General features: G+C 36.1%; 1 long non-coding RNA gene across 1 annotated transcript; it reads left to right on the forward strand.

Annotated features, from left to right (window-relative positions):
- The first annotated feature begins 20609 nt into the window (after positions 1-20609).
- LOC122455161 lies at positions 20610-31782 on the forward strand. The gene is made up of 3 exons (XR_006273605.1): positions 20610-20692; positions 25154-25156; positions 31669-31782. It is a non-coding gene; the product is annotated as an uncharacterized LOC122455161 (long non-coding RNA).
- The last annotated feature ends 40307 nt before the right edge of the window (positions 31783-72089 follow it).

The following is a 72089-nucleotide window of genomic DNA, read 5'->3' on the forward strand; positions in this document are numbered from 1 at the left end:
TCAGCTTTCTTTATAGTCCAACACTCACATCCATACATGACTACTGAAAAAACCATAGTCTTGACTAGACGGACCTTTGTTGGCAAAGTAATGTCTCTGCTTTTTAATATGCTGTCTAGGTTGGTCATAACTTTCCTTCCAAGAAGTAAGCATCTTTTAATTTCATGGCTGCAGTCACCATCTGCAGTGATTTTGGAACCCCCCAAAATAAAGATTTTTCCTTAGAGAAGTACAACTCCTTCATTTATGTTCTTCTCAGAAAGGCTATCCTTTGGTTTGGAAAGACCTTTCTTGTTACTTAACACTCTGGAAGGCAATGAGGAAGGGGATATTATAATCCACTAGCCAGTTAGGTCAACTAAATAAACCTTGGCAATAAACAAGATGATGAGTGTACAAATAAAGAGTATTGAGTGGATGGTATTTCAAATAACACTAAAACATCCACAGTATCAAAATACAGATTATGTGGTATTGATGAATAACACTAATACTCTATCTTGCCGAAGTTCCCCAAAAGGAGCAGGTTGGGTGAAAGCTAATTTCTTCTTGGTGATGGGGTAACAGAAGGAAGTGTTAGGTAATGTCTCATGATCATTTCAGTCTTTCTTAGTTTAGTATAGGGTGCATTTCTTGGTTACATTTTTGTCCGTAATGATCAGTCCTTTTCCCAGTTGGCCTAATAAATAAAAACAAACTCTCCCTTTTGCTTTTACCATGTAGTCACTGGGAAACTAACTAAAAAAAAATTTTTTTTGTAACATTGTAATACCACTACCCCATATTTTGTACAGTTGAATTTTTGGACCTTACTTACTGAGTTATGGCAAAGTTTCACAATTTTCACAATTTAAAGTAAATTCCAATCATGCCGAGGTTATTTCATGGGTAAACTACATCTTAACTTGCAATATGTCTTTGCAAATTACAAAAATTTCATATTACCCTCACTGTCTTAAATGTAAACAATACTGTAATTGAAACAACCTTTAACAAATTGAAACTTAAACAAGTATTTCCACCAGAAACAAATGCCAGTCTGATTGAATGTACCCAAATATAATTTTGGTTTACTTAAATAAATATTTTAATTTGAAAATTTTTCCAGGGTACATGTGGTTATATAGTAATTAACATATAATGCTGTTCCTCATAACAAAGATTTTTTTTCAATAAATACTGTATTACTGAAAGAATAGGATTTAGAATCTAATTTTATACAGGGATGCAAAAAATAAGTTTCAAGAATTATTAAATCTAAATATCAGCATGGAAAGAGTAAAATATACTAACTTTATATATATCCTTGAAGGTAGACAAACTAATGGTCAGTAAATATTATACAGGTGATGTTTTTTCTTAAATAAACAAAATATATTTTCATCATTTCTTTTATTGCATGCTGGTGTCACATTTAAAAGTAGTTATTCCATATGTAGCCTGATACTGTACTTTCAGTATATCTAAGACAATACTCTTCGTTTAGAGTGAAAAAACTGCATTATAACATTTGCCCAAGTGCTAAATGGGCATGTATTTAATATGCTTGTAAAACAAACTTACGTTCTTTTGACAATCTCAAATGGTTTTCATGTTTATTTTTTACTTAAATAAACTTTAAAATAACTTATTATTAAAAAAATAATTTAAGTATATCTACAAATTTGTTTTGAGATTCAGTTTTACATATGCAGTTAACACAAAGAAATAAAAGCAAAGAAGGAAAACCTAAGCTAACACCTTTTTTAAAGATATATCAATCCCCAAAAATTCCTTCATAAGCAAGGCATTCATGTAAAATTAGCTACTGACCAAGCAGAAACTTATGCAGAGAACAGAGCTTTTGTGTATTTAGGAGAATATATTTTGACTGGACTTGGAATGTTTTTCTAGACAATCACTACAGTTAAGCATATTAAACTTTCTTTTTTGGCAAAGTTAATTCACATTTAAATACAATTCAAAGTTAAATACAACTTTGTGAAAGCCAATGGTTATTGCTTAGTCATTCATTTTCATAGAGAAAATGTCATATTTCAACAACGCTGCACATTAAAAGTTAGCTGTACTCCTTGTTAATCAAGGGAGAGTTTTTCCATCATAACACGAAAAACATTCAGATTCAATGACTTAGAAATATCTTGATCTCTATCTTCCAAACCTGAAATATCTTCTTCAGGCAGCTCCTTCTCTTGTTCTGCATCATCTCACTGGAAATTTTTTTTAGTCGCCTTTCTGGATCCTCTTCATCACTCCAATGTTTAAATGTTGGATTAACTCTAAGTGTTGCCTCCATTTCTGTCTTTCTTGTCTTAACCCCTGTCCAATCTTATAACTGTAAAAATGCCCCAATTTACATTTCCACCCCCAATTTCTTGACTAACCTCGTACATCTAAATCTACATTTGACATTTTGCATGAGATATTTAATACACAGCTCAAATTTAATATGCCCCAAACAGAACTTTGCATTTCTCCACCCTCCAGATATACTCCTTAAAAAAAAAAAAAATTACCCTTCATGCATTTAGTTTGGTAAAAATATCTACTCTAGTGCTCTTCCTGTCTACTGCTTTTCTCATTGCACACTTCTAATCCCTCAGGAAACTATATCAGCCCCACCTTTAAAATATGTCCAGAATCTGACCTCTTTCTACACTCTCCAGCATTACCACCCTTGTGACAGATGTGTAAATCCAATTTCCAAATCCCAATTCAAGGAAGACCTCTCAGGCCACAGAGGAGAGTCAGCTGACAGCCTCTACCCTGTCAACAACTTCCTCAGGACTGTCTCAGCTGCAAGTAGCCGCCTGCTGAGGACACTCCTTCCCAGAGCAGCACACATCTTTATCAGGTGGCCGAGCAAGTGGGAGGTATAAAGCCTAAGGGTCTCGCCTTATTGTCTCAATGTAGGATGCTCTGATGCATAAACTCCAGAGCATTATTACTGAGATTCTATACTGACATGTTCTTTGAATTATCCACACTTTAATGATAGTTATGACTGTATTTTATAGACTCTTCAGAGTTTCATCCACCAATGAGTAAGGATATAACAAGATGCTACTCTATTCGGTGATGTTTTAAAACATATTACTTGAAAAATTTACCATAGGTATCACCACTACAAGAAATATCACTGCCACTGCCATGCTAAGAAGACATTTTATGGCAATTTTAAAAGATGCATTCTAGGAATCCCCACTTCTAGTGAAAGTCTCAATCATGTCCAACACTTTGTAACCCCATGGACTATAGCCTGCCAGGCTCCTCTGTCAATGGGATTCTCCAGGCAAGAATACTAGTGGATTGCTATTCCCTGCTCCAGAGGATCTTCCTAACCCAGGGATTGAACCCAGGTCTTCTGCATTGCAGGCAGATTCTCTATCATCTGAGCCACCAGGGAAATCACTGCCACTACCATCCCAAGAAGACATTTTATGGCAATTTTAAATGATGTGTTAGTACAAAACAATAGAAAGATGTAGTGCATTTTTTTTTTTTTTTTGGTAAAATGATCATTAGTTTGAAACATAGTTGTCTTAAGTACCTTCACTTGCATTACTACCTGAGGTTGTTCCTAAAATTATAAGACATTTGGATCATGTCCTATTTGTTCAGTAAATTTTCTTTCCTTTGAAAATATTTTCACTAAAAATCTCACTTCTAGGGGCACGCTGTCAAACTGAGTAGTTAACCATTTTCATCGTATTTGAAAGTCTTACACTTTTCTTCTCTGCGGCTCTTTCCTTTAATGGCTGTCATGCTTCTGTAGCTACAATGTCATGCCACAGGGGGAAACTAACTACATCTGAAACAGGAGAACATGAAAATAAAAAAGTGTCTGAGATACAAGCATTTTCTAAATTTGGGTTTAAACAGCTAAAATAAGCAACGAAAAACAAGAACAGAATGATAATCACATGCATAAGCTTTTAAACAATACTTCTTAGCTTTCGCCTTAACTTCATAATTTTCACTTATAACTGTGGGAAAATGTAAATTATTTACAAAAAATAGATTATTAAGTAAATGAAGTATTTATCCTATTGTTTCAGGCAGTTGACCAGATTAGCAATACACAGTTACAATTAGAATATTTAAAAAAAAAAATCAGTGTTCTTCTAGTAATCTGCTCTGTGATGCACTGCTTTATAGATTACACATACCAGGTTATTTATTTATTTTTTGCAAATATTCCTTGACTACGTGTGTGCTAAGTTGCTTCAGTCATGTCCGACTCTTTGTGACCCCATGGACTGTAGTCTGCCAGGCTTCTCTTTCCGTGGGATTTGCCAAGCAAGAATACCAAAGTGGGTTTGCCATATCCTCCTCCAGGGTATCTGACTCAGTAATCGAACCCATGTCTCTTTATGTCTTCTGCTTTGGCAAGTGGGTTCTTTACCACTAGCCCTATCTGGGAAGCCCCAAATAATTCTTATGCCTATTTAATAACATTTTACACCTTCAGTTTAATATGATTGCTAGAACCTGGCAGGAAGTAACTGAAAAAGGAAAAAGATGACGACTTAAAGCTTAATTTTATACTGTTTGCTTAATCTTAAGATTCAGATTAGTTCATTCCCAATTACACTAAAACACCTATGTAAAGTCATTGTTTATACTAGAAAGTTATTCTTTTCTGGGGGAAAAAAAAACGTTGCAAGTGAACCCGCCCCCAAAAAAAACCCTGCATAAAGAATTCGGGGACCATAAAATGCAAAATATCAAAATTTTTATTTAGGCATAGGCTATTTCTGTAATGGCTATGGAATCAGCTCCCAGCTCCCAGCCTTAAATGAGACAGAACATTCTGTCATCTCTCCTTCCCAGTCTATACCCCAGACTGATGGATTCCCACTGATGGATTCCCTCTGCAGGCGATTCCCCCTCCCAAGAGAAGAATTAAGTTCAACATATGTACCTCCAGTGGTGTCACAGAAACATATTTGCTTTATCATAAAACTTTAAATTGCTTATTTCTATTCAGAGCTTAGCTGTTCAGATGTTTGGGTTTCCAGAAAAGCAGCTTTCCTTATTAATGACTTCAGTTTCTTTTGTTAACTAGATACTTTGTCATTTACAATATGGTATCTTGGAAACTACTACAGTGAGAGAATAGTTTACTTTTTGTACATACAAGAAATAAATCATAACTAATGATTGTTTTAAACCACTTAAGGATATGTATTACAAAAAGAAGAAAAAATGTCCAGTTTCAAATGTTACGCAGTTAAAAAAAAATGTACTCTTTGCTTTCACAGGGGTGGTACAAAAGGAGATTTTTTAAAACAATACAGATTAAATCCAATCAAAATATAACATCAGGATGAAGTCATTTAAAAGTGGTGTGTGTGTGTTAGTCACTCATTCGTGTCCAAGTCTCTGCAACCTCATGGACTATAGCCCACCAGGCTGCTCTGTTCATGGGGTTCCCCAGGTAAGAATATTGGAGTGGGTAGCCATTCCCTTCACAGAGATCTTCCCAACCCAGAGATCGAACTCTGGTCTCCTGCATTGCAGGTGGATTCTTTACTGTCTGACATACCTGGGAAGCCCTAAAAGTGGTAAATATATATTAATAAAAAATACACAACTTTTGCCTAAGAAATACTGTAGATATGTCTTTTCACAGACATATATATGTCATATCACAACCATATACTGTGGATAATAGTCATATCAGGGATCCTCTCCTTCATCCCACCTCATTTTATTGACACTGAATTTAGAAACGGAATATGCCTTAGTGTTTCTCTGTTGACATAATATTTCCAGATGATGGTGCTTCATTCCAGTGATGTTGTTTTTCCAAATTATTTTCTAGATAATTAACAAATCTAGATTAAAATTTAGATTTCCCAGTTATATTTTCAGTGCTCTCATTCCACACGAGCAAGCTGAGTCTACCCTAGACAAAGGCCAACCTTCCTTGCATGCCTCCATTCACATCTGCTCTCAGCTGGGTAGAGTTCAGTACAACTTTGTGGACTGACACCCAGAAATTCTTCCATATCAAATTCACCTTGCATCTCAGCTTCCTATAGTCTCATTTCTCTGTCCCTTCTTATCTTCAGACAATATCTCAGGCCTTCTGTTCCTTTTCGATGATCAGTTCGAATTTTGTATATTTTAGAAATATTTATTTAAACATTTAAGTAGCATGCCACAAAATCTCCAGTTCCCTATAAACCTTTTCCCAGAAAATTTTCTAGATGCCATATTCTTGTCCTCTTACTTATGATGTCTAGCAGATAGTGCTTTTCCCCACAAACACTGGTCATTTAAACCTATTCTTTGCTTCCTCACTCACATCACTTAGAATTCAATTTCATTTCTCCTTTGTCTCTACCTATAGCTGAAGGCTGGTTCCAAGGTTGTATGCTAACTATAGGAATTCAGCATTTCAGCCTCACTTGGAGGGAGATGGCAATTTCAACACCGTTAGAAGGTAATTTGATTTAAAAAAAAATCATGTTAACACACTGACTGTAGTCAAAATGTACTAATAGGGCCTTCCCTGGTGGTCTGGTGGTTAAGAATCTGCTTGTCAGTGCGGCGGACATGGGTCTGGTCCCTAGTCCAGGAAGGTTCCACACGTCACCGGACAACTGTGCTGCTGCACCGCGATTGCTGCTGTGCTCTGGAGACCCCGAGACCCCATTACTGAGTGAGCCCAAGGGCTGCAGCTACTGAAGCCTGAGCTCTGGAGCCTGCACTCTGCAATAGAGAGACGCCACCGCAGTGAGAAGCCCGTGTACCACACTAGATGGGAGTCCCTGCTAGCTGCAACTAGAGAAAAATCTGTGTAGCAAAGATGACCAGCACAGCCAATAATAAATAAATAAAATTCTTAAAATGTGCTAATAGGAGACAGTTTGCTCTACCCTCTTTTTTCTCCTCCTTTGAGCCTCACAATTTGCATTTTTGCACAGTTGCTGTTGTCATTAAAAAAAAAAACAAAAAAAACCAAAACTTGATTATTTGAGACTGTGAAGGAAGGTGGGCCAGAATGAAGAAGGCTATAGGAAAGAAATTATAATCAAGTGAATCTATAAAAAATTTTCAATTTCATTGAGCTTGTATTGCTATCTATAAAACTTCAAAACAAGGGGATAAAGAGTTAATAATTTACTCTTATAATAGAATCTGGCCTATTTTAAAATCACATTTTCTTTGATTATCTTTTATCTTGGTGATCACATGCATTCACTGGGAATCACAATTTCTAGCTTATTTGAAAAACTTGCAGATAGTTTACAAATGTAAGCCAGCATAAATATTACGCAGAGATGTACAAAATACCCAAAAACTGAAAAGTAAACAGAGGCTGCTGAACAATAGAATAAATGGAACTTAAAGTTTCAGAGCATCTGAGTTCTTTATGTGAAAAAAAAATTAAAAATCACATTTTACCTGTGAAATTTTTTAGAAATTTTATTCACAGAAAATGTACAGTCTCTGTATGAGAGCATTTAACCCATCCTAACCTAACTCAAAGCAATTTTTTTCAACCCATGTTTATTATTTTGGTTAAAATAACTTTTAAAACTTAGTTATTTTATTATTCAAAGGACAAAAACAATTATTAATACATCTTATAATCAATTTAGAAAGTGCAATATAGTTCTTTTGCAAGTAGAATTAAATCTATTTTTAAACATGTAAAAGTGTCAACTAGAGAGCTCCACACTATTTAAATCATCCCCAGACACCCACTGGTTTTCATTTATGAGAATGTCAGGTTTTTGTTTTAGGTTCTGAAATTGGAGCATGACATAAGTGTTCTATGTCAGACCACTTAATGTATAGCCTGTTCTACTTCACAGAGTGCTTGCTTTTTAGAATGCCAAGAAAGGTACTGAAGATATCCTACCGTGTTTTACATGTTACTATTATGGCTAAAGCTGGTAGTTACATCTAGTTCTCTTCTGTAGTTTCTTGGCAGAAACTTGAACGTAGGAGACTGTATTGTCTCACATAGCATTTTAAGAGATTTTTTTTTTTTCTGGCCAGTTCATTGAATCTGAAAAGGTTTCAAGCTTACATTTAAATTTATGTGTATTTTTTTTCTCTTTTTTGTTATCAATAATTTTACCTAATGAGTTACTTGTTTATAGTTGATGATTTTATAAAACTACTGTTGTGTCCTTTATTTACTGGTTTGACCACTGTGTGGGTGGGCAAAACAATATTGCAGAGCCACCACCACCATGCCAGCTGGCCACCTCAGTGTCTCACGGTGGGTGTTCAGCTTCATTCAATTGCCATACGACATGAAACAGGGCTTTGACCCTTGCAGCACTTCTGCTTGTAAAAATGAGCTAGGCTATAAAAATCACGATGATTTCATCAACAGTAGGTCCTCCAATGATACATTCCATGCTTTCATTTATTTACTGTCCATGGTTAGCAGAGCAATGCCTTGTCAAATTTAGCAGTTTGAAAAATGTTTAAAAGGACTGGGAGTCGATCATGGTTGCTAAAGATTTTCTTTAGACATTCAAGTCAGACTATTATTAATGATCATATTTTGTAACACATACTGTACTAATTTTATATCAATCTTATTTAGATTTAATATGCTGCCATTTCTCATTGTGTGGAATTTTATATCTAACTTCATTTCAAAATCTATAGTTATTAGACTATATAGAGACAGGATAAGATTTCATAGTCTGGAATTTTGTTTTATTCTTCCTTGGCTATTTGAACCATGTTTCTAGGCAATGTCAATTTAAATTATGCATCTTGAATGTTGAGCTCCTTTACAGACAAATGAATTGGTGGAATTATGTTAATAATCAGAGTATGAGTGCTAGGAATTGATTTTCTCTTTGGTATTTATGGGATTACATGTGTAAACTCATAAAAAGCAGACAAAAAGCAGAACAAGAATGTGATGATACTAGCTTATCCAGTGGCTACTAAACATATGGTTTGTCCCATCAAAACAAAGGAGATATCCTAATGACCTTCTGGAAAGAAAGGTCATTAAAATAAATGCAAAATGTTTCTGTATATTATTGCTGAAAAAATCATTATGCCACAAAAATCTTTTTAGAAACTCTAAAACATTATTCTGATTTGGATGTTAGAAGAGTACGCTAAGAAAAGGACACAGAAATGTACACAGATAATAATATATATGGTTACATAACTTTCAACCAAATCTCCACCAGAGGGAAGAATATTAAGATAGTTTTCAATGCCCCTTTGAGTCTAAGATTTGATGACTGCAGATGAAATTTTCCACGTTTTGATATGTGTTAAGAATTCTCCAGTCTTTTTGTACTATTGTTATTTAATTTTCTAAAACGTGACCAGGAAATAATATAGCTAGAAAATAGAAGTCTGCTTGATTCTCCCATGATAGGATACTGATATATTTCTATTTCTTTTTCTGAGACACAAATTTTCTCATTACACCCTGAAGACTTAAGCCAATGAAATCTCCATATTTGGTTCACAAATAGTCAATTTTCATGAACCTCATTTACTTGAGTACTTCTATTACTTATCCCAATCATTCCATATATTAATGGATCATTTAGATTTCAAAAATATATCCAGTAAATAAATAAAGGGTAACAAGGTTTTGTTGTGTCAAGTAGTGCTAATAAGTCTACTATATACTCAACTGGATACACAGTATTTTAAAAATTGAGGTACAATTAGCATACAACATTATATTAGTTTCAGGTGTACAACACAGTGATCAAATATTTGAATATATCATAAAATGATCACCACAAAAAGTCTAGTAGATATGTCACCAAAAAGTCTAGTTACTACATGTTCCAAATTTTTTTCTTGTAATGAGAACTTTGAAGGTCTACTCTCCTAAGAACTTTCAAATACATAATACAGTATTATTAACTGTAGCAACCACACTGTACATTACTTCCTTATGACATTTATAGCTGGAAATTTGTATCTCTTAACTCTCTTCACCCATTTAGCTGAAATACCACTCCCTTGCTTCTGGCAACCAACAATCTGTTCTCTGTATCTATGAGATAAAGAGTTTGGGGTTTTTTTGTTTTGTTTTAATTACTTTTGACTAATACCAGCACCTGTGTGTGCTCAGTAGCTCAGTTGTGTCCAATGCTTTGCAGCCTCATGGACTGGAGCCCAGCAGGCTCCTCTGTCCATAGAATTTTCCTGGAGTGGGTCACCATTCCCTTCTCCAGGGGATCTTTCTGATCCAGGGATCAAACCTAAGTCTTCTGCATTCACAGGTGGATTCTTTACCACTGAGCCACCAGGGAAGCCCCAATGCAGTCACATCTTGGAGATACTGCAAATTCAGTTCCAGACAACTACAATTAAAAGAGTCACAAAAATGTCTTGGTTTCCCAGTGCATATAAAACTTATGTTTATACTATTCAGTTCAGTTCAGTCACTCAGCCGTGTCTGACTCTTTGTGACCCCATGGACTGCAGCAGCCAGGATTCCCCGTCCATCACCAACTCTCAGGGTTTACTCAAACTCATGTCTATTGTGTCGGTGATGCCATCCAACCATCTCATCCTCTGTTGTCCCCTTCTCCTCCCACCTTCAATCTTTCCCAGCATCAGGGTTTTTTCCCAATGAATCACTTCTTCTCATCAGGTGGCCAAAGTATGGGAGTTTCAGCTTCAGCATCAGTCCTTCCAGTGTATATTCAGGACTGATTTCCTTTAGAATGGACTGGTTGGATCTCCTTGTAGTCCAAGGGACTCTCAAGAGTCTTCTCCAACACCATAGTTCAAAAGCATCAATTCTTCAGTGCTCAGTTTTCTTTACAATCCAACTCACATCCATACATGACTACTGCAAAAACCATAGCTTTGACATGGGGCCATGCTCAGTAAATCTTTAATCCAATTTTCTGTTGAAGGGTGGGGCTGTGTTCCCTCCTTGTTATTTGACCTGAGGCCAAACTATGGTGGAGATAATGAAGATAGTGATGACCTCCTTCAAAAGGTCCCATGCATGCATTGCTACACTCGGTGCCCCCAACCCCGCAGCAGGCCACCACCAACCCATGCCTTTGGACACTCACAGGCAAGTCTAGGTCAGTCTCTTGTGGGGTCACTGCTCCTTTTTTCTGGGTCCTGGTGGGCACATGGTTCTATTTGTGCCCTCCAAGAGTCTGTTTTTCCAGTCCTGTATAAGTTCTGGCAGCTCCATGGTGCGGTTAATGGCAATCTCCTCCAAGAGGGCTTATGCCATACCCAGGTCTACTGCACCCAGAACCCCTGTCCCTGCAGCAGTCCACTGCTGACCTATACCTCTGCAGGAGACACTCAGAGTTCTGTCTCAGCCTCTGTGAGGTCTCTGAGTCCTGGTGCACACAAGGTTTGAACCCTCTGAGCATCTCTGGCAGGTATGGGGTTTGACTCTAAACGCGATTTCGCCCCTCCTACTGTCTTGGTGGGGCTTCTTCTCTGCCCCTGGACACGGGATATCTCCTCAAAGTTGCTCCAGCACCGTGCAGCCACTGCTCCAGCGCCTACCGTCTTGCTGGTGTTTATACTGTACTGTATACTATACTAAGTATGCAATATCATTATGTCTAAAAATGTACATATCTTAAATTTTAAATACCTTATTGTTAAAAAATGCTAACCATCATCTGAGCCTTCAAGAAGTCCTAATCTTTTGGCTGGTGGAGTGTTTTGCCTCCATGTTGATGACTACTAACCCATCAGGGTGGTGGCTGCTGAAAGGGTGGCAGTGGCAATTTTTAAAAAAATAATACAGCAGTGAAGTTTGGCAAATCAACTGACCCTTCCTTTCTCTAAAATGACTCCTCTGTAGCATGCAATACTTGTTTGATAGCTTTGCACGCATAGTAGAACTTCTTTCTAAACTGGAGTCAATCCTATCAATCCATGATAATGTTTTATCAACTAAGTTTACATAATACTCTAAATCCTTTGTTGTCACCTCAACAATCTTCATAGCATCTTCACTAGAGGTAGATTCCTTCCCAGGAAATGGCTTTCTTTGCTCACTCATAACAAACAACTCTTCATGAAATTGCAGCAATTCACTCATGTCTTCAGGCTCCACTTCTAATTCTTGTTCTCTAGTTATTCTCATCACAGTTGAAGTTATTTCCTCCATGAAGTCTTGAACCCCTCAAAGTCATCAGTGGATGGTGTTTGGATTCAAATTCTTCCAAACTCTTGTTAATGTTGATATTTTGACCTTGTTCCACAAATTACAAATGTTTCTAAATGGCATCTATAATGGTGAATCCTTTCTAGAAGGTTTTCAATTGACTTTGTCTGGATTCATGAGGTCAATCACTCTCTACAGCAGTTATAGCCTCCTGAAATGTATTTATTTCTTAAATAATAAAACATGAGAGTATAAATCTCCCTGATTCATAGACTGTAGAATGGATGTTGTGTTAACATGCATAAAAGCACATTAATCTTGTACATCTCCATCAGAGTTCTTGGGTGACTGTGTGCATTATCCATGAGTAGCAATATTTTGAAAGCAATCTATTTTTTTTTTTTTTTTTTTTTTTTGCCCCCTGAGGAGCAGGTCTCAACAATGGGCTGTAAATATTCAGTAAACCATGCTGAAAACAGATGTGTTGTCATCCAGACTTCTTTGTTACATTTACAGAGAACAGAGTAGATTTAGCAGATTTAAGAGTAAATTAGTAGACTTTGGATTTTAGTGGTAGTAAATAAGCACTGGATTCAACTTAAAGTCACCAGTTGCATTAGCCTCTAAGAAGAGAGTTAGCCTCTCCTTTGAAGGCTTGGAGCCAATGGCATTGACTTTTCCTCTCTAGCTATGAATTCCTTGCTAGCTATGAAAGTTCTGGATGGCATCAGTTTCCAATAAACACTATTTCCTTTATATTGAAAATCTGCTATTTAGTGTAACTGTGTTCATTAAATATCTTAGCTAGATTAGTTGAAGGTTTTTGGTACCACTCTGCAAAAGCATCTTTTGGCATTATTTTTTTCAAAAACATTTGCTCACTGTGTGTTTCTGTATCCTGCAATGTTTAATGTTTTATGTTATTATTATATTTTTTATAGTGATTGATGTTTTTGCAGAGCAGTACCAAAAACCTTCAAATAGCAATAACACAATACCTGCAAAGCACAATAAGGCACAGAACAAAGAAACAAGGTATGCATGTGCATAAAGGGCACCAATTTCCATGACAAATTATGGTTTACTCACACAGGTTGAGGGTAAACCACTCATATTGTTTATATTTCTCAGATAAAACTTAGAAATGAATACTAGAAATTTACAATTTCCAACACAATAACCTCAAAGTCCTTAATTGTTTAACCCCCACTGTGACTATTCTATATGTATTCCAAACTTGCCACTTCAGAGCTTCAGCAAGATTGGTTCACCCCCTAGTTATGCTAACCTAAGACTAGATGAACCTGAATTATGCTGACCCAAGCAAGTTCACAAACATTTTTAACACCCTGTAGTTTACCTATATGAACAGAAGCTGTGGTACTCTAGAGACAGGTTTAGGGGATGTGACCCTACAGTAAAAAATAGTGCACATCTAAACTTGTCTCTGTTATTTTCAGATTAGGGCAATATTTTTTTAATTAAATAATGTTTCCATATCTTGGCTTTAAAACATTATTATATATATCTTTGTAGATTCTGCCATACTACTGACTCAAAGTCATAATGAGATTATGAGATTAAGAGTCTGCTACTGTTGAATCAGGGAAATTCTGATTCTACCCTGATGAATTATGCCATAGAGAATGAGGATTTTTAGGTTAACATCAAAGAATAATTCAGGAAGTTTGTTTAAAGCATCTGCTCCTGTATAGATATAGATGGAGAAGAAGAGCTCATGTAAAGATGATCTCAGACCAAAATGCAAAGGTGGGGTCCCAGAAGGCAAAAGCTATAAGGTCTTACAGGAAAAAATGATTAGTCAAAGTAAACAAGTTTCTGCTACATTCAGAATTCATATTTGTAGCACTGTTTGGCCTGGCATTATTGAATAAATGGGTAAATTCTTACACCTGATTTGCTACTTGGAGGAAAAAAATAACAACACAGGGAAAACAAACAAAGACCACAACTAACCCAAAACAAAGACAAAAAGTATAAAATGGAGTTTAAAGAAAATGCTAAATACATGGATCTTTCAAATTACTGGATAGGCTAGGGAGAGATCCCTCCCCTGAAAACTTGCTTGCAGTTACTAGAGCAGTGTATATCATTAAGAAAGTAGAATGGCAAATTGCTTAGAAACAAAATTTGAGATTCATTTTTTAAAATTGGGAAATAATCATTCTGCTCTAGATTAAGGACTAGTCCAGAATATCTGAAGCACACTGACCTACAAAATCACCATCACTCCTGGTAATATTAGGAGATGAAAGCATGATTAAAAACCTCTATAAGCTGACCCTTGAACAACATGAATTTGAACTGAATGAGTCCATGTATATGCAGACTTTTTCCAGTAGTACATGGTACTATGGTAATACATGATCCAATGCATGGTTTTTTGAATCTAAGGATGCAGAACTTCAGATATGGAGAAACTAAGATATGAAGGGTCAGTTATAACTTATACATGGATTTTTGACTGTCTGGAGGGTGGGGGCCCCTAATCCTGCATTATTCAAGGGTTAAATGTAATCACAAAGTATCACCTCTCAATATACTAATTGAGTGCAAAGAAAATACAGTAAATTTATAGTAGAGAAATCTTGCAGATATCACCATCATTGAGTGATCAATTTATAATAATTAGTAGTGGGACAAATCAACAGCATGTTTTCTGATATGATATACTGAGAGTATAAAATCACTTCTGTGGCACTCCATCAAAATACAAAATCTGAACATAATTATAGGGAAATAAAACTAAACTTAGAGACAGTCTATATTTCACATAAAAATCGAGATCTTAAAAGACATACTGAAGATCTGTTCCAAATTAAAGGAGATTAAACAGCATCACAGTCTCATGTGAATATGGACAGAATCGTTGACCAAGTAAAGGACATTAGTAGAGAAAACAGTCAAAACTTGAATAATATTTATAGATTAGGTCATTTTATTATGTCAGTGGTGTCTTTCTGATTTTTATAATTGTACTTTGGTTATGCAAGAGAGTCCTTGTTTCTAGGAAATTAAGGGCAGGAAGAGCCATGTCTGTCGTTTATTTTGAAATGGTTCAGAAAGTTTCATGGACTCTATGTATTTTGTGTGGTAAACTGTTCATATTTGAGGAATCTCAGTGTAAAGTACAAGCAGGCATTCTTTTAATTCATTTCCAGTGTATCAATAAGTCTATTATTTCTAGATGAAATGTTAAGAAAATAAAATCCATGATAATCAAAAGTTGCTAGTTCTGAATGATTCATATGCTCATATCTGCTAAAATCATAGTAGTTTTGCCCAAACTTAGCTGATTTCCTCCCAAGAAATCCTGGCTAATGCTTTTGTCAGTCACATCTCACATAGTTTTGTCAGTCATGGTTCACATGTTTTTGCTTTATAAAATCTTATTCTGGCTACTGATTTTATTAGAAATTCCTTAGGTGCAAAGTAGTCTGACCTTATCCAGAAGAACACATTTACCAAATGTTTTCTGAGCCCTTTCATCTGAAAGCATGTCTACTGAAGCAAAAGTGAAGAGAGAAGTACAGTCAGACATGTGGATAACATGGCCTCTTAGGGACAATAAATTTCTAAGGCAGAATTTTTTCAGCTAACAAAATTTTATAATCCTTCATATCAGTTTCTCTGAAAAGCCAAGTTATTTGTAAGAGATATGCTAGGAACCCATGTTTAAACTATGAGATCCATCCTTTTGGTCACATCAAATTAGGCTATAGTATATATTTAACCTTAACAGAGTGAACAAATTGACCGGCTAAGGAGTGGTCTCATCTTTAAAAAAAAAAAAAAAATCAACTCAGAAATACATACAGTAATAGGCCCTGGAGCTGAAGTTTCACTGAGAGTCAAGGCTTGAAATAGCACCACAATAAACATAAGTAAAGTTAAGGAAAAACATAGACTCTGAGTCAGTAGAAAAATCACATCTGCAGATAGGAGTAGAAAAGAGACTATGTTTCCTTCTGGAACGGAGACAGACATTCGCCACCTCATATCCTGATATGCTAAACCCTCCAAAAGTCACACGTGTGACTTTTCCTGTGAACCTCCTGCTGCCTTTTCAGTAAATTCTATATTTGGGCTGGTCTTAGTTTCTGTTCCTTGAAACAACAGACACTTAGATTTTTTTCTAATCTTAATGTTCAAAACTAATTCCTGAAGCAGTGACCATATAACAGATAGAGTTTTTAAAAATACATAAACCAAAACCAAAAAAATGATCAGCAATCCATAATACTCTTAAATATATTTGCGTACCATTAGATGGGTGTTGTTTAGTCTCTAAGTCATGTCTGACTTTGCGACCCCATGGACTGCAGCCCACCAGGTTCCTCTGTCCGTGGGATTTCCCAGGCAAGAATAATGGAATGGGTTACTATTTCCTTCTCCAGGGGATCTTCCTGACCTAGGAATTGAACCTGTGTCTCCTATATTGACAGGCAGATTCTTTACCACTGTTCCACCAGAGAAGCCCTACTATTAGGTAGAGAGACTATAAAACTAAGGGTTAGACTATTTGGATTATAGTTCTGGTTCTGTCACTTGACAGCTAAATTGCTTTGAGTAATCATTTTTTTAAACATATGAACACTAATCTCTTTGCTTTCTACAAGCTGAGAAAACTCCTGTCCATATTACTGAGCTGGGAGAACAGAATTATACAATAAAGTTTACAGTATTATTTTTAATTACCTGTCACTTTCTAAGGGCTTCCCTAGTGGCTCAGATAGTAAAGAATCCACCTGCAATGCTAAAACTTTGTATAATTGTTAATGCTAGTCAAATTTTATACAGGGCTGAACATTAACTTTGAGAAAAATTCTCTGTCACATTTGTATTAAGATTAAAAAACTGAACTGTGATTAAAGGGAAGGGGGAAGAGTCACGTGGACTATAATAAGAGCAAAATAACTTGTAGACTACAGTAAGCCCCCTATGTATGAAGTCCTCTTCAGTTAGAGAACTTTGAAGATGGTGACTGCAGTCATGAAATTAAAAGACACTTACTCCTTGGAAGGAAAGTTATGACCAAACTAGACAGCATATTAAAAAGCAGAGACATTACTTTGCCAACAAAGGTCCATCTAGTCAAGGCTATGGTTTTTCCAGCAGTCATGTATGAATGTGAGATTTGGACTATAAAGAAAGCTGAGTGCCGAAGAATTGATGCTTTTGAACTGTGGTGTTGGAGAAGACTCTTGAGAGTCCCTTGGACTGCAAGGAGATCCAACCAGTCCATCCTAAAGGAGATCAGTCCTGAGTGTTCATTGGAAGGACTGATGCTGAAGCTGAAACTCCAATATTTTGGCCACCTGATTAGAAGAGCTGACTCATTTGAAAAGACCCTGATGTTGCGAAAGATTGAAGGCAGGAGGAGAAGGTGACGACACAGGATGAGATGGTTAGATGGCATCACCGACTCAATGGACATGAGTTTGAGTAAGCTCTGGGAGTTGGTGATGTATAGGGAGGCCTGGCGTACTGCAGTTCATGGGGTCGCAAAGAGTTGGACACGACTGAGCAACTGAACTGAACTGAACTGACAGTCTAGAAAAATACCAACTATAAATATTTATTAAGTGAATGAACTACGTTGTTTGTTTATATTGTTGACTCTATTTTCCCACATTACTTCAGAGCCCCGTCAGAAAGTGGCATTGTACAGAAGGCTTCATTTATAAAGCTGATTCACAGCAAATGCCTTAAATACCACAGAAAGCTTAAAATAAAGATATTACATACTAAGTAATTCAGTTCCATATAGAGATACTTGGTATATCTCTAAATATGTTTGTAAATTAAACAAATGCATTTTCAAGTAGGCTCGCATTTGGACTTTGGTTACATGGGGTATTTATTTTTCAAATTTTTCTTTTGGTCTGAATGGAGAATTGTGACATTAAATAGGAATTTCCATTGTAATACAGCAAAAACACATTCTGGCTTGTCTTTTGGATCTGTAATGAAAGTCATTACAGTGGTGACTCCTGGAGCAAAGTTGAATATATTTGCAGAACAGATATCTGTAGTTTCTAGGAAAGAAAGTCCACTGGGGAAGCTACAAGGAATAAAGTGCAGAGACAGAGCTACAGTTCTATGTGCATATTTCCCCTAGCTCCAATTTATTCTCTCAGAGCTTGATGCAGTGACCAATGAGTATTTCAGTTTCCAAGCCAGCATAACATATGACAGGGAAAACAATTACATTAGTAGTTTTCACTAACTTTTTAGCTCTAATTTCCTCATCTGGGGGCGTTTAAGATAGTACTAAGATATTTGTGGAAGTTAAACTAATTTTTCTTGGTTTGTTTTTAGATCATTTACTTTTTGTGTTTGTTGGGGGATGTCGTGAAGTTTTTTAGGTTTCTGTCCCCTCCTGGACTATCCAACCAGACTCACAGCCTGTGCCTAATAAACAGTGATATACTCTTGGTTTCTGCATAAATGTCAAGACATAGGACTCCTTATTATAACTCTTTTCATAATAAGGTATGAAATCAGCCTATGTGATGTCTTCTTAAATACTACCCCTTTTAATTCATATCCATAACTAATTAACATGTCCAGATTCCAGAACTAAATCCTTCATCTCAAGCCCAGCCTTTTTCTTTGAGTCCCCAACACACTGCTAATTATTTCTTAGGCATGGGCATCAGCTTCATTAAAAACAACTACAGCAAAAGAAGGCAATTTCTTAGTGTGAATATTTTGTATACATTGTCATGATATCTTCAACATGAACCTATATTTCCCAATTCTTATTTGACCTTGTATGGCTACTCAGGGATTTAGAACCTTCCCAAAAGCGACAGCCAAGGACAGCAGCATAAACTGAAGCTTAAGGAAGTTACTGAATTTAACCCACTGGGTAAATGCTAAGCCTGTAACCATTTAGAACAGCAAAACCTATCAATATTAAACACAGCAGAAAGGCAAAGAGCCTCAGGTGTAAACTTAAAAAGAAAATTATAAAATGCTAACAATGGGACAAGAACTCTGACTAAACTGAAAGATATTGAACGCTTTTCTTAAAATCATGGACTTCGAATTTTACAGATAATACTTCTGAGATTATTTTTCAGCTTAATGAGATATCATTAAAGTTATTCATACAAATTTTTAGGAATAATAGATATTTATAGCATTAATTTGGTGAATGTGTAAGAATAATCAGAAAAATGCTGGAAAGGAGTTATGAGGGGAAGAATAAAAGGTAAACAAGAGATAAGATAACATATACTATATTATATATGTATCATCAGTACAGTTCAGCCACTCAGTGATGTCCGACTCTTTGTGACCCCATGGACTGCAGCACGCCAGGCTTCCCTGTCCATCACCACTCCAGGAGCTTACTCAAACTCATGACCATCGAGTTGGTGATGCCATCCAACCATCTCATCCTCTGTCATCACCTTCTCCTCCTGCCTTCAATCTTTCCCATCATCAGGGTCTTTACCAATGACTCAGTTCTTTGAATAAGGTGGCCACAGTATTGGAGCTTCAGTTTCAGCAACAGGCCTTCCAATGAATATTCAAGACTGATTTCCTTTAGGATGGACTGGTTTGATCTCCTTGCAGTCCAAGGGACTCTCAAGTCTTCTCCAACACCACAGTTCAAAAGCATCAAATCTTCAGCATTAAGGTTTCTTTTTTTTTTTTTCCCATTTATTTTTATTAGTTGGAGGCTAATTACTTTACAATATTGTAGCGATTTTTGCCATACATTGACATGAATCAGCCTTGAATTTACATGTGTTCCCCATCCCGATCCCTCCTCCAGCCTCCCTCCCCATCACATCCCTCTGGGTCTTCCCAGTGCACCAGCCCCGAGCACTTGTCTCATGCATCCAACCTGGGCTGGTGATCTGTTTCACCCTTGATAGTATACTTGTTTCAATGCTATTCTCTCAGAACATCCCACCCTTGCCTTCTCCCACAGAGTCCCAAAGTCTGTTCTGTACATCTGTGTCTCTTTTTCTGTTTTGCATATAGGGTTATCATTACCATCTTTCTAAATTCCATATATATGCGTTAGTATACTGTATTGGTGTTTATCTTTCTGGCTCACTTCACTCCGTATAATGGTCTCCAGTTTCATCCATCTCATTAGAACTGATTCAAATGAATTCTTTTTAATGGCTGAGTAATAGTCTGTTGTGTATATGTACCACAGCTTCCTTATCCATTCGTCTGCTGATGGGCATCTAGGTTGCTTGCATGTGCTGGCTATTATAAACAGTGCTGCAATGAACATTGGGGTACACGTGTCTCTTTCAGATCTGGTTTCCTCAGTGTGTATGCCCAGGAGTGGGATTGCTGGGTCATATGGCAGTTCTATTTCCAGTTTTTTAAGGAATCTCCACACTGTTCTCCATAGTGGCTGTACTAGTTTGCATTCCCACCAACAGGTTTCTTTATAGTCCAACTCTCACATCCTTACATGACTACTGCAAAAACCATAGCCTTGACTAGATGTACCTTTGTTGGCAAAGAACGTCTCTGCTTTTTAATATGCTGTCTAGGTTGGTCATAGCTTTTCTTCCAAGGAGTGTCTTTTAATTTCATGGCTGTAGTTACCAACTGCAGTGATCTTGGAAACCAAGTAAAGAAAGTCTGTCACTGTTTCCATTATTTCCCCATCTATTAGCCATGAAGTGATGCAACCAGATAAAATGATCTTAGTTTTCTGAATGTTGAGTTTTAAGCCAACTTCTTCACTCTCCTCTTTCACTTTCATCAAGAGGCTGTTTAGTTCTTCTTTGCTTTCTGCCATAAGTGTGGTGTCATCCACATATGTGAGGTTATTGACATTTCTGCAGCAATCTTGATTCCAACTTGAGCTTCATCCAGGCTGGCATTTCGTGTGATGTACTCTGCATATAAGTTAAATAAGCAGGGTGACAATATACAGCCTTGACATACTCCTTTCCCGATTTGAAACCAGTCTATGGTTGCATGTCTGGTTCTAACTGTTACTTCTTGATCTGCATACAGATTTCTCAGGAGGCAGGTCAGGTGTTCTGGTATTCCTATCCCTTTAAGAATTTTTCACAGTTTGTTGTGATGCACAGAGTCAAAGGCTTTGGCATAATCAAAAAAGCAGAAGTAGATGTTTTTCTGGAACTCTTATGCTTTTTTGGTGATTCAGTAGATGTTGACAATTTGATCTCTGGTTCCTCTGCCTTTTCTAAATCTAGCTTGAACATATGGAAGTTCACAGTTCATGTACTGTTGAAGCCTGGCTTGGAGAATTTTGAGCATTACTTTGCTAAGGTGTGAGGTGAGTGCAATTGTGTGGTAGTTTGAGCATTCTTTGGGATTGCCTTTCTTTGGGATTGGAATGAAAACTCATCTTTTCCATTCCTGTGGCCACTGCTGAGTATTCCAAATCTGCTGGCACATTGAGTGCAGCACTTTCACAGCATCCATCACCTTTTAGAATTTGAAATAGCTCAACTGGAATTCCATTACCTCCACTAGCTTTGTTTGTAGTGACATTTCCGAAGGTCCACTTGACTTCGCATTCCAGGATATCTGGCTCTAGGTGAGTGATCACACCATCATGGTTATCTCAGTCATGAAGATCTTTTTGGTATAGTTCTTCTGTGTATTCTTGCCACCTCTTCTTAATATCTTCTGCTTCTGTCTGGTCCATACAATTTCTGTCCTTTATTGTGCCCATTTTTACATGAAAACTTCCCATTGTATCTCTAATTTTCTTGAAGAGATCTCTAGTCTTTCACATTCTATTGTTTTTCTCTCTTTCTTTGCATTGATTGCTGAGGAAGGCTTTCTTATCTCTCCTTGCTATTCTTTGGAACTCTGCATTCAAATGAGTATATCTTTCCTTTTCTCCTTTGCCTTTCACCTCTCTTCTTTTCTCAGCTATTTTTAAGGCCTCCTCAGACAACCATTTTGCCTTTTTGCATTTCTTTTTCTTGAGGATGGTGTTGATCACTGCCTCCTGTACAATGTCATGAACTTCCGTCCATAGTTGTTCAGGCACTCTGTCTATCAGATCTAATCCCTTGAATCTCTATTTGTTACTACCATTGTATAATCATAAGAGGTTTGATTTAGGTCACACATGAATGGTCCAGTGGTTTTCCCTACTTTCTTTAATTTATATCTGAATTTGGCAATAAGGAGTTCATGATCTGAGCTACAGTCAGCTCCTGGTCTTGTTTTTGCTGACTACATTGAGCTTTTCCATCTTTGGGTGCAAAGTATATAATCAATCTGATTTCGGTGTTGGCCATCTGGTGATGTCCATGTGTAGAGCCTTCTCTTGTGTTGTTGGAAGAGGGTGTTTGCTATGACCAGTGTGTTCTCTTGGCAAAACTCTATTAGCCTTTTCCCTGTTTAATTTTCCCTTCCAAGGCCAAATTTGCCTGTTACTCCAGGTATCTCTTGTTTCCTACTTTTGCATTCCAGTCCCCTGTAATGAAGAGGACATCTTTTTTGGGTGTTAATTCTAGAAGGTCTTGACGGTCTTCATAGAAATATTCAACTTCAGCTTCTTCAGCATTACTGGTTGGGGCATACATAGACTTGGACTACTGTGATATTGAATAGTTTGCCTTGGCAATGAACAGAGATCCTTCTGTCGTTTTTGAGATTGCATCCAAGTACTGCATTTTGGACTCTTTTTTTGACTATGATGGCTACTCCATTTCTTCTAAGGGATTTTTGCCCACACTAGTAGATATAATGGTCATCTGAGTTAAATTCACCCATTCCAGTCCATTTTAGTTCACTGATTCCTAAAATGTTGATGTTCATTCTTGCCATCTCCTGCTTGACCACTTCCAATTTACCTTGATTCATGGACCTCCTGAAATATATTATGAAGCAAAGCAATTAATTTTTGCTCCTGGTGCAGAGGTAGAAAGACAAAGTTTGTTTGTATTTGCAGATGTTGCAGACTCTCTGAGGGCAAGAAGAGCACAGAACCAGTTTTGTCTTTTTCAGTCTGAGAATTTGGCCAAGCAAGGCCTGGAGAGCCAGTAAAGTGTAGAGTAGTGGTGGTTTCAGAGCCGCAGAGAACTGCCCACAGGAACATGCTGCCTCCTCTAAACTCTTTATCTTTCCCTGCCCTGAGAATTGGTGGCAGCATCTCCCCTTGCAGCGCAGAGCTGACATGCTGGGCAGAGGCGACACATCATGTCAGCTCACACCAGCGGCTTCACCTCCTGGTTAGTCACATATGCCTGCTTCTATGAGTAGTTTCTGAAGGAAGAATTCATTGGATAAAACAAAGACCAGAAATAGACCCAAATTTATGGATTAAAAAAAAATTGGCATATGGATTTTAAAAAAATTGGCATATGGATTAAAAAAAATTGGCATATGATCAAAAGATCATAGAAATGGTGTACAGATAACTGCACCATTTATTGTAGTTATAATAAAGTTCCTATTATACTATAATAGGAAATAAATACACTGTAATAATAGGAAATAAATAAACTAGGCTAGCTGACAAGCAAAAGAACTAGAAAAATAAAAAAGTTTAATGTAAGTAAAGAAAGAATAAAGGAAGTGCCAAAAACTTACATTTTATATGAGAGCAAAGAAATCCTTTCTAGGGATGGTACCCATTCATTCATAACAGAAAAGACTGGTAAGTGTTATTTAATAAATATTTTTAAATTCTCCATAAAAGATATTATGTAGACACTGAAAAACCAAAACACCAACTTAAAATATTAATGATATGAGTTTGAGGGGGATTAATATCAGTAAAATGTACTTAAGATATAAAGGACTTGGAAAAAACCAAAAACATATTTTGACAAGAATAAAATAGTCCAAAATCATGAATAAAGACTTACCCAAAAGGAAATAGATAGCCTTTTAAATTCATGATACAAAAACTGTGTTTCCTTATGAAATTTAAGAGAATAGCAAATTAAAACACAATGAGAAAAAAATTCTATATCAATTTGTAACGTTGAGGGGAAACAGACATTCTCAAATGTATATTTGGGGCAAGTAAAACAGTACATTATCTTTAGCAGGCATTTCTCAAACTACAACGGCATATTTTTTTGGCATAAAGAAATTTTAATTGTAGTATACTTTTATAGAAGTACTTACATGTGTGTGTGCTCACTTGTGTCTGACTCTTTGAGACTCCATGGACTGTAGCCCACCAGAATCCTCTGTCCATGGAATTTCTCAAGCAAGAACACAGAAGTGGGTTGCCATTTCCTTCTTTAGAGGATCTTCCAGACCCAGGGATCAAACCTAAATCTCCTAAATCTCATCTCCTGCATTGTCAGGTGGGTTCTTACCACTGAGCCACCTGGGAAGCCTGTGAGACTAAAGGATATTCACTGTAGCAATGTTTGATTCTGAAAGTGTGGGAGCAACCAAACTGAATATCAACTGGAGACCTTATTCTAAAATATGGGTTGATGCTTTCAAACTGTGATGCTGGATAAGACTCTTGAGAGTCCCTTGGACAGCAAGGAGATCAAACCAGTCAATCCTAAAGGAAATCAACCAGGATATTCAGTGCAGCTGAAACTCTACTACTTTGGCCACCTGATGCGAAGAGCTGACTCTGAAAAAGAACCAGATGCTGGGAAAGACTGATGGAAGGAAGAGAAGGGGGCAACAGAGGATGAGATGTTCCAATGGCATCACTGACTCAATGGACATGAGTTTGAACAAACTCTGGGAGATGGTGAAGGATCAGGAAGCCTGGCATGCTGCAGTCCACGGGGTCGCAAAGAGTCGGACATGACTGAGCGACTGAACAGCAGCAACAACAATATGTATTAAGAGCTACAGAACACCTTACTGAAATGCATGTTTAGATACATTGTTAAGTAAATTAAGAGTAAGATTTTTATGTAAACAAGTAAAAGTGATAAATACTTGTACGTACATGTTTAGACATATTAAGTAAATTAAAAGTAAGATTTTTATATAAACAAGTAAAAATGATAATTACTTGTATGTTTATACATGGTTAGACTATCACTGGGAATATGAATTAGTAAGAACGTGGAACAGCATGGGGAAAGGATGTACTTTTTATTATAGATAACTTTTGACTTTGTACTTAAACAAATGAACACAAACATGAACATCAATATATTTGAATACATATATGTTTTAAAATATATTTTAATAAATATAACTATCAATCAGTTTAAAAATGACTTGTTTGGGGACTGAGGGTATACATGGATATTGGAGTCAGAAACACTTGGATTCAGTTGCTAGATACAAACTAAGTTATAAACTTTGTGGCTCTACATAATCTACTTAATTTTTATGAATTCATTTTTAATCTTAAAATCAGGTAATAAGACATAATATAAGGATTTTTCTGAGGATTAAATGTGATAATACAGAGAACATCCCTCACCTTCTGTCGCTGTTTCCCCTGAAAACCCTTTTTCTTTCCACAGTAATGTGATCTTTTAGGGATATAGATTAAGTGGTAAATTTGGAAATAGATTTATTTTGTCTCTAGAAAGATCTTTAAAGTTCTTCATGGCCTTAACATGTTTTATTTTTCCATGCAGTAAATTTATCCACACCAACACATACAACATATTTTTGCTATTTCCAAATTCTCAGAAATTAGAAAGCACCAGTTAGTATAATTTTTGCTTGTCAATTTTAATTTAAATATATGTTCCAACTTACAGAAAAGTTGCAATAAGAATACAAAGAGCCCCCCGTATACCATATCAAGAGCCACCAAATGTTTACATCGTCCCCCACATCAATCAATTACAAATAGACCACATCAAACATATTCAATAAAAATATGCTTTCTAAAAATATTTTTAATTGGAAGATAATTGTTTTACAACATAGCACTGGTTTCTGCTACACAACTACGTGAATCAGCTACAATTATATTCCAGCCTTATATCCAAAACAACTCTAGCATCTACTCTGGAAATTCCTGATAGTGAATAAACTAACTTGAAACTGATGAAAGCCAAAACACTATTTGCTCATTTCATAAATTTAGACATACATCTTTGTTACTGGAAAATGGTGTTGGATGAAAGATTAAGTAGGTATATATTCCCCCAGGATTCTGTCACAGAACTGGTATTTCTTTCTAGACCCCCCACACTATGTAAAGATATAGATTTAATAAACAAACCATTTCTGATCTCAGCAAGGAACTTAGCAGGGATTTTGAAAGTCAAACACACAGGAGCCATGCTTGACTGTGGTGGTAAAAGTAACATCTGCCTCAGAGTTTTAAACAACAGACTTTTCAAATCACTTTTAAAGCCACAGTAGGAGATGTGACAACCATAAGCAATACCTCAAGCAAACTAGGGACATGAAAGCTGGAAGAAGTCAATTGCACTCGAATATTCAAATAATCCTTATTAAGGGGAAACAAGGGGAATAACTTAAAAGTTCCTATTTATCTCTGTCTACCTAATCTTTTATGTTCCCTTTCTATGTACTGACTAAACAGCATGAAGTGGTCAATGAAGGATGAAGAAAATTTAGGAGACTAAAGAGAAAGAAATCAAAGGAAACTGTTCCCCAGTAAATAAAAAAATGTAGTTAATATGTGCATTCCCTTTATTGTGTCCCTTTATGGGATATTTATTTCAGGCACTCACAATTGTATCTCACTAAATCTTGCCAAAATTGATCTATGTGATGACATATTTAATAAAGGTCAAAAACATTTTTATAGGAAAGAAATTACTACTGAGTCAACTAGGACAATATAGAGAAAATAAATTAGCTATTTTCTATAATATGCGAACTGAAGAAAAACACACAACCTAAAAGTTGCAAGTTATATTGTATTTATGGATGCTATAGTCCAGGAAATAGCTCTTGGATAACCCTGAAGAACTAAGCCAAAGAGGTATATGAGCCAGGATATATGAGCTTCTGCTGGGAAAAAACAAACAAATCAACTGTAGTCACACATTAAAAGATTACTGCTAATCACAAAAGCAGACATCTCAAGCTAATGATTTCAGTACATTGCTGTGTATGGGAAGGTGCAAGAATATGGGTTCATTGAAATTATTCCTTGGATATGCATCTTAACCATCTAGGGCTAGTATCCAAAGCACAAAATGCTTCTGGTTTTTCTCCATCCTGAATTCTCTTAGGGCATACCATAATGAGTGGCTACAGGGGAGAACCGCTTGAAAGCCCACAACATTCTTTATTTACTGAAATGACAGGCAACATTTTTTCTTTTGTCTGCAAATAGATAATTTCTCTTAAAGTTCTCTCTGTATTGATCAACCAATCTGAAGAAAGTAAAACAGAAGGACAAAGTTTCACCAAGAATGGTCAAGAATTCTTACAAGAAATATTTTTAAGTGTTTTTTCCTCTGTTATCTGCACAATTGTGTCATATACATAATCTTCCAGCTATCTAAATGCAATGCCTTTAATTCATTGCATTTTATTGAGAATTAACTCCATGCAAAACACGGTGCTGAATATGATGATAGTTTGCTAAAAAATTATTACTTTAGATTGAGGGATAAACTAAGGTCAAGGAATAGAACTCGTAAATGATTACGTGACAGTTAAGACTGAAATCTATGTATTATGACACCGAATTTAGCTTACTATGTTACAACTGATATTTTATCAACTACAATTAAAATTTCTCAAAAAACTTTAATATAGTAAATATCTATTTGGAAATTTCCAAAAGAATGACCTAATTACAAGTTCAGTGGAAGTATATTTTATAATTTATGTTCTCTTCCATAGAAAACAGTGATGGCTACACGTGTATTCATGTAGAAGTGTGCATGCACACACACACACACATTAATGCAATTAATTTATTGATACATTGATGAATCACTTCATGTAAATTATTCCTAGAGAAAAATCAACTGGCATTAAAACAACTAACTTAAGAGGATATTATAAAATTCTGCTTCTGTGAATTTTTTTTTAAAGGAATTTAAATTTTTTAAAAAATTTCCAACTATATATAAAACCAGAATCATTTTGTGATTCTCAAGTAGCCAGTCACCATGTTCTTCATATTCAACAGCCAACTCTTCCTTCCTAAATCCTGATAAAATAAAATTTAGATGTGATGAAACAAAATGCCTGTTTTTCTGTAACTTTAACTTGTTAGGAATCCCCTTAGATAAAGTTAATATCTTTTCAGAGACATTACCTTTGTTGTCATATACACATGATCCTGTAAATATTGAAATCTTTTTTAAAGGATGGTTGGTTTAAAAGCTGTCTATAAGGTTAAAAAAAAAAAGGCGAGAACAAACTACAACCTGTGAATCACTTCACGATTGTGAATATACACTGATGACTTTAAAATTTACTAAAAAGTAATAAAGAATATTTATTTGAAAGTATTTTCCTCTGGAATATAAAACATAAATATGAAACAATAGTTATCCTTGCTTGTACTAGTCTGAAAAATTTCAAAGTTGTTTAAAGCATATCTAACTGTCTGAGAATGCAGGAATCATAACATGATTCTGGGTACCTTATAACCACATCTAGTGATGTAAGTTTTGGCAACAAATAACACCTGCATTTTTACAGAGTACAAATATATTCATATATTTTTTCTTGCTCTCCTTTGAAAAATTTTTCCTATCTGGAATGTTTATGTATCTGAGGGACTTGATGATTTCTAAGAGAAACAGAATTATTGTATTCATCCATTCCTTTACATGCTGACGATTATCTCAAAAATGAAATACACAATTTAAACTCTTAAGAAGAACATCAACATATTAATGTCAGTAATTCAGATGAAAAACAGAAGCATGTAAAAAGTGTTACTGGGTAATTTTTTCTAAATGACCATCTGCATAATTATCTTTTTAACAAATATTCATAAAAACCCATGAATAACAAATCACTGGTTACCAATTCATGTTTATGAGCACTTTTTCTTTAAGTTTGTATGCATAAAAGATGATGCAACTGACCATTTATTTCAGAAATAATCATTTTTATCTTCATGTAAGATTACCGGTGTAAATATTTCATTTTAACATGTTTTAAAATATCATTCATATGCTAATATATAAAAATCAGTATTTGACAATCAAAAACAGTAGCTGGGTCAAAACTGTATTTCTCAAATATTATTATCAATTTTTCCTTTATTTAAAAGAATTTTCATACAAAAGTTAAATATAGAACAATAAATTTTTGCTAATTTGTCTTAGAATGCATAGCATGTCCTTTGTATCAACTATTTATTTAGCAACACGTCCATTCCTTTACTGGACAACTAAATTGGAAGTATGAATTTTGAAGATGCAGAAATACATCCACTGTGACAACAGTGAGAAAAGGGATCAGTATACACATAAGTGTACATTATTTCTATCTTAAGGCTTACAAAAGCTCCAAGGAGTAGCTGAATATTGAAGTGGATGAAATTTTTATGGTCAAATAAATGTTATGTAGGCAATATGGCACACACCCAACCACTGATGTATATTTATTAACAGTATTTTTCAAAATAACTTCTAAAATTATATGAATATATTATCAATATATTGCTTATGAGAGTCAAGGCAGTATACTCTTAGTTGTCAGGAGACTGAAATAGTGTTTAAATTATTATCCTTTTATAGTATACTTGTAGATTACTGGTGTATGATAGGGTAATTTCACTAATGTGAAAGGGTGAAATCACTCCTAGAAAGGATAATTTAAGTATAATAAGGGAATTTGAAAGAAAAAAGTCAAGAGACAAATAACCCAAGAAAATGGATAAGACTAAATTCCATAGATCATTTTTACTTAAATCACTGCCTAAAGATAGTCATGAAAATGATGGAAAAAAATGAAAGGTTTGAATCCTACAAGCTATAAATGCTTTGGGGAAGAGCCAGAATCCATGTTGCAAGTAATCCCCAACTTTACACACAGCCCTTTTGGACTTGATGTGTTTACACACAAATCTAGAAACACTGTAGTAAACACTTCAGGAAACTTGATTACACAAAACTTTTTTCATATCTTTAACTTCAATGTTTACTCTAAAATACATGAAAAAGCTATATATCTTTTATTCTGGTGCTATGTTAAGTTTTACTTTTTCATTTTGCCTCACATTTTCATTTTAATTCCAAACTTTCTTTGAAAACATTATTTTTTACAGCTGCTGCTTGGGTGGTGTAGTTCTTCACATGATCATTTCCATGTGCAAATATTACAAAATGTCAAAGACCCTAAATTTATGAACTTTTATTTTCTAAGGTTTAGTGAAAAATTCTAATTAGAGACTAAGTAGGCAAACCTCTCCCTCTGAAATACTTAATATGGTGCATGTGCAAAAACTTTATGATCATACCCACCGCATAAAGTGTCAGAGAAAGATATCATACAATCCACTGAGAAAATTGGCCAGGGACTCCATGTTGCATGTTTCCAAAGTATTAACTGAGACTTGCTAGACGTTAGTTATATAAATCTAGAAACTAACCACGTCTATTAGCAAAATAAGTAATTTCACTTGTTTTAAGATTTAATTTGGATAGTTTAAACAAATCATAATCTTCAGTATGGTATTTTCAAAACAGTTTCAGAAAACCAACAATAAATCTCACCTTGAAGTATATTTTAATATAACACAAAAAAAGAGAAAGTTGTATTTATTCCCAACTGGGCAATGCATGTAGCATTAGTAGCTTTACCTAGAAAGATTAAAGAAAAAAAAAAAAAAAACTGGAAAATTCTTAGAAAAAGCACCAAAACTGACCAAGGAACCACCACGCCTGAGAAAATTAAAGTTTGTACCAGTAACATTTGAAAAGTAGCAGTTCTTGTCTACTAATTCCCATGTCATTAATAATAGAAATTCACATGAAATAATTTTCAGACAATTTTAAAAAAGGAGGAGGGAAACTCAACTCAAATGTCTCAATTTAGAGATGACTATGAGCACCATATTGGTATATTTATTGCCAGCCTTTGTCTTATATCAATTATACTACATCCAAATTTGTATCCAAGTTCCCTTAGTTCAGTTCAGTTGCTCAGTTGTGTCCGACTCTTTGCGACACCATGGACTGCAGCATGCCAGGCTTCCCTGTCCATCACCAACTCCTGGAACGTACTCAAACTCACGTCCATTGCATTGGTGATGCCATCCAACTATCTCATCCTCTGTCATCCCCTTCTCCTCCTGCCCTCAATCTTTCCCAGCATATGAATCTTTTTCAGTAAGTCAGTTCACATCAGGTGACCAAGGTATTAGAGTTTCAGCTTTAGCTTTAGTTCTTCCAATGAATATTCAGGACTGATTTCCTTTAGGGTTGACTGGTTGGATCTCCTTGCAGTTCAAGGGACTCTCAAGAGTCTTCTCCAACACTACAGTCCAAAAGCATCAATTCTTTAGCGCCCAGCTTTCCTTATAGTCCAACTCTCACATCCATACGTGACTACTGGAAAAACCATAGCTTTGACTAGACAGACGGACATTTGTTGGTAAAGTAATGTCTCTGCTTTTTAATATGCTATCTAGGTTGGTCAGAGCTTTTCTTCCAAGGAGCAAGGGTCTTTTCATTTCATGGCTGCAGTCACCATCTGCAGTGATTTTGGAGCCCCCAAAATAAAATCTCTCATGGTTTCCATTGTTTCCCCTTCTATTTACCATGAAGTGATGGGACCGGATGCCATGATCTTACTTTTTTGAATGTTGAGTTTTAAGCCAACTTTTTCAATCTCCTTTTTCACTTTCATCAAGAAGCTGTTTAGTTCTTCTTCACTTTCTGTCATAAGGGTAGTGTCATCTGCCTATCTGAGGTTATTGATATTTCTCCCGGCAATCTTGATTTCAGCTTATGCTTCATCCAACCTGGCATTTAGCATGATGTACTCTGCATATAGGTTAAATAAGCAGGGTGACAATATATAGTCTTGACGTATTTCTCTACCGATTTGGAACCAGTCTGTTGTTCCATGTCCAGTTCTAACTGTTTCTTCTTGACCTGCATATAGATGGCTCAGGAGGCAGATCAGGTAGTTTGGTAATCCCATCTCTTGAAGAATTTTCCAGTGTTTGTTGATATCCACACAGTTAAAGGCTTTGGTGCAGTCAATAAAGCAAAAATAAATGTTTTTCTGGAACTGTCTTGATTTTTTGATGATCCAGCGGATGTTGGAAATTTGATCTGTGGTTCCTCTGCCTTTTATAAATCCAGCTTGAATATCTGGAAGTTCATGGTTCACATACTGTTGAAGCCTGGCTTGGAGAATTTTGAGCTTTACTTTGCTAATGTGTGAGATGAGTGCAGTTGTGCAGTACTTTGAACATTCTTCTGACATTGCCTTTCTTTGGGATTGGAATGAAAACTGACCTTTTCCAGTCCTGTGGCCACTGCTGAATTTTCCATATTTGCTGGCACATTGAGTGCAGTACTTTCAAGGCATCCTCTTTCAGGATTTGAAATAACTCAAGTGGAATTCCATCACCTCCACTAGCTTTGTTCATAGTGATGCTTCCTAAGGCCCACTTGACTTCTCATTCCAGAACGTCTGGCTCTAGGTGAGTGATCACACCATCGTGGTTATCTGGGTCATGAAGATCTTTTCTGTATAGCTCTTCTGTGTATTCTTGCCACCTCTTCTTAATATCTTCTGCTTCTGTTAGGTCCATACCATTTCTGTCCTTTATTGTGTGCATTTCAACAACACAAGAGAATACTCTACACATGGACATCACCAGATGGTCAATACTGAAATCAGATTGATTATTTTCTTTGCACCCAAAGATGGAGAAGCTCTATACAGTCAGCAAAAACAAGACCAAGAGCTTACTGTAGCTCAGATCATGAACTCTTTATTGCCAAATTCAGGCATATTGAAGAAAGTAGGGAAAACCACTAGACCATTCAGGTATGACCTAAATCAAATCTTTTACGATTATACAGTGGAAGTGAGAAATAGAGATTCAAGGGATTAGATCTGATAGACAGAGTGCCTGAAAAACTACGGATGGAAGTTCATGACATTTTACAGGAGGCAGTGATTAAGACCATCCTCCCAAAAATGAAATGCAAAAAGGCAAAATGGTTGTCTGAGGAGGACTTACAAATCACTGAGAAAAGAAGAGAAGCTAAAGGCAAAGGAGAAAAGGAAAGATATACCCATTTGAATGCAGAGTTCCAAAGAATAGCAAGGAGAGATTTAAAAAAGGCTTCCTTAGTGATCAATGCAAAGAAATAGAGGAAAACAATAGAATGGGAAAGACTAGAGATCTCTTCAAGAAAATTAGAGATACCAAGGGAACATTTCATGCAAAGTGGTCACAATAAAGTTCCTTTAGGGACATTTATAATTATCATGAGTTTCTAATTGACTTCACAATGAGATAAGGATAAAAAAGAGCCCAGATGGATTTATGAGGAGTCAGGTTTGAAGGAAAGCCAGGAATGTGCCAAAATTGAAATTGCCAGCTAGGAATCAAAGGTTTAGTGGGTTCGGAGCTAGGTTATCAATGTGACAAATTTGTTTAACTATAATTAATGAGACTGTTTTAAAACTGAGGAATATAATAGAGAAATGTGAATGACCTCTGCCTTCAAATCATACTCTATGTAAAAGTAAGATGAACTTTAAGGATGACAAAGTATGGCAGGTGGACACGGGAATGATAAAAGTATAAACTGCTGCCCAAATCCCCATCTGCCCAAATTACTCCCACTCAGCTCTTCAGCATCAGTTGGATTTACTAAAATCTCTATTTAGAGAAAAGAAGAAACCAGAAATGGAAAAAAATAGTGTCCAGGCAACATTGAAATGAAAAAATTAAAAAGAGAGGATAAATTATAACAAAAGGTAATGAAATATTCTGATTTGAAGAACTGCCCATGGAAATGTTCAGAGAAAAAATACCTCTCCATAATTTTGAAGTAAGAAGTATAAAAATTATATTCAAGGAGATAAAAAATTAGACATGATTTTTAAAAAAAAAAAGAGAAAATTACCCTCACCAAAAGTGAATAAAAATGAGTGAACAAAACTTGGAGGAATCTTTTATAAAATTAAATCATTTCAAAAAGTAATGCTAGCATTTGAGGGAAAAATATATTCTATTGAAAACTGAGTTGGTGCATGCATCGGGGAAGCTACATTACATGAAGCTATAAAGGACAGTGAAATAAAAGTGCAAAGATGATAAATATAAAAGTTTTAAAAGATCTAGTCTGTATAATTGCATTTCTAGATAAGACAACAGAGTTAAAGTAAAAATCTAAGTTAGAGAAAGAATTGCTTTTTCAAATAAATAATATAACTTGTAGATAAAAATGTACATTTTCTTCTAGGAAACATCATTAAGTAACTCTTACCTATTTGTATCTTGATAAATATTATGAACTTGAAGACAACAACAACAACAACAAAATCTTCAACCAAGATATAAATGCATCTGCAAGAGAGGGAAATAAGGACTTCAGAATTCCCAGAGCACTAATCACTGACAGGAGAAAGTGTAATTACATCTGTAAAATTTTGAGAGAAAGAAATTTTATATGTGTTTATGTCCTGAAACATGTAAGAAACCATAGACCCAACAAGTTTATCTTGAAAGAACTATTAAAACAACTAGACAAAGTATCAGCAAAAATATTCAGCCAATGAAAAAAAAAAGTCAAAATAAAAACTCATGAATGAATAAGTTTTGTTTTTTTTTTTAAGGTAGTGAGGAATGACTACCACCAATTAAAGACTAAACAATTAAGATAATTATTTTAAAAGACTGGAAATGTTACAAAACTGAACAAGGCAAATTTGGAATAAAAATGACAAAATAGAGGTAGGTTGACATACATATGTTCAAATTTTTATCATTTTCATAGTGAAGTTATTTTTCATTAGCTAAAATGGATATACTGAAATACACAAAATTTAAGTACATTGTTGATAGTTTTGAAGAATAAATACTATAATATATATACCTTCTAAAGCCAAACATTTACACTACAACTAGAGTTTCTAGCAAAAAGGCAGAAATGAACAACAACAATAAAATGCCAAATGCAACTTACAATAAGGCGGAAAAATTTGAAACAATGGTATCTGTAATATATAATTTTTACAAGGTCATATTAAATATCTGTCTCAAAATGATAGATGGAAAGATGTGAGATGGACTTAAAATAGTTAAAATAAATTTGTAGAACCTTCATGATGGGTGTAACACTTTAAAATTCTTAAGTTTTTTCTATTTGTTTGAAAATTTTATAGTAAAATATTAAAAAAATTAATTTGTTAGGTCAAAATAAAACCTAGTTGAATGATATACATAAACACTAGGGAAAAATTAGAGGTCCAATAGAAAGCATAAGAAGTTATTGAAAAATTAAGACCTTTTCATGCATAGTACAGAATGCAGAAGCCATACAAAAGGTTTAAAAAATCACCACTTCATAGAAACAGATTAGTGTCTCTATTAGAGTAGATCTGTGTTTGCTTGGGTAAGGGGAAAGGGGAATGGCATGTGACTGTTTAATAGATACAGGGTTTCCTTTTGGACTGCTGAAATGTTCTGGAATTTGAGAGTAGTGATGATGTACAATTTTGTGAATATATTAAAAATCATTGAATTGTACTTTTTCAAAAAGCATATGAGTTCTATCTCAATAAAAAGTTAATTATCATTTTAAAAAATTACCACTTTAATTGAAAGAAAAATATGTATTTATAAATAAATGATACATTTAGTTTTTGAAAAATGACAAATCACTAATGTGGTTATGTAATGTTTTACAAATCAGTAAGGAGAAAGACTACAAACTCAATAGTCAAAGCATCAAAAGATAGGAACTGAGAATTTATAACAAAGTACATAAAAATGCTTGTAAGCAGAAAAAAATACTCAATCTCACTCAAAAGTAAAGAATTACAGATGAAACTCCAGTTAGAGAGTATATCATAAGTTTGTTCAAGTGTGCATGCCAAGTCGCTTGTCTTGCCTGACTCTTTGAGATCCTGTGGACCGTAGTCCACCAGTTTATCCATGGGATTCTCCAGACATGAATACTGGAGGAGTTGCCATGCCCTCCTCTTATGACTCCTGCATTAGCAGACGGGTCTCTACCACTAGCGCCACCATAGGAAATCCTATATTATAAGTTGAGTAAAAATTAAAACCGTGGAGGAGGGAATGGAAACCCACTCCAGTACTTTTGCCTGTAGAAGTCCACGGACAGAGGAGGCTGACAGGCTATAATCCATGGGTGCGCAAGTGTGATGATGCCTATTTTTGGCCAAGGCAGGGAGCAACCAGCACTGTCATATTGCCGAGTGAATGCAAACAGTTGTATCGACTTTGGCAGGAAATTTGGCAGGAGCTGTTCAAGGTAAATGTGTATAAACTCTTAGACTCAGGAATTCCACTTCCCGGAGTTTACACTAGAAAAATATTAACACAATTGTGTAAAGATAGGAAAAGACATTTGTTGTAGCAGTTTATAATAGTCTAGTTAGAACAATTTAATTTTCCACCAGTGGAAGACAGGTTAAATGCATTATACTTAAATAATATAAAGTCGGAAAATAATGAATCAGGTTCAGTGTGGTGATATCCATAGAAAGTAGTATAAAGGGAAAAAAATGTACTGATTAGAACTATCCAAAAGAATAAAGCAAGACCCCAATTTTAGGAAAATGAAAGCAAGTACTTTCTAGAATATTCATAAAATATTTCAGGAAGGACATACAAAAATGACTTTAGGAATGGCTTTGGAGCATGTGAGAAAGATGACATTTTATTTATTTTTTTTTACCTTATGTACTTGAGTTGGACCCAAACCTGTTTTTCATTAAGCCTCCCAGATAATTGTGTTACACTACTAGTTAAGATCAGTAGCATCTGTCAACTGCAGTAAGTGATTTGCATACAGAAAATACTGAAATCATTCAGTATGAGGATGAGTTACAAGGACAAGGAAAAATTGTGTACCAGGTAATAAAAGTTGTCTGTAACAAAGAGAAATTCTGGGAACAAGAATGTAAAAAAGTAACCATGCTTCAAGGAACAAGAAAAGCACAGATCAGGACATCAACAGCAAGGACATTACAGCTGTCAGGACAGCAAGAGCAAAAAACAGCTGCTCAGAGGTAAGGCTAGTGACGCAGCACTGTCCTGTTTTCTTCCAGTTAGAAGAGGAGCCAGATTGCTGCTGGTCAATACAATACCTTTACTAGTATAGGTGCTAGATAATTATATCTAAGGGAATTGTGGTTGTGTTGAGAGTCCCTTGGACTGCAAGGAGATCCAACCAGTCCATCTTTTTTTTTTTTTTTTTTTGGCAACCAGTCCATCTTAAAGGAGATCAGTCCTAGGTGTTCATTGGAAGGACTGATGCTGAGGCTGAAACTCCAATACTTTGGCCACCTCATGCGAAGAGTTGACTAATTGGAAAAGACCCTGATGCTGGGAGGGATTGGGGGCAGGAGGAGAAGGGGACGACAGAGGATGAGATGGCTGGATGGCATCACCGACTCGATAGGCATGAGTTTGAGTAAACTACAGGAACTGGTGATGGACAGGGAAGCCTGGCGTGCTGCAATTCATGGGGTCGCAAAGAGTCGGACACGGCTGAGTGACTGAACTGAACTGAACTGAACTGATGTCTCATATTGATTCTAGTCATATTTGAGGCAGAAGTAAAATATTACAATTATGAGTGTGTATTTACAAAGATCAATAATTTTTAGTCCATAATCTTTCCACCTGAGATCCTGGTTAATATAAAATTCTTGATTTTCAGTATTTTTCAGTACAATTCTGAAAGGAGTCAGCCTTTTACCTAACAATTGCAGTCAGAATTATCCTGCTCCCCACCAATGTAAGTATCATCTCAGTGACTCACCCACATTCAGCCCTATGAATCTAACCATCTTGTAAATATAATCACTGCTGAGAAGAGGCATGAAAAGTGTATTTCTAACCATAATTTCTTTTTATTAAGCCAAAATAGTGCATTTTCATGCACAAAAAAGCTAAGCATTTTAAATTATGCTGAAAATACACAAACTTGTTTTCATGAACATACTTTAATAAAGATCAAAATAGACATTTGTGTCTATATCCCATTTCTACAAATTTTATGTCATTAAATATTTTGGCAGAGTCAGATCTCGTGTTCATTTTGAGTAACTATATGTGGATTGAGCAAGTAAACATAACATATAAATCTAGTAAACATTTAAAAGATGTCCAACCAAACCTCATGAGCCACCACGAGGAAGAATTAGAACTCCATCCATAATTTCTATTTCAGGGAAAAAATGAAGGAAAAAAAAAAAACCTGACTGAAGAAAAAGAGTCATTTAAAAACATTATTATAAATGTTTAATAGGAAAAAAAAAAAGTGGTACTGTGAAGCAGACTTGAGGCCAAAGTCCAGGAGCCTAGAAATTAAAAAATATATATATATTTCAAATTCAGTATAAGATGGAAATTTCTCCAGGCCTGATCCTGATCTACACCCACCTCTTTTCCAGCCATGAGAATTCCTATGCAAACCTAGGAAAGGTGGATACATGATAAATGGATGAAAATTTGTCTCTGGAGACTCCAGCCCCTTTTATGTAGATGCTCCTTTGGAAAAGATGGTAGAAAAGGAAGAATTTTCTTTCTTCTCTAGTAAGAGAGCAATAGAATAAGTTGCTGAGACTGTAAGTGACTCTAGACTGCTATATCTGATGGTGCACAATCCCTCTCAAGCTTGAAATGTTTAGTGCTACCTTCACCAACACATGACTTGCATGAACCTTTTTTAAACTTGGAAAATTAAAAGAAAGAGTGTACATATGTGAGAGAGAAAAGACTAAGGTGTGCACTGTAGCCAACCACATCTGCAAATAGTAGTTCCAATAAAGTGAGAGATCATTGCTGTCCAACGTAACTCCTAGAGAGACAATAAAGGTAGTACAGTTGACAGGTGGAAGCTATTTATTAACAGGCCAAAAGTAATAGACTTGCTAGAGAGTCAGGCTAAATGATAAAAAAGTCAGCATAATAATAGAATACTGTTTACCTTTTCATCAAAGGAATGATTGAATTTCCTCTAAGAGTACATTATTCCTGTTACTTGATTTGATTCAGTTTTATTTTGTATTACATGGATGGGACCATTAAGAGGAACTTTTATTATTAGATGGTGTAGATGATATAAAAGTGCTTTATCCTTGTTTGCATAAGGAGCTTATCATGCTTAAATCATGAAGATAAAAGCTATCCATTTCATATTAGTGTCAAAGCAAGTGTTCACAAAACTGGATTTAGTCATATGAATATATTTCTTAAAGTTCTGTAAAATCCAACTCATATGATCTATTGTTTACAGTCTTTCCTGAAATTCAAGAGCTTTCTAGACTACCTTTTTATTTAGATCATGATATTTATGTTTTTCTCCCCATTAACCTTTGTAATTTCATGTAGTCTGGGTTCATATTTATTCTAATGCTATATCTCACTGGATCTGACCCAGATTTTTACATACTTCTGTATTTGTTGACCTCCATTATCATTAACAATTTCCTGAGGCCCTGAAGTGGGATCTAAGAAACCTTTTGGATCTCCAGATTTGGTGATCCTTATTACATGGCAGACCTCACAATGTGCAAAGGTACTTCCTAGAAAGCTGGTTCCCTCACTCTGCATAGCAGGCTGCTTGTTTGAAAAAGATCTGTGGAAAGTGTTCACAGATTTCCTTCCGAGAGCTCTGCACAGTTTCTTCCAGTGACTGACCAGGAAAAAAATGCAGCTTGCATTACTCCATAACAGCACCTTATTTGGATTGCCTTTTACCAAACCATTAGTTTAAATTACTTTTAGTAAACTCCACAGTTTACTGATTGTGGGAGGCAATGGACTGTGAAGCAAGAATTGCCGGAGGGCCCCTTTTCCTAATAGAACTTTTCTGCTATTGTTTTTGTTTCAACAGCATCTTGAAAACTAGTCCATTTACACAAGTGGTAAATAATGCAAGATGAATGACATTTCAGCCTATAAAATGCAGGCTATTCACCAGAAGAATGTAGATAATGCCATGTAGTACTTTAATTTAAACAGGCCGGATTTTGTTGAGGATCAGTGACATGCAAAGTATTTCAAGACAGGGAGCAGAAGGCTGGTGGGGAAAGAGGCACCCTTTTCCCTTTCATGGTAACGTTGAAAAAGGAAAGCCGTGAAACAATACTCTGAGCAGTGCTTTTGACCAATGGCAGGAGAGACTCAAAATTTTCCTTGTGCTTTTAGAACAGTGATGGTCAAAAAACAGCTGGAACAACTCCATAACATTTTTAAGGGTATATTCCAGCAAAGAAAGAAGAAAGAAGATCTCAAAGTAATTTTCATAGAATCTGGGGAAAATAGCAGTTTTCTGTTTGATTAACACTTCAGATACACAAACTAATGGTCAAATATAACTTCAAAGAATATTCAGAGAAAATTTACAATGATAATCCCCATATTATAGGTGATGAGATATAGTTATTGCTTTTGAGAGAGAAATAGTTTATTAGATATCAGCTGGTAGTTCAGATATAGATCTAGAGAGGGAATTATTAGGTAAGAAGATCCGGTTGTTAACTTCACAGACCAAGAATTTCCATATTCTCTGTGATCCATTTTACATTAAACTCAGAGACTAAATGTGAAATATTTTTCAGGTACACAGATTTAAGATTTATAAGACAGGATTGAGAAAGACAGAGTTTAACTAGACTTGACTTACCTTATCCAATATTGTAGCCACACATGCCTATTGAACACCTGAAATGTGGCTAGTCCAAACTGAGATATGCTATAAGTAAAACATACACACTGAATTTCAGAGACTTAGTGAAAAAAAAACTAAAAAATCCCACTAATTATTTTCTATTGTTTACATAATAAAATTGTTTACATACTGGGATAAAATATATAATTACAACTAATTGTACTTGTTTCCTTTTCCTGTTTTCAACATGGCATCTATAACATTTAAAACTGTCCCACATATGTAGGACTTCCCCAGTGGGCCAGTAGGTAAGCCTGCCTTATAATATTTCTATTGGACAGTGCTGGATTAGACAATTTTATCAAATTGACTAGTGCAGGCCCTCTAAGAAATAGACTTGTTAGGTAGAAACTAAGTTGTTAGGTCATTTCATACAGGTCAAAGAGTTACATAATTTAAAAATTTATCTGTTTCAGGCTAGGTTTACTTAATGCACAAATCTCTGTATCAGGAATATACTTGCCGAGTATGTGAGTTCTCTGGTTAAATGACTCTTTTCTAGAATGTGCTGAATAAACACCATCAGGTTCTGTCCTAACAACCATCTTTCTCTACCACTTTATGTTGACCACTCTCTTCTGCTGACTTATTTGTTTATTTAATATCAATGCTACAGTACCAGCTGTCTAAGTATGCTGATGTAGTCACCTGTAGACAGGTACCTAAAATAAAAAAGAGAAGATTAGTATTAACATGCACATTTCACAAATTAATTCATTCTGCTGTGTTCAAGAAAACTCAGTAAATTAGTCAAGGTACTTAAAAAGTAATAGCTTTAAATGAAAACCATTTTCATTTAAAATGCTTATTTTGAAAATTAATTATGTGCATTTCTCTTGAAGAAAAAAGGTAAAAAAATATATAAGGAGTAAAACTACAGGTATTTTCCATCTTTAAAATGAAAGCACTACATCTACAGATATTTAATAATATGACATGGTTTAAATTGAAAGAAAGCTGGTGAAAATAACTCAAATTACTATCATGAACTAAAATCATTTAATATAATTAAAATGGGATAGGAAAACTTGCTCTTTGCAATTTGGCATACTCCTTCTAATAGTAAAACAACTTTGTTTACAACAAAGATGTTACTCATTTATTTCCAGAGTATATCTTAGAGTGATGGCATATGAAAAAGTAAAAGCACAATGCTAGAAAGAAATGAAATAAAAATTACTGTATTATTATGAAAAAGTTTTAGTATTTTTTTAAAAGAGAAATAGTAAGTACTACGTATCTAACTTATATTGCATTCATCTTATTATTAATAGTTGTGACAGAAGTAGCTATTCTTGAGAATTTACAAAGATCCATGCAGTCTGCTGGGTTTCCGAGGTGGCTCAGTGGTAAAGAATCTGCCTGCCAATGCAGGAGAAGCAGATGCAGCCCATGAATTGAGACGATCCCCTGGAGAAGGAAATGGCAATTACTCCAGTATTCCTTAATGAAGGGACCACACCATGTATATGATGTGAGTATATGTGTATGCACGTGTATCTTAGAAGGATCTGTTTCTAACTTTACTTTCACCCAGAGAGTCTGCAAGGATTGGAAAAGGTCAGTTTTCATTCCAATCTCAAAGAAAGGCAATCCCAAAGAATGCTCAAACTACTGCACAATTGCACTCATCTCACACGCTAGTAAAGTAATGCTCAAAATTCTCCAAGCCAGGCTTCAGCAATACGTGAACTGTGAACGTCCAGATGTTCAAACTGGTTTTAGAAAAGGCAGAGGAACCAGAGATCAACTTGCCAACATCCTTTAGATTATTGAAAAAGCAAGAGACTTCCAGAAAAACATTTATCTCTGCTTTATTGACTACGCCAGAGCCTTTGACTGTGTGGATCACAACAAACTGTGGAAAACTCTTAAAGAGATGGGAAGGATAGATCACCTGTCCTGCCTCTTGAGAAATGTGTATACAAGTCAGTAAGCAACAGTTAGAACCGGATATGGAACAACAGACTGGTTCCAAATTGGGAAAGGAGTACATCAAGGCTGTATATTGTCACCTTGCTTATTTAACTTATATGCAGAGTGCATCATGAGAAATGCTGGGCTGGATGAAGCACAAGCTGGAATCGAGATTGCCAGGAGAAATATCAATAACCTCAGATATGCAGAAGACACCACACTTATAGCAGAAAGTGAAGAAGAACTAAAGAACCTCTTGAGGAAATTAAAGGAGGAGAGTGAAAAATAGCAAATATTGAAATATGGCAAATAGATGCAGAAACAGTGGAAACAGTTACAGACTTTATTTTGGGGGCTCCAAAATCATTGCAGATGGTGACTGCAGCCATGAAGTTAAAAGACACTCTTTGGAAGAAAAGTTATGACCCACCTAGACAGCATATTTAAAAGCAGAGACATTCCTTTGTCAACAAAGGTTCATGCAGTCAAGGCTATGGTTTTTCCAGTAGTCATGTATGGATGTGAGAGTTGGACTCTAAAGAAAGCTGAGCTCCGTACAATTGATTCTTTTGAACTGTGGTGTTGAAGAAGACTCTTGAGAGTCCCTTGGACTGCAAGGAGATCAAACCAGTCAATCCTGAAGGAAATCAGTCCTGATTATTCATTGCAAGCACTGATGTTGAAGCTGGAACTCCAATACTTTGGCCACCTGATGCGAAGAACTGACCCATTGGAAAAGACCCTGATGCTGGGAAAGATTGAAGGCTGGAGGAAAAGGGAACAACAGAGGATGAGATGGCTGGATGGCATCACTGACTCAATGGAGATGAGTTTGAGTAAGCCCTGGGAGTTGGTGATGGACAGGGAGGCCTGGCGTGCTGAAGTCCATGGGGTTGCAAAGAGTTGGATATGACTGAGTGACTAAATTGAACTGAACTGAGAGAGTCTGCTTATCAGAGAGTAGAAATCTCTATTGAATTGAACTTTCTAAAGTCCTTAGGAGGCTAGATATGAGTTTGGAATTTTGACAAAGATGCAAAAGTTTGCAAATGCTCTCTTAGAACCTATTATAAGATGTTATTGTGTTTTCATGGTTGACAAAACTATAGTAGAATCAGGTGATGAGGGATATATCTGAATTTTTTCAAGTTGGAAACATCTGAGAATTTCCATATTCAATTATGGGTGATTTGAAGTGACTGTGGAGACCGTTTCTCTCCTTTCCCTACTGTATCTCACATACTGATGTACTATAATAACTCAAGTACACAGTTTTCTTTCTGTATCTAGTGTAATCAGACTGCTCTTAAAATTCCAGACTAAATCTTAGAGAGAGTCATTACACTGATTCTAAGAACTTGATGCTGACCAAAGCAGATAGTGTCATAAATTCTCTAAAATTTCTCAATTGCTCTCTAAAATTTGAACAGATTTCAATTCCAGTCTTGGTCAACACCAGATAAAGATCAATACAGTGGCTCTACAACTTATTTGCTCTATAAACTTCAACAAGTTATCAAACTGATCTAGCTTTAGTTTCTTCACCATGAAGTAGAAAAAATAATAAGTACCTCTGAGTTGTTATGAAAACCATAAAGTTAATATTTATAAAGCACATAAAGAAGTAGTTGGCACATAACAAGTGGTATACACGTCTCAAGTAAATAGCTAATCTTTGGGAAGTTCCCCCTCAAATATTTTTTTAATATAAGTTCTATTGAGTAAACTGTTACTCAACATCATAGGCAGTTGATTCTTCAATTCTCCAACTTTCTACCAGGTCACCAACCCCCACTCCCAAAACACAAAGTATCAGATTGAAAAATACATTTCTAATTTTTTCAAGCAATAATATGATATTCACTATCTTAACACAGGCAAAAAGTTGTACATAGTTTGGGGTACTATTTTTCTTACTTTGGGAAAAGGAGCCCCTAAGCTTTGTTCATTTATCCAAATAGAAATTTTATATATCAGTAAGAAAATATTATCCCACAGTAAAACAATAAAATGAGATGACCCCCCCCTCATCCTGTTCTTAGGGCTCTGTGCTGGCTCTCAGGTAAAAATCTTAAAAAGCAAAGCAATTTTGAGTTCACTGATTTTACCTCATACCCATAAAATAAAACCTTAGATTGCCTTTCCTTCTTTGGAAGGTGAAAACTTGAGTGAATTCCATATGCTTTGGCGAAAAATCTTTTTCCCAGTTGTACATTCTGAAATAACTTTAAAATTTAGCTTACCTACACAAGTAGATATTCATACCCAAATTGGATATAATTCCTTATAGTTTATAATATAAGGACAGTAGGATTTAATTACAGAAATTCCACAAGACTGGGGAAATGGAGTAGCCATCATTGTCAACAAAAGAGTCCAAAATGCAGTACTTGGATGCAATCTCAAAAACAACAGAATGATCTCTTTTCATTTCCAAGGCAAACCATTCAATATCACAGTAATGCAAGTCTATGCCCCAACCAGTAATGCTGAAGAAGCTGAAGTTGAACAGTTCTGTGAAGACCTACAAGACCTTCTAAAACTAACATCCAAAAAAGATATCCTCTTCATTATAGGGGGCTGGAATGCAAAAGTAGGAATCAAGAGATACCTGGAGTAACAGGCAAATTTGGCCTTGGAGTGCAAAATGAAGCAGGTCAAAGGCTAACAGAGTTTTGCCAAGAGAAAGCACTGGTGGTCATAGCAAACACCCTCTTCAAACAACACAAGAGAAGACTCTACACATGGACATCACCAGATGGTAAATAACATAATCAGATTGATTATATTCTTTGCAGCCAAAGATGGAGAAGCTCTATACAATCAGCAAAAACAAGACCTGGAGCTGACTGTGGCTCAGATCATGAACTTGTTATTGCAAAATTCAGACTTAAAGAAAGCAGGGAAAAGTAATAGACCATTCAGATATGACTTAAATCAAGATTCAAGGGATTAGATCTGATAGACAGAGTGCCTGAAGAACTAAGGACATAGGTTCATGACATTTACAGGAGGCAGGGCTCCAAACCATCCTCAAGAAAAAGAAATGCAAAAAGGCAAAATAGTTGTCTGAGGAGGCCTTACAAATAGCTGTGAAAAGAAGAGAAACTAAAGGCAAAGGAGAAAAGGAAAGATATATTCATTTGAATGCTGAGTTCCAAAGAATAGCAAGGAGATATAAGAAAGCCTTTCTCAGGGACCAATGCAAAGAAATAGCGGAAAACAACAGAATGGGAAAGATTAGAGATCTCTTCAAGAAAATTAGAGATACCAAGGGAACATTTCATGCAAAGATGGGCTCAATAAAGGACAGAAATGTTATGGACCTGACAGAAGCAGAAGATATTAAAAAGAAGTGGCAAGAATGCACAGAAGAACTATACAAAAAAGATCTTCATGACCTAGATAACCCCAATGGTGTGATCACTCACCCAGAGCCAGACATCCTGGAAAGGGAAGTCAAGTGGGCCTTAGGAAGCATCACTATGAACAAAGCTTAGTGGAAGTGATGGAATTCCAGTTGAGCTATTTCAAATCCTACAAGATGATGCCATGAAAGTGTTGCATTCAATATGCCAGCACATTTGGAAAACTCAGCAGTGGCTACAGGACTGGAAAAGGTCAGTTTTCATTCCAATCCCAAAGAAAGGCAATGCCAAAGAAGGCTCAAACTACCACAGAATTGCACTCATCTCACATGCTAGCAAAGTAATGATCAAAATTCTCCAAGCCAGGCTTCAACAGTACATGAACCGTGAACTTCCAGATATTCAAGTTGGATTTATAAAAGGCAGAGGAACCAGAGATCAAGTTGCCAACATCTGTTGTATTATTGAAAAAGCACAAGAGTTCCAGAAAAACATCTACTTTTGCTTTATTGACTATGCCAAAGCCTTTGACTGTGTGGATCACAAGAAAGTGTGGAAAATTCTTAAAGAGATGTGAATACCAGACCACCTGACCTGCCACCTGAGAAATCTGTATGCAGGTCACAAAGCAACAGCTAGAACTGGACATGGAACAATAGACTGGTTCCAAATCAGGAAAGGAGTATGTCAACCCTCTATGTGTCACCCTGCTTATTTAACTTATATGCAGCATACATCATGCAAAATGATGGTCTGATTGACTCACAGGCTTGTATCAATACTTCTGGGAGGAATATCAATAACTTCACATCTGTCAACTTCAGATGACACCACCATAATGGCAGAAAGCAAAGAGGAAAAAAATAAAGAGCATCTTGACAAAAGTGAAAGAGGAGAGTGAAAAAACTAGCTTAAAACTCAACATTCAAAAAGGTAAGATCATGGCATCTGTTCCCATCACTTCATGGTAAATACATGGGGAAAAAGTGAAAACAGTGACAGATATTATTTTCTTGGTCTCCAAAATCAATGTGAATGGTAACTGCAGCCAAGAAAATAAAAGATGCTTGCTCCATTGAAGAAAAGCTATGACAAACCTAGACAGCATATTAAAAAGCAGAGACATCACTTTGCTCATAAAAGATCCACATAATCAAAGCTATGGTTTTTGCCAGTAGTCATGTATGGATGTGAGAGTTGGACCATAAAAAAGGCTGAGCATCAAAGAATTGATGCTTTCCAAATGTGGTGCTGAAGACTCTTGAGTGTCCCTTGGAGAGCAAGGAGATCAAATCAGTCACTTTTAAAGGAAATCAACCCTAAATATTCATTGGAATGACTGATGCTGAACATTCAATATTTTGTCTTCCTTATGCAAAGAGCCAACTCATTGGAAAAGACCCTGATGCTGGGAAAGATTGAGGGCAAGTGGAGATGGGGTGGCGGAGAATGAGATGGTTGGATGGCGTCACTGACTCAATGGACGTGAGTTGGGGCAGACTCCGGGAGCTAGTGAGGGAGAGGGAATCCTGGGTGCTGCAGTTCACGAGGTTGCAAAGAGTCAGACACAACTTAGTGATTGAACAACAAAAAGTAATTATAATTTCATTGTTCCTATATGGTAATTATCATACCAATTATCAATGTTATTTATGTAAAGTACAAAGAAGGTGAGCCTACTAAATTAAGACAAAAAATAAAAAAATCCTAGTCACTAGAGACGAGGTCAAGCTTAATTTTTCTCACATGTGATAGTGAATTAACAGGCTGTTGTTCTGGAGACTGATTCTCAATTATGCTGAGCCAGAATGGTTTGAACTGATGCCATTTATTTCAGCCTGTCAAAAAACTTGGATAAAAATCAACTGTGATTTCAGATCAGCAAGTCAAGCAGTTGCTCATCAGACTGTACATAATCCTGGTATTTAAATTAATTTTGTGATTCTCTTTTCAAAGAATCCTCCCCTCAAATGATTCCCATTTTTCTTTAACCTAAATTTATTTATTTTATGCATTCCATTTATTAAAATTAACAAGAAGGGCCTTTTTACATATCTGCCCATCTAGACCCCACCATTCTGGAACGTCCTCTGGACATCATTAAAACCAGATGTTTTCAAATGTCATCTTGCATATACTGAAATGATTATAAAATGGGAATTTTTTTTTCCAGACTGTTTCTGCTGAGACAAGAATGCCAGTTTCCACTGGTTTGGAGGACATTTTTATTTCTAATAGCATGAAGTTTGTTCATGATTCAAAATATAGATATTTTTCATGTCAAACACAGTACATCATTGCCTGAGAAAATGTTTATAACAGCAGATTTTATTATAATTTATGTGTTATGTGTATATTAATATTTTTTGGAGTTTTATTTTTATTTATAAAAATTAGAATGTCATTGTGATGTATAAATTCAGCAATTTAACCAAGAAAAATGGTGCATTGTAACTCCTAGGAATGACTTTTTTTCTTTCCTCTCCATTATGTTATTAGAGTTAATATAAGTTGAAAATTGTGATATATCCAAAAGGAATGTGGTACAACTACTTTATACTTAAGTAATCAATATTATCATACTCAGTGGAATATTTTTTTACTATGTAAATGTTTATAGATTCTCACTATTAGTTAAGCTAGTGAAGCAACCAGTTGATATTCTTCTGTCTGCTATACAGGTACTGTGAGCTGATGATTGGTTTTCACATGCCAAATGCAGCTATGGACCATTAAAACAGAATTGTGTAAAAAATAAAGAAATACAATTTTGCAAAGCATTTGGAACTGATTAGTGGACATGGCTACTAGTCATTCTAACTATAGCAAATTCAAGGTCAATCAGTATAAAAGTTCAGTAAAAAGTTAACCTGTATTCCTACCCATTTGGGGAAAAATGAAACAGATTTTCCTTCTTAGGGATAAGAATATAAGATCTACGTCTAAACTAGTAATATGAAGAATGAAAGTAATTATTACTTTTCAAAATTGATCTGCATTGATTATTTTTAATGTAGTATTGAATGACCAAGATACTAATTTTCAACCTCTTCCATTTAATTTTAACCTATGGGCAAATCCTTTGCAGATAAATTACTGAGTGATCACTCTATTTTCCAAAATTCTGTATCAGTGATATTAATAAATAAGAAAAAAGTACATCTGGGAAATTTGAATAAAAATATTTACTTGAAATACCTTCAGAAATAGCTTAAAAACTTTCTTTCTCTACAAACAAGCCAATATTGCTGGAGCAAAAAGATTTTTAAAAATATATGATATAACTATAATGATGAAAGTCACAATTTGTTTCATTACTCAGAAATTATCACTGTTATCATTTTATAATTGGTTAATTGTTGGTGATGGACAGGGAGGTCTGGCGTGCTGTGGTTCATGGGGTTGTAAAGAGTCAGACACAACTGAGTGACCGAACTGGAATTGAATTGTAGACCTATCATTTGTGTAAGAAGAATATTTATATGAAATTCCACATGAAAACATCTTTTTAAAGTTCATTTTTGATACCTTTTCAGTTGCTATATCTTGAAAAGTGTTAGTTGCTCAATTGTGTCCAACTCTTTGCAATCCCATGTACTATAGCTTGCAAGGCTCCTCTGTCCACGGAATTCTCCATATAAGAATACTGAAGTGCATAGCCATTCCCTTTTCTAAGAGATCTTCCCCACCCAGGACTCGAACCACAAGGGAAGCTATATCTTGAAGAGAAATGCAAATAAAGCCCAATTTCTCTTATACTTGAGATTATGCATAGTTCAAATATGATTGGAGAAGTTTAGATAGAAATTATTCTGGCTACCACCAGTATGATCATTTTTATGAGACTGTACAGGTTACCTGGTGGCTCAGATGGTAAAGAATCTGCCTGCAATGCAGGAGACCTGGGTTCAATACCTGGGTCAGGATGATCCCCCTGGAGAAGGGAATGGCTACCCAATCCAGTATTCTTGCCTGGAAAATCCCATGGACAGAGGAACCTGGCGGGTTATAGTCCATTGGATTGCAAAGAGTTGGACACAACTGAGCAACTTAACACTTTCACAGGTTACCAATTTAGATTCCTTCCTATAATTATTTTTGTAATCTATGGGGGAAAAATGCATGTGTGTGGTTGGTAAGTAATTAGAAAATGATATGTGTAAACTGTTCTTGTTTTACCTCTATTAAATATTTCATAGATTTTGTATACTTGTACTAAAATATTTCATAAATTTTATACATTTAGTATAAATCTCATTTTCCCTGCTGCATTCCTTCCCACTTTATGTTTATATGACCTAATGTGAAAATAGTCAGCATGTGCTTTTTATAAGAAGCTACTTTTTAGGAAAGCCTACATTCAAAAGTATCAATTGGTCCATGTTCTTCAACAATTGAAAGGTAGAAATTATATTTAGTGTATATATGGAGATTTAAAAAAAACCTGAGATCACCAATAATAACTACAATAGATATACTAAAAAGATTCCAAGGCATGTTCATCGCAGCACTGTTTATAATAACCAGGACATGGAAGCAACCTTGATGTCCATCAGCAGACGAATGGATAAGGAAGTTGTGGTACATATACACCATGGAATATTACTCAGCCATTAAAAAGAATTCATTTGAATCAGTTCTAATGAGATGGATGAAACTGGAGTCCATTATACAGAGTGAAGTAAGCCAGAAAGATAAAGAACATTACAGCATACTAACACATATATATGGAATTTAGAAAGATGGTAACGATAACCCTATATGCAAAACAGAAAAAGAGACACAGATGTACAGAACAGACTTTTGGACTCTGTGGGAGAAGGCGAGGGTGCGATGTTTTGAGAGAACAGCATCGAAACATGTATATTATCTATGGTGAAACAGATCACCAGCCCATGTTGGATGCATGAGACAAGCGCTCGGGCCTGGTGCACTAGGAAGACCCAGAGGAATCGGGTGGAGAGGGAGGTGGGAGTGGGGATCGGGATGGGGAATACATGTAACTCCATGGCTAATTCATGTCAATGTATGACAAAAACCACTGCAATATTGTAAAGTAATTAGCCTCCAACAATAAAAAAAAAAAAAAAAAAAAAAAAAAAAAGAGAGAGACAAAAAAAAAAACAAAAAGATTCCAAGGCATGCTGAAAATTAAGATGATATTCAATGGTAATGATTATACATTTTTATTTTTAGGTTTAAACAGAGTATAGCTGAACTAGAATAATATAAATTTACTTTTAAAAGGTTTTCACTTGACTACAAGATAACAGAGAAAAGTTCAATAGTATAATGGGCTCAGAAGGAAAAACTCATTGTGATACTTCAGTGGAGGTTGCCCAAGAACAGCTTTTTCCTGTATTGCTTTCTAATAAATCCATAGTGGTTACATAAACGAAAATATGTTTCAAACAATCCCCTTGTCAGACTGTCAACAGCAAACATGTTAATGTTTGATCATCACCCTAACAAAGTGGGCTGAGTATGACACAGTAGACAGAGTTGCGAAGGGGCTGGGAACCTTTACTCATGAAAAGCAACTGAAGACAAAAAAACTCTTAAGAATAAGTAAACAACCAAATTAACAAAATGGGCCAAAGACCAAAGAGACACTCCACCAAAGAAGATATTCAGATGGCAAATAAGCATATGAAAAGATGTTACACATCATATATCATTAAAGAAATGCAAATTAAAATAAGAATAAGATATCACTTACATACCTATTAGAAATGGCTAAAATCCAGAACACTGAAAACAGCAAATACTGGAGAACAAGAATTGTCCTTTATTGGTGGTAGGAATGCAAAATGATACAGTCACTTTGGAAGGAGTTCTGATGGTTTCTTACAAAACTAAACGTGCTCTTACCACATGATCTAGCAGTTGGGCCTCTTGGTATTTACCCCAAGGAACTGAAAACTATGTCCACACAAAAACCTGCACATAGATGTTTACATCAGCTTTAGTCACACTTGTCAAAACTTGGAAGCAACCACAATGCTCTTCAGTAGGTGAACTGATAAATTGTGGTACATGCAGGCAAATATTCAGCACTTAAAAAAAAAAATCAGCTTTCTCCATGAAAAGACATGGAGAAAGCAAATGAATATTACTAAGTTAAAGAAGCCAATCTGAAAAGGTCAAGTACTATTATGACTAGACACGGATTCAATCCCTGGGTTGAGAAGATCCCCGGAGGAGGGCATAGCAAACCACTCCAGTATTCTTGACTGGAGAATCCCAAGGAGAGAGGAGCCTGGAGGCTACTGTCCACAGAGTCACATAGAGTCAGATAGGACTGAAGCGACTTAGCACACACAGCATACAATTATATATGATCCCAAGCATATGACATTTTGAAAAAGGCAAAACTATGGAGACAAGAAAAGAATCAGCAGTTGCCAGGAATGGGGAGCAGAGGCAATCGGTGGATGCAAAATAACTGGAGGGCAGATAAATCGATCTGTGTAAGCTGTAATTGCGAATTTATGTTGTTAGAAATCTGTCCCAACTCATAGAATGTACAGCCACAAAGCAAATCCTCATACAAACTACGGCTTTGCATAACGTGTCAATGCAGGTTCATCAGCGGTAACAAATGTACCACTCTGGTAAGGATGTTAATAGAAGAGGAGACTATGCATGTGGAGGCCATGGGTATGTGGAAAACCTCCATACATTCTGCTCAATATTGCTGGGAACCTAAAACTGATCTAAAAATAAAAAATTAAAAAATATTGCTTAAGAAACTGGCTATTTTCACTTGGAACGGAAATACCTAGAAGGAGAATAATGACAGTTTTCAGATACTTTTAAAGGCTGTCACAATGAAGGGTTTTCTGATGCTGGTCAGACTTTCTGATGCTCATAAGGTTACATTAGGACAGAGGTAGAATATTTCAGAAATGCTGATTTCCTAACCAGGACAACTGTTTAAGAAATGACTTAATGGATTTAAGTTGACTGACATCCTTCAGAGCCATGAAATACCTGGATAGCCAATCCTCAAAAATGTCTGAGAGAGGATTACTGACTTAACTGTGAGCAAGGAATCCAAACAATTTTATACTTCTTAACTAACATTTTAAGAATATCTATCATTCATAAATTACATAAAAGAAAAAAAAGTCATTACTTTTTTTCACACCATTTCCTCTACTTTCAACATTTCAGTGTGAAAACATTAGAGTTATTAGCAAGATATAAGTAATAATGGCAAAGAGGAAAAGTAAAAGGCATTTAAAACAAAGAAAATGCACAAGGTAATTGTACAGACTTTATGATGAAGGCAAATATTTCTTCAAGAGGAAAATTATCTGCTTTTTCCTTTCTATTGCCTGGCACTCGGGATATTTAGAGCAAAAGCTCCTTTGGCAAATTGCTCTTTTGAGAGGAGATTTGGGTGGACTTATTATGATATTTACTATAACATTGTTTTGTTTTATATGCTTGCCATATAATTCCTAGAGGTTAAGCAGTGCATTAGACTTTTGCACTCATTATACTTAAGACCCAATACCAGAAATGAGTGATCATCTCTTGGATAACTAAAAATGAAGCTTTTGTGTGTTTCAGTTAAAATCTTTTAAACATGGATTAAATAAACATGTAATTTTCTATGGGTTTGGCAACATTAATCCACTGGTTTTTGCATTAAAATTTGGAGATTGTATTATTTTTAGAGCTGTTGATGTGTATGCAGATGCTTCTCTTTAAAGATAATTTCAGAAAATTTGGAAGAAATCAGTTTTAAATTTTTTATTGAAAACTTGTTAGAATATTCAAGTTACAGACACTGCATTAGATTCAAATGCCTCCTTTATTACTACATTTTGCTAATGATTTTAATTAAACATACACTGATTCTCATTTCATGTCATTATGTAATTTTGGTAGTCTGCCTAATACATAAAAAAGTACAGTTAAATTCTTTGGTTACATTATGGTTTGAAAGAACACTTCACATAGATAGTAAAGGGTATTTCAGTAGCACATTTAATGAAAAAGGGTCTAAATCTTTTCCAAATATTGTAAATAAGAGGTGATGTTTACATTTTACACAAGTTTAAAAAAGATAATAGCAATTGATTTTGAGTGAGTAAATTACAAACCAACAACTAGTTATAAATTCAGTTCAGTTCAGTTGTTCAGTCATGTCCGACCTTTGCGAGCCAATGGACTGCAACACTGCAGGATTCCCTGTCCATCACTAATTCCTGGAGCTTACCCAAACTCATGTCCATCAAGTCAGTTTTGCCATCCAACCATCTTATCCTCTGTCATCCCCTTGTTCTGCCCTCAATCTTTCCCAGCATCAGGGTCTTTTCCAATGAGTCAGCTCTTGCCATCAGAGCCAACGTATTGCAGTTTCAGCTTCAGCATCAGTCTTTCCAATGAGCATTCAGGACTGATTTCCTTTAGGATTGACTGGTTTGATCTCCTTGCAGTCCAAGGGACTCTCAAGAGTCTTCTCCAACACTACAGTTCAATTCTTTGGTGCTCAGCTTTCTTTATAGTCCAACTCTCACATCCATACATGACTACTGGAAAACCATAGCTTTGACTAGACGGACACTTGTTGGCAAAGTAATGTCTCTGCTTTTTAATAAGCTGTCTAGGTTGGCCACTGCTTTACTTCTAAGGAGCAAGTGTCTTTTAACTTCATGGCTGCAGTCACCATCTGCAGTGATTTTGGAGCCCAAAAAAATAAAGTCTCTCATTGTTTCTATTGTTTCCCCACCTATTTGCCATGAAGTGATGGGACTGGATGCCATGATATTAGTTTTCTGACTGTTGAGTTTTAAGCCAACTTATTCACTCTGCTCTTTTATTTTTGTCATGAGGCTCTTTAGTTCTTTGCTTTCTGCCATAAGGGTGGTATCATCTGAATATATGACGTTATTGATATTTCTCCCAGCAATCTTGATTCATGGAGCCCAGCATTTCACATGATGTACTCTGCATATATGTTAAATACTCAGGGTGACAATATACAGTCTTGACGTACTCCTTTCCCGATTTGGAACCTGTCTAAACAAAGCTAGTGGAGGTGATGGAATTCCAGTTGACCTATTTCAAATCCTAAAAGATGATGCTATGAAAGTGGTGCACCAAATATGTCAGCAAATCTGGAAAACTCAGCAGTGGCCACAGGACTGGAAAAGGTCTGTTTTCATTCCAATCCCAAAGGAAGGCAATCCCAAAGAATGCTCAAACTACCACACAATTGCACTCATCTCACACACTAGTAAAGTAATGCTCAAAATTCTCCAAGACAGGCTTCAACAGTAGGTAAATTGTGAACTTCCATGTTTAAGCTGTATTTAGAAAAGACAGAGGAACCAGAGACTAAATTGCCAATATCCACTGGATTATCGAAAAAAAAAAAGAGAGAGCAAGAAAAACATCTACTTCTGCTTTATTGACTACGTCAAAGCCTTTGACTGTGTGGATCACAACAAACTGGAAAATTCTTAAAGAGATGTGAATACCAGACCACCTACCTACCTCCTGAGAAATCTGTATGCAGATTATATAGCAACAGCTAGAACTAGACATAGAACAACAGACTGGTTCCAAATTGGGAAAGGAGTACATCAAGACTGTATATTGTCACCCTGCTTATTTAACTTATAGGCAGAGTACATCATGCAAAATGCTGCGCTGGATGCAGCACAAAGCTGGTATCAAGATTGCTGGGAGAAATATCAATAACCTCAGATATGCAGATGACACCAAACTTAAGGCAGAAAGCAAAGAACTAAAGAGCCTCTTGATGAAAATGAAAGAGGAGAGTGAAAAAGTTGGCTTAAACCTCAACATTCAGAAAACTAAGATCAGGTCATCCGGTCTCATCACTTCATGGCAAATAGATGAGGGAATAATGAAAAAAGTGAGAGACTTTATTATTTTGGGCTCCAAAATCACAACAGATGGTGATGGAAGCAATAAAATTAAAAGATGCTTACTCCTTGGAAGAAAAGCTATGACCAACGTAGACAGCATATTAAAAAGCTGAGACATTACTTTACCAACAAAGGTCCGTCTAGTCAAAGCTGTGGTTTTTCCAGTAGTCATGTATGGATGTGAGAGTTGGACTATAAAGAAAGCTGAGTCCCGAAGAATTGATGCTTTTGAACTGTGGTGTTGGAGAAGGCTCTTGAGAGTCCCTTGGACTGCAAGGAGATCCAACCAGTTCATTCTAAAGAAGATCAGTCCTGGGTGTTCATTGGAAGGACTGATGCTGAAGCTGAAACTCCAATATTTTGGCCACCTGATGCGAAGTGCTGACTCATTTGAAAAGACCTTGATGCTGGGGAATATTGAAGGCAGGAAGAGAAGTGGACGACAGAGGGTGAAATGTTTGGATGGCATCACTGACTTGATGGACATGAGTCTGAGTAGGCTCCAGGAGTTGGTGATGGATAGGGAAGCCTGGCGTGCTGCAGTCCATGGGGCAGCAAAGATTTGGACACTGAATGACTGAACTGAACATAACTTTTGTTCCATTTCCAGTTCTCACTGTTGCTTTTTGACCTGCATACAGATCTCTCAGGAGACAGGTCAGGCAGTCTGGTATTCCCATCTCTTTAAGAATTTTCCACAGATTGTTGTGATCCATACAGTCAAAGGCTTTGGCATAGTCAATAAAGCAGAAGTAGATGTTTTTCTGGAACTCTCTTGCTTTTCCGATGATCAACTAAAAGCTATACATTTTTGACTACTTATTAATATCCTACCATAATTTTGAAATAAATATTAACAGCAAATTTCAAACAAATCATGTATCATAAAATAATTTATGAGGACAAAACTTAAGATATAAACCTGCCCAAATGGAGATTTTATTTGAACTTTGATTGAAGATAATTAAATAAATATATTTTGAAAAGTTTACGGTAAAAGCTGCAGGTAAGTACTGAAGCTTCCTGGATTTTATGATAAGCATATTTTGGCACTGTGTAACAGTGAATTTGCCACTTCATTATACAGACTTATGCTACCTTTTGTGGATACAGAATTCTGAATGATTCCAATTTTTTATTCTTCATGTCCTCTTTTGGGGGCTTCCCAGGTGGCACAATGGTAAAGAATCTGCCTGCCAATGCAGTAGACTCAGAGTTGCAAGTTCAATCCCTCGGTTGGGAAGATTCCGTGGAGGAAGAAATGATAACCCACTCTAGTATTCCTGCCTGGAATAATCCCATGGACAAAGTAGCCTGACAGGCTACAGTCCAGGGGTTGCAGAGTCAGATATGACAAGCATGAATGTATGCCCTCTTTTCAGTAATATGCATACATACTTTTTATACTGTTTAGAACATGTTTGACATGTAAACAGGTTATTTAGCCCTAGATATTCACAGACTATTGCTTCTTATCGCATATCTTACTTATTGAATGCCATGATGCCATGGGATATACTTAATTCAGTGCCTGGATGCAGTTTCTAAACATATAGAAATAATTCTAAGATGTACAGGAATGGGCAAATTTAATTCAGAAGACCATTATATCTACTGCTGTGGGCAAGAATTCCTTAGAAGAAATGGAGTAGCTCTCATAGTCAAGAAAAGAGTCCGAAATGCAGTACTTGGGTGCAATCTCAAAAACAAAAGAGTGGTCTCTGTTAGTTTAGTAATCCAAGTCTATGCCCGAAGCACTAATGCTGAAGAAGCTGAAGTTGAATGGTCCTATGAACACCTACAAGACCTTCTAGAACTAACACTGAAAAAAAGATGTCCTTTTCATCATAGGGGATTGGAATGCTAAAGTAGAAAGCCAAGAGATACATGGAGTAACAGGCAAGTTTGACCTTGGAGTACAAAAATGAAGCAGGGCAAAGGCTAACAGAGTTTTGCCAGGAGAACACATTAGTCATGGTGATAGCTTATGTGAACAGTTAAAGGTGCTGCCAGATTCGTGGTCGCCAAAGGAGATTTAACTCTGAGACCAAAGACAGTCTCAGTCACTCAGAGCTTTGTGCAGACTTTTATTTAGAGTGAAAGTGACGTAAAAACTTCTGACATAGACATCAGAAAGGGTAGGAGAGTACCCACACTCACTAGTTTCAGTTCAGTTCAGTCAGTCGCTCAGTCATGTCTGACTCTTTGCAACCCCATGAATCGCAGCACGCCAGGCCTCCCTGTCCATCACCAACTCCCGGAGTTTACTCAAACTCATGTCCCATCGAGTTGGTGATGCCATCCAGCCATCTCATCCTCTGTCGTCCCCTTCTCCTCCTGCCCCCAATCCCTCCCAGCATCAGGGTCTTTTCCAATGAGTCAACTCTTCACATGAGGTGGTCACTAGTTTAGGGAGGGCCTTATATACTTCTCAACTGGTTGCTGAGAATACATTTAAAAAAATACCTCAAAGTTTGTAAAATTTCCACCAGACACTTTCCCAAATCGTAAATCCTGAGATAACTGTGGCACAAGATTAGCCAGGGAGAACAGGTTCCAGGCAACCTCTCAGGAGAGACATACTCTTGCTGTGGAATTAGGGGTACAAGTCTTGAGAAACAGGTTTCCAGGCAAGATTTGTTACAATTAGAATCCTTTAAAAAGAGCATAAGAAAAGCATTTCCAGGAGTAAGGCATGCTGTGTGATCACTAGTTCTGGACCAAAAGGCCAGTTCTCAGGCAAGATACATTGTTGCACAAGGTGAAAGAATGAGGGAGAAGGTTCACCTTCTCCTTATCTGGCCCTAAACTTTAACTCTCTCAATATGAAACACCATCTTCCAACAACACATGAGATGAATCTATACTTGGACATCACCAGACGGTCAATACTGAAACCAGTGATTATATTCTTTGCAGCCGAAGATGGAGAACCTCTAATGTAGTCAGCAAAAACAAGACCTGGAGCTGACTGTGGCTCAGATCATAAGTTCCTTATTGTGAAATTCAGACTTGTATTTTGACAGTACTTATGACCAATTTTAATGACATGAGTTAACTTTTTGAACTTTGATAAATTTGCTTTTTAAAGTTTTTTTTTTTTTAATGAGTAAATCTGATCTCTAAAAACGACTGTTAAGAATCACTGTCTTAAGAATTTAAAAAATTAAATCCATTCATTGATATTATCATTTAATGTCAAAACCATTTTTATTGGCAAAATAAACGAATATATGTTAGGCTGAGTTCTGATCAGTTGGTTTTATACATCTGCATTTGAATTTACAGAAAGGTAGCTTGTAAACAGATGTTGGTTATGATTAATCTGATCCTCTGGGAACCTTTTAACTTCACAATCTGGAACAAATATGAAGACAGTTATTCAGGTCCTGATAAATTAGTTTTGAGAACATACAAACAAGAATCCATACAAAGAGATAACAGACCATTTGCAAACTCAGCTCAATGATGATAATCTTGAGAAAAGAAGGCACAAACAGTTCCAGAACTTAAAATTATAAAGTAACAGAAAGCATATTCATGAATATGCAGTTGTGCTTTGGGAAAACTGACAGAAAGAAGCATATGGCATCATTCTTTAAATAGTATCATTGCCTTGGAGTCACATGGGCTCTAAATCAGTGCCTAGCTGTCTTCCGTCTTACTGTTCAAGTGGACAACAATCCACATCAACTAACATGTTACCTACTGTTCTTGCATTTCTCTTGCCTTCTTGATCCTGCTAACTCATTTCTCTCTGTCTTGACTAACGTTTTATTTTTATTTTTTTGAGTCTGGGTGGGATATAAATACTTTAGAGATACGCATCAACCTTTTTTCTCTTTCACTTAGAATAGTAAATGTAACAGTTAATAGTCAAACATTTTCATTGCCATTTTTTAGTTTGTTACTGGCATGTCCTTCTAAGCATATGGGATAATGAAGGCTATTGAGATATGAGTAAAGAAATTCAGCGAGTGCAGATGAAGGAAACCATAAGAATGGTATCATAACACAGGTTTATCATTCTAATAATTGCACCTACTTGAGACTACCTCAAAAGATCCCCTTAGGCTTAGATTAATCTTTACAATTCTGGGATCAAGAATTATCTCGATCTAAACTGGCATCCAGGCTTCCCTGGTGCTCAGCTGGTAAACAATCCACCTGCAATGTAGGAGACTCCAGTTTGATTCCTGGGTCAGGAAGATCCCCTGAGGAGGAATAGGCTACCCACTCCAGTATTCTTGGGTTTCCTTGGTGGCTCAGACAGTAAAGAATCCGCCTTCAATGAGGGGGATCTAGGTTTGATCCCTGGGTTGGGAAGATCCCCTGGAGGAGGGCATGGCAACCCACTCCAGTATTCTTGCCTGGAGAATCCCCATGGGCAGAGGAGCCTGGCAGGCTACAGCTCATGGGGTAGCAAAGAGTGGGACACAACTGAGTGAATAAGCAGAGCACAGCAGAGCAAACCGGCATTCAGGCTGGAGAACATTCATGCATGGGGAGGCTCCTAACCTTTTGGTTCTTTATATCTAAATTACGGAGACTAGTGAATGGCACTGATTCTTAGTTCAATACATGGGCCTCCCAGGTAGTGCTAGAGGTAAAGAACCTATTTGCCAGTGCAGGAGACATAGAGACCAGTGTTGTGATTCCTAGGTTGGGAAGATCCTCTGGAAGAGGAAATGGCAACCCATTTTAGTATTCTTGCTTGGAAAAATCCCATAGACAGAGGAGCCTGGCAGGTTATGGTCTAGGGTCCGAAAGAGCTGGACACGACTGAAGCAACTTAGCATGCACGTATTAGGTGCCGATGATGTGCCACATGTTACTTTAAATACTAGGGTATGGTGTGAAGCACATCAATTTCTTCTCCTCATGTAGCTTAAAATCTAATTGCAGAGACATAAAATAATTTTTTAAATATATGTAATATAATGTCCAGAAGTGTTATCTGCTATAAGGAAGATGTTTAAAAACTAATAAAATCAAAGATACATTCTATTTTATATAGAACCAGGAGTGAAGAGCTCTCTAAAGAGATTGTACTTGAGCATATACATTAACTAAATAAGATTAATCAGAAACTTTACAAAGTATGTTGGCAAGAGGCATGTACATGTTTCAATTCTAGGGTAACTGGCATGGCGAAGACTTTTGAAATGGACACTGGCCTAAAGGACACATTCTTGATGAAATTCAAGGGAGGTCAAAACTATTAACATAATCTTAAGGAGACAGCCTTTTCATCTTATTATAGTACTGAGCAATAAAACCCTTAGAATTGGTCACCTATTAGCTAACTACCACAAGGCAAAAAAAATCTCCTAGCAGCAACTGAATAGAAAATTGGTACCCCAAGTTGGTAAGCATAGGCCCTATTGTAGCATGCCCCCAGGTTCACTCACTTAATGAAAGCATTCTCCCGTGTATCCACTGAATCCATTCTGAGCAAGTATCTGCTTCTGCTGATTATTGACATACTGCTCAATATTCAGTTGAAAAATTAAGTCAGTGCTTCCCAAACAGCACTGTAGAAACATCAACTGGGATCTTAATAAAATGTGGGTTCCGGGCCAGTTGGTCTAGGACAGTGGGCAAAGGGTGGGGTGGGGAAGGGAGCTGAGATTCTGCATTTTTTAACAAAACTGCCAGTTTGTTATACCAGTCCTGCAGGCCTATGTATTGTACTCTGTAACAGGGATCTTGAGATGTGGAGCAGAACTGATACATTGTCTCCTAAATGAGGACTGAAAGATAAGACAGGTGATTCCCGCTCTGCAGAAGTTTCTGAAAAGGCTGATGTCTTCATCATTTTGGGCTACTGCTATAACCAAGTACTTAGATTGGGTAGCTTACAAACAACAGAAACATATGTTCCGCCTGACTGGAGGCTAGAAATCTAAAATAAGGGCACCAGCATGTTTGGGTTCTGATGAGAGTCCTTATCCAGATTTCAAACTGCAGCCACTTTGCTTTACCCTCACATGGCTCTTACTCACATATCAGGGAAATAATCTGAGAGTTCTGTCTACAGCAATGTAGGTCCATCTCAGTAATCACCTCAGGAAATATGGAATCTAACCTCAGTGTGGACTGTAGGTCTGGCAGACTCACTGATTGAACTTCAGTACAGACACAGCTCCACCTGTCTGACCACTGCATACCCTGTTCTAACAAGGACAGGATGGTGCTTCGATTACCCTGGCATCAGTGTCAGTTCAGATGATGCGTCCAAGACCCCTTAGAATGTACATATGCCTTTTATCCCAGTGCCCAGTTGCTCAGGTAAATGTCAAAAGCCCTTTGGGGAAAGAATTTGGAAAATAAATTTTTAATATTCCTACTGCAGCACTGCAGAGTCATCCTCAAATGATCCTGATCTCTCTTTCAATCAACAGCCTCTAGATCTCAGAATTGGTTCAAGTCTGGAAAGTGTGTGAGAGAGAGCAATTTTTCATTACTGTGGCTGATGTTACTCTTCTGCTCTTGATATCACAGTCATGTTTTGTTATGTAAGTTAAGCAATAACATCACTGGCTGGTACATCTAGCTTTATGAATGTCATGATCTATTAGCCATTACCAGAGATCCTGGAAGACCAAGGCTCTTGAAACTCCATTCTTGCCTCACTCTCCATTATGGTAATTAAGAGACCTTGCCTCTGATGGTTCAATGTTGCCATGTGGCTTCTAATTTTTCAAAATTATATTATACCTATTCACACTAGGTAATCCAGATCAATAACAGTGTCTTTCTTCTCCCATTAATTTTGGCCTAGAATGGACACTACCAGTTTCTGGATGATGTCAGTGTCCCCTTTCTCTACATTTTAGGGAAGGGAGAGTCTTCTGTGTTCTCTTGGGAAATGTAAACAGCTGCTGGTTATCTGGCCTAACATAATTATTCCATTCTAGCATGCTCATCTTTCTGAACATTTGCATTTATCCTCAATATTTTGCCAAAGCATTGCAACATTGCTATCTTGTTAACAATATGTCATCTACAAAGTTCAAGATGTCATTCCTGGAGTATATTAGGACTAAATCCAGGCATCCTTTCCAGGATGTTAAATTCTGATCCATGGGAGAATGCCACCATGTCAATAAACATTCCCCTATCTGAGTTGCCTGTGTCCCAGATCTGATTCAACACTCTAACATTCCACTTTCATGTGTGTACACCCAGCTCCTGTTTTAGTATATCTTAGATGAGTTCTGCAACCCTTTCAATAAATAATCTTTTATTCCCCCCAAGAGGAATAGCACTTTATTTCTCTGTTCATGCTGAGACCTGACTCTAGTTATTATTCTAGAAGTAATGGGAAGCAGGTAGTGAAGGGGCAGTTCTTGAAGACAACAAACATCATCTTGTGGTAGACCTGTTTCAGTTGAGTCTTTTGTATAAACTCCATAATATGGGAAGCTACACTCTAATATTAAGTTTTAAGGGAATCTGGGAAATCTAGTTTTTAAGCACATTCATTCAAATGACATTCTTGCAACTCTCAGGGTCTCTCTGTCCCTACGCAGTCACTGACCTTAAGAGCTTGCTAGGGCTATGAATCAACTTCCCATTGAAAATACTCCACCCTTAGGATAAGTCAGAGTTTCTGCATAGTCTGCCCTTTTGAATATAAGAGATAACAGTCTCTTAAATGTTTCCATGGAGACTTTCTAGCTTTCACAGAGTATCTGAGTTCAAGTTAGCTGATCTGAGTGTTTCTTTCTTTCTTAAAGGTTTCTACAACACTTGACAAAGACCATCCAATTCCACAATCCCTATAATTACATCCCCTCAAAGCACCCCTTGTGCAGGTGCTTCTCTATTTGTGTATCATTCCAATCCACCATAGGTAACAATCTAAATAGTACTGTGATATTGCGAGATAACAGAAGTACCACTACGTCACTCACCGTTTACAGGATGATCCTCACAGCCATCTGACTGACAAGTAGTCCAATTTCAGAATTCTATTCTGAAATATGATCTCTAGCCACATTTTAGATACCCAGTGACTTATGTTGATTTACTTCAAAAGAAGAATCTGAAGTCAGAATCCAAGGTAGCTCGTTTGGAAGATAAACACAGGAAGAACTGTAGGAGTAGGCAAATGGGAGAAAATGTGTTAATGGATGGGTTATACCTTAAGGTAATTGGAGCTCAGTTTCATTAGAGATTTTCTGGGAGATGGTTCAGAATTGTCCCAGCACTCCTCCCTAGTTGACTGAGCATTGTTCCAGAGTGAGCCAAACACATTTTTCCTAAAAGCCACCCTGCATTTCTGTAGAGATGCAGGACAATCTCTGTGATTATGGGAATTGTCTGTAGGCTATGTCCAAGTAGACCAAGACAACATAGGTGGGGCAGTGGCAGAATCTGCTTCAGTGATTTAGTACTTTTTAATACTAGTTTAATCCAATTTCCTTACTTATAAATTAATAATAATAGTCACTACATCATTAGGATGCTGAAAAAGGGGCTGAGATTTTTCACAGAGTGTTTTATAAGGTGTTTTGGATACAGAATGTATTTAATAAGTGCTAGCTGCTATTATCTTTTGTGTCTCTCCTCATATTTCCTACCCAGAGAGAAAACCTCCTGAATGTGTACCCTAAAATTCCACTGTACTCTTCTTCAACTCAGTCTTAAATTCTTGTCTAAATCTTACCTATCACTTAAGGTCTAACCAAATACTCTTTCTCCATAAAAAATTTCCATGTCCGTAACAGATTTTTTTTTTTTTTTTGCTTTAGGCTTGAAGTATCACTATTACTTTAGACTCCTTATTTTCTATGTATTATGCTCATTTGGAGATATATGTATATATATATATATATATATATATATATATATATATGTGTGTGTGTGTGTGTGTGTGTATATACACACAGTTAACCCTTGAACAATGCAGGGGTTAGGGACATTGATCCCTGTGCAGTTGAAAAATCCACACATAACTTTTGATTCCCCCAAAACTTAATTACTAATAACCTACTATTGACAGGAAGTCTTACTGATAGCATAAACAGTCCATTAACACACATTTTGTATACTATATGTTACAGACTATATCTTATAAAAAAAACTACAGAAAAAGAACATTATTTTAAAAATCATAAAGAAGAGGAAACATTTATTTCCTGATATCATAAGTTTACATCCTCTGCTTACAAGATGCATCATCTGATCATGTGATATATGATCACAGTATGTATATGTGCTATATATACTACTAACACTAGACATCAAAAATAAAAAGATAATGTGAAAAAGTAATTAATATTTATTAACAGGTATAGTCGTTTATGGAGAAGGCAATGGCACCCCACTCCAGTACTCTTGCCTGGAAAATCCCATGGATGGAGGAGCCTGGTGGGCTGCAGTCCATGGGGTCGCTAAGAGTCCGACACAACTAAGCGACTTCACTTTCACTTTTCACTTTCATGCATTGGAGAAGGAAATGGCAACCCACTCCAGTGTTCTTGCCTGGAGAATCCCAAGGATGGGGGAGCCTGGTGGGCTGCCGTCTATGGGGTCGCACAGAGTCAGACACGACTGAAGCGACTCAGCAGCAGCATAGTGATTTATTGATAATGAAGAAGCAGCAGTGTGAATGATTCATGGTAGCCTAGTCTGTACACTAATAAATGAATCATTATAAAAATTTTATAGTATATGGCATTTAAGTCATATTCATAATACAGTTTGGAAACACTGTTATATTTTAAAAATATATGTGATGATAGGCCAATAGGCAATTTTTCCAATTACAAGAAGAGGTATTCTATACAGTGATGTAGTTGTTTGAAAGCAGAGTCATAAAACTGTAAAAAAAAAACTAACACATTATTAATTTTATATTAAATATGATTCGCATTATGCCTATGTAAGGATAGGCTATTCACTTCAAGTCTTACAAACAATGTTGTACATTTATATTTTGTATATTTACTAAAAAAGACCCATGTATAAGTGGACCCATGCAGTCCAAACCTGTGTTGTTCAAGGGTCAACTGTATATATCTTATAGATTTTAAAACTTTTGATAAATGTTCTTATTGTTTGTATATCTCTTAGAATAAAAAGCTCAATATCTGGACTTTATTGGAAATTTTATAGCTATTATCTCTTCCAACTAGCTCTAGCCCAACTCAGTTCATTTGATATGCTAAATCATTACCTCTTCGATAATACTGCAGTTTTAGGTATATGTGGTGAATATAATTGATTAAATTCTATGGATGCAATGCTATCTCTTAGGAATATTTAAACAGAATAGTGAAATCATAAAAGTGATATTCATGCAGAAACATCTAGGAATAGTTCAAAAGCAGACTATGAATAAAGGAAAGTAAAATCTAGCACAAGATTATTAGTGAAATTATTACTCTTACAATCTTTTGAAGGGCTCAGTAAGAGAAAGCTGTGGACATGGAAACATTATTTTAGGAAGACAGGGTTTTCATGATTACATATGGGGTCAAATGAGAAGCTTCATGAATGACTCCACTGACTGAAATAAATAATGGTTAGGAGTAAAATTAATGAGGCATGGGGAACAGATCATTATATATTTAATTGAGGTGAAGGTGGTTGCCTATGGCATAAACAGACATTTATATAAAAAATACTTTATTCCAAAAAGCTCTTGCTTCCTTCCCAACTTTTCTTTGTTCTACTGTGATCATGAAAATTCACATCTAAATTATATACCACATATGTTGCAGAAATGGTCTTCCACATGTCTTTTCTAGTCTGATTGCTTTCCTTCTTGGTACATCTTTAAGTAGCTTGAAGATGACTTGTATTAGTGCCTATTTCATTAGATAATTTATTTCCACAAAATCTCCAAAAGTTTCGTGAAACAGAAGTACCTCTATCTGGTTTGGTGGTTTATGCCCCATTAGACTATCTCAAGAATTTCATATTTCTATGACTTCCAAACTCTACCTCCTTTGTCCTCTCTTCTGTCATACTTTTTCCTTTCTTCCCTTCCTCCATCATAAACTCTATCCTTCTCTATCCTCTTACTATTCTCCTGTAGTCATAAAGCAGGTAAAGCATTAGCAACTGAGTTCTGTGTGTTGACTCGGGAGTCTAGCTGCCTGACTTCCAGTCCCAAAGTCCCAGATAATTGATATCTGCACAATTAAAGGCAGACGACTAAACCTTTTGATGTTTTAGTTGTTTTAATGATAAAATGAGGATGGTAATAATACTTAATTCTTAAAGATGTTGAGAGTATTAGGTGAAAGAAGACATAAGAAGTGTGTGGTATAGAGTAAATAATTAAAGTTCCTTGTTATCCCTAACTTTATTGTTATTCTTCTCCGAACTCTTTATGAAAAGTATACACACACACATTGCCTTGATTTTCTGATGGGTGTTTGATGTTCATTGTTCATAAATTCCCAAGTATGTTGCAGGTCCTTGGTTACACAGTCCACAGTTTATGCCTCTATTTCCATTATAGCTAAATGTATAAGTATTGAATAAATACTAAACAGGCTACATAAAGTTGGGCTTGAAAATGTGTACAGGGAATCATTAGCAAAGGATAATGTTGAAGAGAATAACTAAAGGAAGTAATCAAAAATAATAAAATTTGTTACAAGATCAACTAAAACTTAAAAAATAAAACATACATATAAGACTTTTCCATAGGTAATTTGGAGGGAGACATATTCCTGTTTAAAATATATGCAAAATAATTTTAATACCTTCTGATTAATTTTCCCCATCACATATTTTCCAAGAAGTGAGAATATGAATATGGAAACATTGAGAAGGTAAACTCAATATAAGGCCAGGAAATTAGGGTCAAGTTAATTGTAACCCTATTTTGTGTGTATCTTTAAATGTTCCATTTCCAATTCATATAAAAAATGCAAAATGTGAGCTAATTGCTCTGAAGCATTATAAATGCAATCATAACCTTTAATATTTTGTGGAAATGTCTTTGTTAATTTTAATGTTTCTAAATTTAAAAAATTATCTATTGAATTATCATTTTTAAAAGACAAAACAATGATTACATCTAACAAAATAACTGCACTTGCCATGAAATAATTCAGTTCTTAAATTCAGTTCTTAAATTTGAAACAAAAGCCTGCTTTTTTAATTTAGAAGAGTATTTTGTTGTTTAGTCACTAAGCCGTGTCTGATTCTTCGTGACTGCATGGACTGCAGCATGCTGGGCTTCCCTGTCTTTCACCATCTCCCCCAGTCTGCTTAGCTACTGTTTACCGAAGAGTATACTATTAATTGAAGAGTATACTTGGCTATATTGAAGAGAATACTTAGTTACTATTTGTTGAAAACTTATTATTAAGATCCAAGTGTTTCACATATGTTGATGCAACTGCAGGCAGGACCAGCTCAACCTGGCCCTATTCTGTAATAACAAGATACTAAGTTGGTTTTCACAGAAAACAGAACAGAACTGCAAGTCATAAGGCTAAAGCATGTGCAGAGGAAAAAATTCTTTCAGAAGTGAAGGGTCCATTGTTTGAGAAGATCCTGTGCCCCCTTTACCATATATTAGCATAAATGGCCACGTTCCAAAGCCCTCCAATAAAAACCTGCCTTACCAATGTTTCTGTATACCAGCTCGACCCCCTAGCTCATAAAAGTTTGACTGAACCGCAGATCAGGAGACAGATTTGAGAGCCTTGCCTCCTGTTTCCCTGCCAGTCTACACACTATAAAGCCTTTTCTTTCATCAAAGGTGGTGCTATAATATTGCCTTCAATGCGTGTCAGCCAGTGAGTCCCTGCTTGGTGACATAAACACATTTAATTATTTAGTTAATTATTGAAATGAATCTATGAAATAAATACCAACAATCTTATTTTGAAGATAAAGAATAAGGTCAGAGACACTAAGCAACTTCGCAAGTTTACACAGCTGTCAAATGGTAGAGCCTTGATTTGAACCAAACTTGCACGAAGTCAAAATGTATCCTTAATCTTTGAGTTGCACAAAATTTTAAAGACATCACTTAGTTGACTCTGTGAATTTAAACAATTTATTCAAAGCCATAGGTTTACTTTGTCTGTTTTGTTGGTTTGTTGGTTTGTTTACCTATCCTATAAAAACAATATAACATAATTGATCAGGCTCAAGCAGACTCTGGAGTCACACTACCTGTATCTGAATTTTGGGTCTTGTTACTGTTTGAATGACCTTGCTTGAAATATTTAAACTCTCTATTCCTCAGTTTCCTCACTTCTAAAATGAGGATAATAATAACACACTACATCATAGAATTGTGTAAGGGTGAAATATTTAATATTTTTTAAACAAATTTTATAATATGTTAAGAACTCTAGACATGTAAGCTGTTACTATCTGTAAAATACAAACAGTAATGCCTATATTCATTTAGCTCACAGGATTGTGGAAAGAAATAAATTAGTGAATTAGTGGTTGCAAATGTGCCTCACATAATAGAAAGTGTTTTATTAAGATATATTTATATGTGTCACATTTATATGCCAATGGTGAATGATATTTATTTGATTAGATATGCATTTAGGCACAAGTAGCATATAAGTCGGAGAAGGCAATGGCACCTGACTCCAGTACTCTCGCCTGGAAAATCCCATGGACGGAGGAGCCTGGTAGGCTGCAGTCCATGGGGTCGCTAAGAGTCGGACACGACTGAGTGACTTCACTTTCACTTTTCACTTTCATGCATTGGAGAAGGAAATGGCAACCCACTCCAGCGTTCTTGCCTGGAGAATCCCAGGGATGGGGGAGCCTGATGGGCTGCCGTCTAGGGGTCGCACAGAGTTGGATACGACTGAAGTGGCTTAGCATAGCATATAAGTACTAAACTGAAAATGCTCAATATTGCTTTTTTTAAAAGAGCAATTTATTTAGTAAACTTTAAAACTGTCTGCCTTGAAATAAGTCAAGCTAGTAATATGCAAATTATTATTTTTTTTTTTTTAATTTTTTTATTAGTTGGAGGCTAATTACTTCACAACATTTCAGTGGGTTTTGTCATACATTGATATGAATCAGCCATAGATTTACACTTATTCCCCATCCCGATCCCCCCTCCCACCTCCCTCTCCCCCCGATTCCTCTGGGTCTTCCCAGTGCACCAGGCCGGAGCACTTGTCTCATGCATCCCATCTGGGCTGGTGATCTGTTTCACCATAGATAGTATACATGCTGTTCTTTTGAAACATCCCACCCTCACCTTCTCCCACAGAGTTCAAAAGTCTGTTCTGTATTTCTGTGTCTCTTTTTCTGTTTTGCATATAGGGTTATCGTTACCATCTTTCTAAATTCCATATATATGTGTTAGTATGCTGTAATGTTCTTTATCTTTCTGGCTTACTTCACTCTGTATAAGGGGCTCCAGTTTCATCCATCTCATTAGGACTGGTTCAAATGAATTCCTTTTGACGGCTGAGTAAAATTCCATGGTGTATATGTACCACATACACAAAAATAAACTCAAAATGGATTAAAGATCTAAATGTAAGACCAGAAACTATAAAACTCCTAGAGGAGAACATAGGCAAAACACTCTCCGACATAAATCACAGCAAGATCCTCTATGACCCACCTCCCAGAATATTGGAAATAAAAGCAAAACTAAACAAATGGGATCTAATGAAACTTAAAAGCTTTTGCACTATTTTGTTTTTGAAAATAAATTTTTCAAATACATTGCTATTAAACTTTTCTGATGAAAATTAGGAACGAAGATACCAAAATGTAAAGACATCCACATATGCTTCACTTAATATTTTTCCTTTCAAATTCTTTCTTAAAGGTTTTTAGGATTTTTTTTAATAACTTGAACACATTTAAGATTTTATATGTTTGTATGTATGGCTGTATATACAAACTCCTCTACTCACACATCATTTCAACCATCTGAAGGACTGTGGGGAGGAGCCACATGGCACACAGTTGAAAATAATTTCCTTTAACAAGAACCATGGGGTATTTAATGGCTTGCAGCGTAGGCACTGACCCCAGCTGAACGTAGTACTTCACATTGTCTAGGGTGCAGGGAGATAAAGTATGTTTAGATTTCTCCAAAGCAAATTATTTGAATTCTAGCCATCTGTCTGAAAATAAGAGCACTTCTAGCTTAGACACACATGCTTAATCAGTGTTTGTTTTAAAATTTATGAGTGTATAGGTACAGTTGAATCAATCTGTAATCCCAAATGTTAGACATGGACTCTCTGAAAAACAGAGTGTGACTGTGTGTGTGTGTGTGTGTGTGTGTGTGTGTGTCTTTGGGGGTGCTGGGGAGAGAGGCGGTGCAGGGGATAATTAAATTGGAGACTGCCTAATTCAGAATTTCCTTTACCTGAATCTTCGGTGTCTGTGACCACCAACAGAGTTTCCTCCACTGAAGCAGTCTGACATAAATGCGTCTACTGTGCATTTTAGCTGACCTGAGGGTTCTGGTAAAGAGATTTATCTGCTAAATGCCATGGAGACTGCCAGATTCAACATACATCAGTTTAAGTATATAGCATCATATGCTGCCAGCGGTAGGTTATTTGATTTCTTTTCCTTTTTAGTCTTTTCTTTTGAGATATTCCAAGACTATTGATTACCTGCACTGAAAGTTTGTTCTCTCCACAAATTTTATTGCTTCCCTCCCATGAGTGATTATATATGTTTAAAGGAGATTTTTTAATAAGTATGCATGGTAGAGTTGTAGTTTTGAATTTAAAATTAATTTTCTCTATGAATGAGTCACAATAGTTTAGCAGTTGTTTTGCTAGCATTTTAACTTAATAAGCCTAACACCTTTTGTTGAAGAGGTATGAGTAGAGTAAGGAAATTAACGTCATGGAGCTCATATTTTGTGCCACACAATTTGTTAGTAAATTTACATATTCATTTTGTAATTTACCTTCTCTACAATCTTGTGATATGTATGGATAATAAAATTGTGTGAGTTTAGGGCTTCTTGCTGGCTCAAAACTCAACATTCAAAAAA

Source organism: Cervus canadensis, chromosome 1 (assembly GCF_019320065.1).
Source record: "Cervus canadensis isolate Bull #8, Minnesota chromosome 1, ASM1932006v1, whole genome shotgun sequence".
Classification (NCBI taxonomy): Eukaryota; Metazoa; Chordata; class Mammalia; order Artiodactyla; family Cervidae; genus Cervus; species Cervus canadensis.